The 61,235-nt window shown below is 41.3% G+C and overlaps 2 protein-coding genes and 1 pseudogene across 2 annotated transcripts; 2 read left to right on the plus strand and 1 right to left on the minus strand.

The window, feature by feature from the left end:
• Positions 1–15,676: 15,676 nt before the first annotated feature.
• LOC124461505 (putative aldehyde dehydrogenase family 7 member A1 homolog) lies at positions 15,677–30,168 on the minus strand. The gene is made up of 2 exons (XM_047013013.1): positions 29,709–30,168; positions 15,677–15,831 (listed from the first exon to the last, which is right to left on the minus strand). The coding sequence occupies exons 1-2, from the start codon at positions 30,166–30,168 to the stop codon at positions 15,677–15,679; spliced, it is 615 nt and encodes a 204-aa protein (XP_046868969.1).
• A 1,499-nt stretch (positions 30,169–31,667) lies between these two features.
• LOC124461503 lies at positions 31,668–34,068 on the plus strand (annotated as a pseudogene).
• A 424-nt stretch (positions 34,069–34,492) lies between these two features.
• On the plus strand, positions 34,493–43,574 carry LOC124461504. The gene is made up of 2 exons (XM_047013012.1): positions 34,493–34,590; positions 42,601–43,574. Exon 2 carries the CDS (start codon positions 42,635–42,637, stop codon positions 43,499–43,501), a length of 867 nt encoding a protein of 288 aa, XP_046868968.1. The 5' UTR covers positions 34,493–34,590; positions 42,601–42,634; the 3' UTR covers positions 43,502–43,574.
• Positions 43,575–61,235: the final 17,661 nt, after the last annotated feature.

Below are 61,235 nucleotides of genomic sequence, written 5' to 3' on the forward strand. Positions count from 1 at the left end.
AGCGAATTTTACTCACGCTTTTCTCTCCACGGCTCGATATCAAGTGACCGTTTTTGTACACTAGCCCTTCTAGTGTCTTCCAACACTGTGTCTTACAACACTAACAATCATATGTTCTTATAGCTAAATTATGTGTAGTCTAACACTATCAAGTTACATTTCAATTTGAATTTAAATTCTAACGCTATTGTCATTTCTTCACAACATCCCCGCCACCGTGAATCTAGCCCATCTTAGATTCACCAAAATCCAGTTTGGCTAACATGCATGCCGGTCGACGAAACTCTCCAGTGCTGGTCTTCACTTTCGCAGATCGTACTTGGCCATCTCGTCCGGTTGTCACCTCGATGATTCTGCCCTTCTGCCAGTTAACTCGATGCTGTGAGCTGTCGCAAATAAGGACGATATCTCCCAGAGCTAGCGGGTGTACCGAATGATACCACTTGGTGCGGTGACACAAATCAGGCAGGTATTCGTTTACCCACTTGCGCCAAAACGAATGAGTCATCTGCTGTTTAATCCACAAATCCTTCATGGTAGGGTGATAATCCTCTTCTTGCGGATGCGGAGTCTGAGTGGAGTTGGCTGTACCTAAAAGAAAGTGATTCGGAGTTATAGGATCCCCTGTCGGACTATCTATGGCAATGTGCGTCAAAGGCCGTGAATTAACAATATTTTCAGCTTCGCACATCAAGCTGTAGAGGGTATCCTCCTTTAAATTTCCTTGTAGTAGCACGTGTCCCATAGCTCGTTTTACACTTCGAACTAAACGTTCCCAACATCCGCCTGCATGTGGATTCAATGGGCAGTTAAAAAGCCACTCGATTTTTTCGATTGCGAGCCCAGCAGCTACTTTCTTATACAATTCTTGTCTTAATATTCGCTCGGCTCCCACTAGGTTTGTTCCGTTATCAGACCTGATTCTTATTGGGACTCCACGCCGCCTCATGAAGTTATGAATGACTTTAAGGCAAGTGTCGGCCGTCAAGTCCCTAGCCAATTCCAAATGTATGGCGCGTACAGTCAAACAAGTAAAAATGCATATCCATCGCTTCTCCGTTCCTCTTCCCCTAACCACTTCAAACGGCCCCATGTAGTCAATTCCAGTGTAAGAAAATGGACGAACAAAAGGAGTAACTCTATCCGAGGGCAGTTGTCCCATCAAGGGTGGTGCTGGGCGAGCTCTCTCCATACGGCATATGAAGCATGTTCGTGACGTCCGGCGTACCTCTTGGCCTAGGTGAGGAATCCAAAACTTCCGACGTATTTCAGCGATGATCGTATTTTCATTTTGATGCTTCCATTTATTGTGATAATGTGTGATTAGCAGTTTCGACACGTGGCTCCCTTGTGGCAGAATTATTGGGCGTCTAGTGTCCATATCAACGGCACAAGCTTTATCTATGCGTCCGCCTACACGTAACAAGCCATCATTATCTATCTCCGGTGTTAGTTTTAGAAGACTACTTCCCTTGTCAATAAGTTTACCCCTGGCGAGCTCACTGTACTTATCTGGATAAGAACTCTTTGTACACTTCTGAACAGAACTACATCAGCATAGTCTATCTCTGAGCATATCAGGTAATTTCACGAACTTCTTTTCTTCTAAATCGTAGCACCCAAGCCAGAATCCGTACGAGTCTCGTGTACGATGAGAATCTTCCAAAGAGATCATCCGTTTGCTTCGTGGTGACCATACAGAATTTTGGGCGCAGCTCCATGTCAGTACTAAAATTACCCTTGCTCTGCTGTGGTGATTCCTCAAGATCATCCAATAAAAAATCTGGCCCGGTTACCCATAGTGACTGTCTGCTGTCTCTTTTAATCTTCGTGCCAAAATCCGCTGCATTGTCCTTGCCGGCAACCCAATTCCATTCTTCGACGCGAGAGCTTTATAGAATTTCGTTCACTCGATGGGCGACGTATGGCTTGTACTTTCTCTGATCTGAACGGATCCATGCTAAAACAGTTGATGAGTCCGACCACATACAAACTCGTTTTGGTTGAATATCATGTCCCTCTAATATCGAGTTTCTGAGCCTAGTCGCCTTAACCGCAGCCTGCAACTCCAGTCTTGGCACAGTAGACAGTTTCATCGGTGCGCATTTTGTCTTTCCCATTATAAAAGACACTTTCCATCCTTCAGCATCTTCAACTCGCGAATAGCCCACTGCTGCATACGCCATCTCGCTCGCATCTGCAAATATGTGTAACTCTACACACTCATTACTAAAGGTTGTGCCATACCATCTTGGAACCCTTATTAAAGCTATTTCATTAACAAAACGAAGCCATCTTTTCCATTCGATGTACTCTTCTTGATTTGTGGATTGATCCCATTCTATCTTTTTCCTCCAAATAGACTGAAGGAGGAGTTTTGCCATCAACGAGTACTCGACTAATATTCCGAAGGGATCGAAGATTGACATAACGATCCGTAGTACTTCCCGCTTTGTTGGAATTCTTTCATCAGAGAACAGAGATTTATCGATTTTATTAAACGAAAGTATGAACCCAAATTTATCCTCTGCCGTATACCAATGCATACCAAGTACCTTCTGACTATACAATGCCCCATCTTTATCGAGGCTCAGAACATCATCCATGCTACCTTCACCAAACTTATCATTGCAGACTTTAGAGTTAGATACAAATTTCTTCAGCTCAAATCCCCCCTTTCGGTGTATCTGTATCACCTGTTCCGTAACTCTTATTGCTTCTGTTTCGTTGCCATATGAGTGGACGAAATCATCAACATAATGATTCCTCACAATAGCATCAGCCGCCTGTGGAAACAAGTCTTTGTATTCCGATGCATTCTTATTCTTAACAAACTGCGCTGATGCGGGTGAGCATTTCGCTCCAAACGTCATTACCATCATCTCATATGCCTTAAACTCATCAGTTTCATCCTTTCTCCATAGAATGCGTTGAGCCCATCGGTCATCTTTGCGTATCAAGACGCGATGAAACATTTCTTCTATGTCTGCGCAAATACCTACGGGCCTTTGTCTAAATTTCATAAGTACGTAACTTAATGGTTGGCATTGGTTGGGTGCCCTCTCATCAGCAGTGCATTCAGCGATACACCGTCGACTTCCGCTGCAGCATCGAATACGATTCTAATTTTCCCGGGTTTATGTGGATTGACGACTCCAAAGTGTGGCAGGTACCATGCCTTATCCAGGCTTTTGTTCTGTTCTGACTCCTGAATCAACCGAATATATCCCTTTTGCTCGTATTCCAACATCAGTTTGCAATACTGCTTCCGGTATTCAGGGTCCCTGTTAAACTTCTTTTCCAAAGATAATTGTCTTTTAATTACCATTTCTTTGCTATCGGGAATGTTGAAATCGTCCGTTTTCCATAACAATCCAGTCTCAAAACGATTGTCCATACGTCTTGTTGTCTTTTCCAGTAGCATATTTGATCTTTCAAGCTCTTGCCCTTGATGCTGATTCTTCACATCTCTTACATCCATTTCAGCATCAGCTATATAATTGCGAACGAGTTCCTCTATGTCAGAGCGATCGTTTATGACGTAAATTCCATTCGGACCAGCATTAGGATGGTTATCGATCTTACCATATACCACCCAACCTAGTTTGGTCTTTACCACAGCTGGTCCATTCCAGCCTGACGACTTCACCTTTCTGGGTATGCCTAGGTGCACATTGTCAAGACCAATCAACAACTCAGGTTCTACATTGCTATACGACTGCAATGGTATGTTCTCGATATATCGATTTTTAAAAACAAGTCCTTTCTATTTATTGTTTGTTTGGGCAACTTTAGGTTTTTGATTGTTCGAACGCCCTTTAGATCATAAATTGTGTAGCCATTTGTTCCCGATATGCCCACATCGAATCGGCTTGTGCTTTCGGTTACCTGCTTATTGCCAAACCATTGTAATGTCAGATCTTCCTTTGGGCCTTTTAAATGGAGCGCAGCAGCCAACCTTCATTCATCAGAGAAACAGCAGACCCTTCGTCAAGGAAAGCAAAACATTCCACTGTGTGACCCTTGGCATGTAGCCGTACCGGTAGTATCTTGAACAGAAGCGTTGAGCCTTTGCTCTCTGTTGCAGTGCCAGAAAACTCTTTGGAACTGCTGGGTTTTACTACGACAATCGGTTCTTTCTCCATATGCAGCAATGTATTGTGGCGTCTGTTGCAGTTTGGCACTTCGCATTTAACTTGAACTTTGCACTTGTCTCTGCGATGGCCTTCACTCAATCAATTAAAACACAAGCCCTTTTTCCGTACAAACTGCCATTTCTCATCGTGATTCAAGTTTGCGAACCCATTGCACTTCCTCAGCCAGTGACTTCCGTTACACATAATGCATCGTGCTTCCATATAATCCGATGTTTGATGTCTCTGATCTGCATGAAACATTCTTGTTCTTTCCTTCTTTATTTTGGACGTTGATTCCGAAGTACTAAGACAGGCCCCATATACAACTTTCGCCATTGTCTGTAACCATTCGCTCAAGTCCTTGATTGTCGCTTCGCGATTTAACGATATAACATAGTTTGACCAGCTGAGCCTTTGCTGCACCGGTAGCTTTGCAATAAGAATGTCCATTAGTGTTGGATTTGACATGTGATGACGTGCATTGGCCGCATCCAAAAAAGCTGACAGGTTCCTCACCTTCGTAGCAAACTCAACCAAGTTTTCTAGTTTATCTTCTGAAATGTTTGGAAATGATCTCACATTATTAATTTGACTCTTTACCAGTTGTTCAGGTCTTCCGAATCGGTCCTTTAAAGTTTCCATCACGTCAGGCACATTCTGACTGTGAATAAGTAGACATTCAACTACTTCCCTAGCCCGGCCTACAATCGCCTTTTGTAGGCGCAATAAATTCTGTCGGTTATTATAACCGTACTCCACTGTTGTCATATCAAATGCCTCCTTGAACATTGGCCATGATTCCGGTATACCATCGAAAGACGGAAGATCATACAACTTTCTAGGCGGTTCTGCTCGTGCCATCAACTCGCTGTCGTTGCTGGCCGCTGTACTTCCTGTCGGCATACAAAAGTTCGCCCGAACTTCCTCCGACTGTACCTCATCCCCACGGGATGTCGCTCTAGCCTGCTGATGTTCAAATGCCCTACCAACCAGTAAGCCCGTTCTCTCGATTCCAGCCTGAATTGTCTGCATTTGTAGTTCGTTCATCCTGACCATTTCCGCTTGAAATGCCTGCATTTGAACCACGTTTGTACGTGTCGCCTCTAACTGAAATTGTTGCATTTGTTTCATCATGTCTGCCATAGTGCTCAACATTAAAGTCATCTCGTTCGAGCTTTTCAGCGGCGCCTCATTGTCCCTATTACTGCTGCCCGCAGCGCTATCCGCCATAACAGCGCCATTTTGTTCATCAACCATCGGGTCGATTAAACCTGACGCCGTGTTTGCCGCCATTTTTCTAGTTACCACCATCCGACAGAAAATCCCTCCAAATCAACAATCTAATAGGCACTTACCTTGTGCTTCTCATAAACGTTCAATTCATCAATCCAAGCCTCTTTAGAAGCATCCTCGCCTTTGTCCAAAGGTGGATTGGTCCGCGAAACCAACTGAACACCGAAATAAAAATTGTTGACTCGACCCACGCGCCGTGGACCCCTTGGCTTATAATAACTCCTGACCCCCTCCAAACGCCCCTGGTTCCAACTTCATCCAAGTTGTTGAGGAGTTGATGAGTAGAGAGTGTGATAGAGAGTTTTATTTCCTAAGAAATATTACAAATTAAATCAACTTAAAAACTAATAGCGAATTTTACTCACGCTTTTCTCTCCACGGCTCGATATCAAGTGACCGTTTTTGTACACTAGCCCTTCTAGTGTCTTCCAACACTGTGTCTTACAACACTAACAATCATATGTTCTTATAGCTAAATTATGTGTAGTCTAACACTATCAAATTACATTTCAATTTGAATTTAAATTCTAACGCTATTGTCATTTCTTCACAACACCAATCCTTTGGATTTTCGTTCATCGTTCGTATATAGTTGAGAATTATTTGATTAGCGCGTTCCACTTGACCATTTGCACGGGGTGTTCGTACAGCATTCTTGACGTGTTGGATATGGTTTTGCTTATAGTAATCTTCAAATAATTTTGACGTAAACGCTGTTCCACGGTCTGTTATAATAAAATTTGGCAAGCCAAAGTAACTAAAAACTTCGTTTAGCGTTGATAGAACAGCTAATGGTTTTGTACTTTTAACTGCTTTTACGATTAGAAATTTACTGAATGAACCAGATATAGCCAGTATATGAGTGTTTCCTCGTTTGCTTCGAATAAAAGGACCCAAATGATCCGCGTGAAGTCGACGAAAAGGAACCGGTTCAACATCGTTGTAATGCATGCGACCTTCAGGCTTTCCTCCTTTTGACTTATAGTAGCAGCATTGGATGCATGTGGAAATATAGTCCTTCACGTATTTCCTCATCTTTGGAAACCAAAATCGTTTTTGAATCCTCTCAATGGTTTTATCAAGACCGAAGTGTCCGACATCATCATTGCAACTTTTAACAATACGCCATCTAACTGCCTTTGGCACAACAAACGCGATAGTGTTTTCCGTTTTCCGATAAAGGCGATGATTTTCGATGACATAATCAATACGTAGTTGCTTCATTTAATCACTGTGACGCTTTCCCTTCAGTACTGCGATTATTTCGGCAAGTATTTTGTCCTGTAGTTGCATTGTTAACAACCAGTCGTCGAATTCTGAAATTAATTCAGCCCGATAGCTCTTAAGACGGCTGAGTAAAACGCATACGCACAGACGGACGGACGGACAGACGGACAGACGGACATGGCTATATCGACTCAGCTTCTCATGCTAATCAAGAATATATATACTGTAACGTAGACGGCCTGGGTGGCAGCTCGGGTAGTAGGCAAACGCAAACTGTCCCCCTTAAGAAGCGGTCCCATTCTCTACGGCTGGGCACACTTATAACGGCGCCACCGGGAGGGATAGTTTTTTTGAGCTAGCGCGGCCAACTTAACGAAGAGAAGAAGATAGGGAGAAAGAGAAGAAGGGCTTGAAAGTTTTCGCTGCCGCCAAGACAAGGAAAATAAAGAGATTGAATAAACGAAAGAAACTATCTCTGTTTTCTTTGCGATTCTGCTGAGTTATCTTAGGCCTGACGATCGAACGCCCAACCGTAAACCAACCGCTCGGCCACGGGTGGCGTCATTTTGTTCCACAAAGGCAAAACACGTTACATTGATGTCAGGTGTGGGGTTATGTTCGGTTACTGCGAAGAACCTCACCACGTGTAATATGCCTAAGAAATCGACGCAGGCTCGGAACAGCAGAATAGAAGAGGACAGCGGCAGTTCTATTATTGCTATAGCACAATCAGTGGAGGCGGTGAATAAAAAGATCGACCGAACGTGCGAAGCCTTAGAACGGTCCTTTATAAGCGCGCAGCCCACAGCGGTGCCAGGGCCCGTTTCGCCGCCGGAACACACCACGTGGGGTGGGTTACCCCAACCAAGGCAGGACGCGCTGCCACGGGCCGCTTCCACCACCTACGGAGCGGCGTGGGCGCGATCACCCCCCGTACCGTAATTTAATCCTGGTTTGTTGCCGTTGTTTGATGAAACTGGATCTTGGGGCGAATTTGAGCGACTGGTAGACAAGGTGGCGAATTACTATCAGTGGGCAGAGGATGAGAAATGTTTGGCAGTGGTGTTGAATCTGCGCGGTCGCGCCTCAACATTTTATGGCACCTTGCCTACACAACCTACACTTACCTATTCAGCACTGTGTGCCGCCATGCGTCAACGATTCATGCTAGATTGCCGGTCGAGCTATCAACTGTTGCGTCATCGGATACAAGAACCCAGGGAATCATTGCACGATTTCGCATTGGAATTGGAACGCTTGGCCCAATGCGCTTTTAGTGGAAGCCCGGACATATGTATGACCAGATTCTGGTGCAACAATTTATTGACGGTATGCACGAAACTCCGCTACAGGGATTAGTAATTTCTAGTCGACCGATTCAGCTACAAGAGGCATTGGACGTAGCGATGCGAGTGCAAGCCCAGTTTGGACGCACACACGGTAAGCCGGTTCTGCACAGTCAGGTGGTCGAGAGTGGAGACATCCATACACCAAAACGTCGCCGACGAAGACGAGGTCGCAGCCAGCTCACGAAAGAGGCACCACTAACAACAAGTCACTCTTCGGAAAACAGCAGCATGCCAATGTCGCGGGGCGAACATTGGCAATAGTAGACAACGCCCCCACCCAACAATACAGCTATTCTATCTCCAACACCAGTAAATGTACCGGCGACCCTCAGGCCCAATTCAGTGAAGAACGCATCAGTTGCCCACTAACGCCGAGCCCCCAGGCATCACGAACGGAGAGGCTAGATGAGGGTGAAAGCGCGGAACCGGCAGTGGAAAATATTCTGGCCCCTATCGACCGTCCAGATACCCGAAATTCAGCCACCAGTACCAGGAACGTTCGCCATTCTAACGTTTCCACCGTTAATGGAGTTGAGCGGTCTGCCATATTTGAGCATTCCGTTCCTACCACATTAGAGCCATCCACGGACCAGAGCAGCAGGCATCCAACCACGCCGTTGCACGAGTCACTATAGACAGAGCCCGCGGTTGGAAGCGAGAACCCTGGCTTGAACGAAGAAACCGTAGTGGCGCGATTGTTTCGTGAACCCTTGGCCGCCGTCCCAACAAATATATGCGCTAAATGCCCCCCTGAAATAAACAGGAAAGATGCTGCTATCTTAAATGGCCGACGTGGGACGGGGAATCCTATCCAAGCTACGTATTCACCTGTACCAAATGCTAAGGACAGCTTACATTGTATTGTTTTCTTTCAGCAGAGGCCATTGCCAATAGTGGTGGATACCGGCGCGGCAGTCTCGGTGTTGAATTGGCGAGATGTGAAGCAGCCAATACGAACCTCACCATGCCAGGTAAACATGTATGGTATGGCGTCGTCAACGCTCACCTCCACTAAAGAAACGATGGTAGAGTTGCAAGTGCTGCGCAAGCCCCTGATTCATCGATTTGTCCTGGTGAAGGATTCTACGCCTACACTGCTGGGTACTGATTTTTGGCTAGAACACAAGGTCGTGATCGACTTCGATAAGATGCACCTAAGGTTCCACTGGGGTACCATGCCCTTGCTCCGCGCCTCCGAAGCGCCACGAAATCCGATATACTTGATGACTCCCGTCTGTTTGGCGCCACGCTCCGACACGCATGTCAGAGTGCAATGTGCGACGACTAAGCCGACGTTACCGAGCTTACTGAAGGAAGACTGTTACACAGAGCTGCCGGACGATATCGTCCTGAGCACCGGCGTCGTCCAACCAGTGGCCGGCCAATTTTCTGCCAGGATATCGAATCTAAGCGCACACGAGAGAACGCTGCCACCCACACTAGTTTTGGGCGACTTAGAAACCGTAGAAGTGGTATTACCAGACAGATGTGAAGATGCGAGCTCAGATTCTGTCGATTGGGACCGATTCGGTGAAGTGGACCGCCTACAAAACAACTAATGCTAAAGGAACTTTTGGATCGCTATCGGCTTATTTTTGCCCGAAACGATGACGAGACTGGTCAAACCAACTTAGCTTCTCAACACATCGATACCGGGCCGGCACGCCCTATTAAACAGATGGCCCGAAGAATACCTCTTGCGCGCAAAGCTGACAAGACGACATCCTATCCACGCTGTACGGCTCCCAGTGGTTTTCGACGATGGACTTACAAAGCGGATACTGGCAGGTGCGGATGGACGAACCCTCCCGACCAAAGACAGCTTTCACTTGCGATGCTGCACTTTTCGAGTTCAATGTGATGCCATTTGGGCTTTGCAACGCCCCCGCTACGTTTGAACGTTTGATGGACAATCTTCTGTCTGGGGTGATGTGGAAGTTCGCGATAGTCTATCTCGATGACGTGATTGTTTACTCTCGCACGACCGAGGAGCACCTCACACACCTGCAGGACGTGTTTAAACGACTGGCAGAGGCTGGCCTTAAACTTCGTCCGAAAAAGTGCAGCTTCTTTAAGAAACAAGTTAGTTACCTAGGCCATATCGTGAGTCGTGATGGATTGCAGGCTTGTCCCAGCAAGATTGATAAAGTGCTGAGCTGGCCTACACCTCGAAGTACTAAGGAAGTGCGATCGTTTTTGGGTCTTTGCTCATACTACCGCAAGTTTATCCCCAACTTCGCTACTATCGCTCGACCGCTCCACCAGCTGACTGAGAAACTTCGACGCTTTGAATGGGACACTCACTGCAGTCACTCCTTTGACACCTTGAAGCAGTGTCTAACGACAGCCCCCATCTTGGCGTTTCCTAATGACACCGGTCAATTTATTCTAGACACGGACGCCTCGAATTCTGGGGCGGGTGCGGTCCATCAACTACAAGATGGACAAGAACGAGTAATCGAATATTATAGTAAATGTTTCCAACCAGTAGAACGTAACTATTGTGTAACACGTCGAGAGCTCCTCGCCGTAGTCCGTGCCACTAAACACTTTCATCATTATTTGTATGGCCGTCCGTTTCTCGTACGGACTGACCATGCGTCTTTACAGTGGCTGTACAACTTCAAAGAACCAGAAGGGCAGATGGCACGTTGGATAGAACGTCTGCAACAGTACGACATGCAGATTCAGCATCGAAGTGGTACACAACATGGTAACGCTGACAGCCTCTCTCGCCGACCTTGTAGCGACTGTCCCACATGCGAAAGAGTCGAACGGAAAAATGGAGTGGTCGTGTTGTTTACCCAAGTCCTGTTACCCGACCTGCGCAAGGAGCAAGAGGCGGACCAGGCCCTCGGTAAGGTGCGCGATTGGATGAACAAGTCCGAACGACCGCCTAAAACAACATTGTGGGGCGAGAGCCCAGAAATAGAGCTTTTGGCATCTCTACGACCGATTAGCCTTTGATGAAATAGCAGTGATTACCATAAAAAACTCGGAGAATATACCGGTAGCCCTTATGCCCCGCTCACTGGTAGATGCTGCCATTCGAGGCGTGCACGACTCTCCATCCGGAGGTCACTTCAGTGCTAAGAAGACTTTAGCCAAAGCGAAGAAACGATTTTACTGGATCGACCAAAGTGCCGATATAACCCTCTGGTGCGCACGCTGCACCATCTGCAACGCACGCAAAGGACCACCTCAAAGAACCGTCGGTCGCCTGCAACCAAGCCTAATGGGAGCCCCGTTCGATCGTCTAGCGATTGACATTCTAGGCCCTCTACCCACTACGCCTCGTGGGAACCGTTACGTCGCTGTCGTTATGGATTATTTTACCAAGTGGCCGGAATGTGCGGCCATACCGGACCAGACAGCCGAAACCGTAGCTCGAGCGTTGGTACAAGAAGTCTTCTGTCGATTCCGCGTTCCATTCGTCTTACACTCTGATCAAGGACGCAACTTCGAAGCGGGCGTCTTCCAGGCCTGTATGCGGCTGATGACTGTTGAATAGACACGTACCACGCCGCTGCATCCACAATCAGACGGCATGGTGGAACGCTTCAATCGCACGTTGCTAGATTACTTGGCAAAGTTTGTATCTACTATCCAACATTATTGGGATGAGCTGCTGCCCATGGCGTTATTGGCCTACAGGTCAGCGGTTCATGAAAGCTCCGGTTATTCGCCCGCAAGGCTAACGTTTGGAAGAGAACTTAGGCTGCCCAACGATTTACTATTTGGAACACCAGCTCCTGTCCCAACGGAAGTCCCGGAATTCTTGGCGAAGCTGCAAAATCAACTGCGGGTGGTAAATGCGAACGCTCGCCGCCAACTGCTAACGGCTGACTATCAAAATCCGCTACGACCTACGATCGCACCCTCAGGAATTCTGCCCCGGCGACGAAGTATGGCTCTATTCACCTAGCCGAAGAGTAGGCCGTTGCCCAAAGCTACAATGCGATTGGATTGGGCCCGCTACAATAGTACGTCGGATTTCGGATCTTGTCTACGAAATTCGACCCCCTGGAAAAAGAGTTACCAGAACCGTGCATGTGAACCGTTTGGCTGTTTACCGTCCCGATCCACGCAACGACTTGGTACTCGGGCAGGAGCCTCGAGTCTAAGGGGGGTAATGTAACGTAGACGGCCTTGGTGGCAACTCGGGTAGTAGGCAAACGCAAACTGTCCCCCTTAAGAAGCGGTCCCATTCTCTACGGCTGGGCACACTAATAACGGCGCCACCGGGAGGGCTAGTTTTTTTGAGCTAGCGCGGCCAACTTAACGAAGAGAAGAAGATAGGGAGAAAGAGAAGAAGGGCTTGAAAGTTTTCGCTGCCGCCAAGACAAGGAAAATAAAGAGATTGAATAAACGAAAAGTTGAGTTATCTTAGGCCTGACGATCGAACGCCCAACCGTAAACCAACCGCTCGGCCACGGGTGGCGTCATTTTGTTCCACAAAGGCAAAACACGTTACAATACTTAATGGGGTCGGAAACGTCTCCTTCTGTGCGTTACAAACATCTCACATTACATTTTATAATACCCTCTGCAAGGGTATAAAAAATAAGTTTGATGATATATTTGATGAACCCAATATGGGACTAATAGATACGAAGGCAGTGGACTAATTTAAAACTAACAAATGTACTTTTATTAATAATTGTAATAATAATGAGCGCATATGTATTGTACAAAGCATATAAACTACACAATAAATGTGTAGTAAAAAGAGCCTTAAGCCATGCTAATGACCTTGATAAGGTCTAAACAACATATGCATCAATAATTGTAAAAGTGCATTTCAACGAAAGTTATCCAAGACACATAATAATAATTTCATTTCTACAAATAAAAATAAATTTTCAATTGAATTGATTAAATATATGTCAACTGATTAAAAAAGAAAACAAATGAGTACATTAGACAATTATTTTAAAAGATAGTAGATAGGAATCCGAGTATAGCATCCGATCTAATTGAGGTTTTTAGAAGAGATCACATAAACTCACCGGAAAGTTCAATAAATTTAGTAGAAATCAGATCAGTGCATCTTGATAGATAGAAGATTTCCCAGTTCGAGGAAGCACAATGGTACAGATGATATATATGCTGTTTTTCAAACTCAACAGGTACATTTCGCTTCTACCTGATGGATGAAGCCCGACAACAATAAGTTGTCTCCAAAATACTAAGTTTGAATATGTATTTAACAGTATGGAAGAAATAGAAACTTAACATCTCCAAAAATATATTCCTTTCCTTGATTTCCTGATACACTCAGGACCGGTAAATAACAAGTACAAGAAAATCAAATTTTGGATTTCTAAAAACTACAAATTTAAAAGAAATATTGTAGACCTTATGGAAAAGTCCATAAAATTAGCATATAGCAGATTATTAGTAAGAAGACCTAAGAATAAGGATGTGCCTGAATGGGTACATAATGTTTTTAAAGCATACATTGAAACTTTTAATGTAGAAGACTCGGATGGGGATATTCAAATAATTGTAAATTAAAAAAAAACACAAAAAAACCTCTAAGCATGGAATGGGATGAATTACATCTCCATATCCAAAACATAAAAGAAAATCACGTTGTAGTAGGCCCAGTGTCCAAAGCATAAGAAACAGTGGTATTGCAACCACTGTTTAAGCACCGTTATAACTATTGATATTGATTCCTCACTCTCTGATTTCATAAAGCGTCTCTCGCTCTGCCTTGCAACCGAAGATGCTCTCTTTATTTGTTGAATATCTAACTCTCTAACTACTCTATCGGCGAGCAGAGAGTCAGTTCGTAAGCATAATCCAAAGCGATCAGATCAAATAAATAAAGCAACGAACAATTAACAAGTATCAAATACATATTATTTATACTACCATAATATCAGAAGTGGTTCAAAAATCCATAAAATGTCGGAAGATTTAAACAAAATTTCTCCGGCAAGCCTAAAAAGTTGTCTGTTGGCTTTGGGAATGGACACCAAGGGTTCCAAGACGGAGGATGTACGTGGAGGTCTTCCATTAGCTCGAACACCAGATCCAGATGCCGTTCCAGGTACACGCGGAGTTGGTACAAAGTCACCACAAGAAGAACACCAAATGAGGCAATTGGAGTCTCAAATCCTACAGCAGCAACACGAAACAACCGAAAGTACAGTTATGTTGGAGGGACTACGCAACGAAATAAAAGAAGCCAAGAAACTTCTAGAAAGTTTGCATATCGCAGTCGCAAGCGGCGACGCCATGCAAGTGCGAGACAGCGATAGAAGCGGCGACGCCATGCAAGAGCGAGACAGCGATAGAGGCGTCGGCGCCATGCAAAAGCGAGACTGCAATAGACGTGACGAAAATGAGAGTGGCGACGAACATACTTCAAAAGCAGACGAAGAAAACGACTAAGAGAGTTCGGAGCGCGATCGTGTAACAGAGAAGGCAACAGCAATGGACCAGCAGAACAATGTGCCCAGAGTAGCTGAGCAGAAAATAAATAATTGGACTTATGCTGGCTACCAGATGGCTAAGGAAATGCTGCTGGAATATAATGGCGGACCAGACGTACAAAATTGGGTTGTACAATTAAATAATGTGTCTGCATTGTGTGAACTCAGCGAGAATCAACGTCATTTGCTTTGCGTTGGAAAACTTAAGACCAATGCACTACAATGGTACATGAAACCAAAACGTATATTGGAGTCAGTTGTTGACGAGTTGGTCATGGCGTTGGTCCAGGAAATCGAAAGCAGAGTGCGGCGTGCATTGTTGTTAAGAGCATTGTGGAGTCCGGCTGCCAAGTAATAAGTTCGTCGAGAGGCAAAACAGGGTACCCAAGGACTCGAGGTGTAATTCAAGAAATCATTGGGCGAAGGATGGCCTAAAACCTTTACGTGTTCGTGGATCTTGTTATGGGTGTGGTGCCAAGGAGCACCTCATAGCGCAGTGCACGCAAAGGAAGAAGCCAAAGGACGAAGTAAACAATTATGTAAGATATATAAATTATTTTTAAGAGACTATATTCATAAACCAAAATTCACAGAGTGCCTCATAGATTCTGGCAGTGCCATTTAATTTATAAAAACATCAAAAGTGCCTAAGGATGTGCAGCTAAATGATAATTTTGAAAACTTTTGCGGGCTAAATCAAAGTCCATTACAAATTTTGAAAATACAATGCTATGTTTTGAAAAATTCAATAAAAATTTATTTTGATGTAATGCTTGTGCCTGACGAATCTATGAGTAGCGACTTAGTATTGGGTACAAATTTTATGAAAAAATGTAATTTAGAAATCAATCCAGACGCGTTGAAAATGATTACGCTGGAAAAAAGCGAACGAAATTTGTTAGAAGATCAGGAAAATTATTTAGATAAAATGCTGAAAAGTGAAAACGGAATGGAAAGTCAAAATTTGTTAGAAAATCAGGAAAATTATTTAGATAAAATGCTGAAAAATGAAAACGGAATAGAAAGTCAAAATTTGTTAGAAAATCAAGAAAATTATTTAGGTGAAATGCTGGAAAATGAAAACGGAATAGAAAGTCAAGTTGTTAGAAAAGATGAGAGAAAAATTGTTAGTAATGTAGATAAAGGAGAAAAAATGAAAGATGTAGAAATTAATATTAGAAATGTGTTGGTAGAAAATTTTGAGAAAGAAATGTTAGAAATCAATTTATTAGACAATGCAAACGAAGAACTTGTATACAACATCGGTGAAAGTGTTGATTTTAGAACTCGATGTAAGTTTGTCAAACTGAAGACCAGAGAATCCAGATTTTAAATGTGAAATGAAGATAACTCTTGAAAATAAGAAACCCTTTAGTTGTTCACCTAGAAGGTTATCATATACGGAAAAAGAGAAATTACAGATATTAATAGATGATTATTTACAAGAAGGGATTATACAACCCAGTAATTCAGCATATGCATCGCCGATAGTTTTGGTCAAAAAGAAAACAGGAGATTTGCGTCTATGTATAGACTTTAGAAAATTGAACAAAAGTATGGCTAAAGATAACTATCCATTACCATTAATAGACGATCTCCTGGATCGCTTAGCACAAAAGAAGGTATTCACAAAATTGGATTTAAAAAATGGATATTTTCATGTGTTCATGGACAAGGAGTCGGTTAAATTTACATCGTTTGTAACACTATTAGGCCAGTATGAATTTCTTAGGATGCCAATGGGATTAAAAAATGCATTGATTCAACGGTTTATAAACAGCATTTTTGATGACATGATTAGGGAAAACAAAATTATTTTATATATGGATGATATAATGATTGCCAACAAAAATATTGAGGAACATTTAGAAACGTTAAAAGAAGTATTCAAGAGATTAGTGCGGAACAAATTAGAGCTTAGAATGGACAAATGCGAGTTTATGCAAGCTAGTGTAAAATATTTAGGATATTTAATCACAGAAGAGGGAATACAGGCGGACGAAAAGGGTTTAGAAGCAATAAAAAATTATCCAGTGCCAGACAAGACGCAAGCAGTTCACAGCTGTTTAGGCTTGTGTTCCTATTTTAGGACATTCATTAAAGATTTTTCAATAGAAGCCAAGCCGTTGTATGATTTATTAAAGAAGGATAAACAGTTTGAATTTGGGGAAAATGAGTTGAATTGTTTTTTAAATTTAAAAAAGAAATTGATGAAAGCACCTGTATTGGCTATCTATAATCCTAAAGATGAAACTGAATTACACTGTGATGCCAGTGCTTTAGGGTTTGGAGCAGTTCTGCTTCAAAGAAAAGAGGATAAGCGGCTACACCCAATTTCTTATTTTTCCAAACGCACTACACACACAGTTTTGAGCTAGAAACACTAGCAATAATATATGCGTTACGCAGGTTTAGAATTTATGTCCAAGGAAAACGTTTTAAAATACTAACGGATTATAATTCGTTGACTTTGACTTTAAATAAAGTAGAGCTTAATCCAAGAATTGCTATATGGGCGTTAGAATTACAGTTATTTGCCAATCAAAAGATAAAAAGATTCAGAGTATAAAAAATATTTAGAAGAAAGGGAACACAAACTGTTCGAAATGCGGAATGGTATATTATATAGGAAAACAAATGATAGAAGGGTTGTATTTTATGTACCGGAAGATATGGAAGAGCATGTATTATATAAATATCACGACGAATTAGGGCATATTGGCAGGGACAAAATGATAGAAGCAATAGGAAGAGGATACTGGTTTCCAAATATAAAGGAGAAGACAATAAAACATATAAGAAATTGTTTGAAATGTATAGCGTATTCACCGAAAACAGGAAAGGGAGATGGTCTTTTGCATAGTATCCCGAAAGGAAATAAGCCCTTTGATACAGTTCACATTGATCATTATGGACCGGTAGATTCAGGAAGATCAAAGAAGCATATTTTAGTTGTTGTAGATGCGTTTACGAAATTTGTTAGATTATACACAACGAAAACTACAAACACTAAAGAGGTCATTAAAGCATTAGGAGATTATTTTCGATCATATAGTAGACCGAAATGTATAATATCGGATCGAGGCAGTTGTTTTACATCTGGAGAATTTGAAAATTTCATGAAAGACGAATAGGACGTTACATAACAAAGTTCGTCAGAATAATAAAGTAAAGCAGAGATTGAGGACAATCTTAAATTGAATATCTAACTCTCTAACTACTCTGTCTGCGAGCAGAGAGTCAGTTCGTAAGCATAATCCAAAGCGATCAGATCAAATAAATAATGCATGTTAATAGAGAGAATATAGGTAAACGAACTGGTCAAAGATTTCCAACCTATTGATCAAGTTACGTGCAATCCTAATTTCTATAAAGAAAAAATATCTCGATTTGTACCGACCGTACTTAATTCACCTTTGAGCATAGACACTTGTAAAAAGAAATAGAACTAGAAGGTGAAGAATCCGAAACAAGCAAGGAAGAAATAGAAGAAAAAGATCTAAACGATCTACCAATTCCTGCGCTATTGTGTGTGCGTGCCGTTGGACGGAAATCAATCCTTGCTTCTGCAAGGTGACCTCCTCAAATATGAGAATGTTAAGTGGCGCCTGAGTAGGGACCGTCTTCCGTCGGGTCTTTCGTTAATACAAAAATATTTTTATACCCTTGCAGAGGGTATTATTAAATTGGTCAGATGTTTGTAACGCATAGAAGGAGAGGACCCCATAGAGTATATATATTCTTGATCAGCATGTCCGTCCGTATGTTCGTATGCGTTTTACTCAGCCAATTTAAAAGTTATCGCGAAGATAACGCGAAGATTTTTTGGGGCTTTTTTAAAGTCTAAAAATCTTATGGATCGGACTACTATATCAAATAGCTCCAGAAGAAACATTTTTGCAAAAATTGGAGTATCTCCATGAAATTTACCAATGTGATAGATATAAAATCTTAGATCCCAAAATTTGAATCTGATCGGATAAATAGAACACAAGTTACAGTCAATATAAATCGGGTCAACCGCTGCCTATAGCGCTGCTTGCTGCCTACTACGTCGTCATCAAATCAACAGATCACACGCATATACACACATACGCAATGCTACATGAACTGTATGTGTATGCGTGCCGTGCTTTGCTTTGGGAATGATGGAAGAAGAAGAAAAATTTTTAGTAAAAACTGAAATAATATTTTGTTTGTGTATTGATGAATTGAGTTGCAGGGAAACAAATTTCAAAAAGGAAAACTATTATTGCCAAGGACTGCAAGGGTATATAAACTTCGGCATAGCCAAAGTTAGCTTCTTTAATATTTTTTCTCTTTCTCGCTCATAAGTGTTCCCAAAACAAAGTGAATAAAAAAAGTAAATGCAATTACAAGTAAATAAATAAAAATCTAAAAGTCTTCAATCTTGTAAATGCTTACCGAAAAATTAAAGTGGATGGTTACGAAACAAAAGTACTGGAATCGTTTCCAAGAATTTGTGTATTGGATGATGAAATATTTCCCGTAATCTCAGCCAATAGAATTATTTCAGTTGCTCTGCATGTGCCGCACAATTCAATAATTCTAGTTGATCTGAGACCTCTTAAAATTTGTATGAAAAAAAGCAGCTAAAATTCCTTTGAAATAAAGAAACGCAGATCACGCCTTGGTTTAATATACAATTGTCACTTCAAGATCATTCTCTCTAAATCTGTCAAAGAGACGAGTCGTGGTTTATTTTTAATATCACCTTGCCAAGGTGATAAATAAATAAATTCTCTGACAAATACATAAGTTAATTTTTGTTTTGTGCAACCGGGGTGTAGCATGTTTTGGAATAACATATTAACAACAATACAAACATATTGTAGCAATTAGTTACAATATTTATGTGCGCAACATTCAAGTGCATTTGCCTCTTAAGTAACATGACCACCCATGAGAGCATGGTGCTGGACATTGGCCCGGCCGCGTTGGCCCAATATGCAATATGATACATCCTCACTCTACCGCTGCGACGGTATATAAACATACATACTTTTATGTAAACACTTATACATTTATACATAAGTATGTTTATACATAAGCATACCGCTCCTCTGCCTGCATGACTAGCAGCGCAGCTACGCGGTCTTAGCTATAGTCGACAATTGTTATAGAATTAAGAATTATTCAATAAACTGAGCTCAAACCATAAAGAACTATTTGTGTCTCTTAATATATATCTTCGAACCTACTACATGGCGACCGTGACAGTGGTCACCAAACAATAGGCGTGACCAAAAGGAGTGAGCAGACCAAATTACAAAAGGAAAATTCAGCTACAATGGAGGAATAAAGGAAGGAAAATAACATACTACAATCACAGTAAGTAGAGTGATGGGGAAAAAATCTGGTGTGGTCAAAAAGTTAAAAGCCAGAAAGGCGCAGATATTGAGGCTACTAAATAGCCCACAGACTAATTGGAATACCTCGGTGGAATTACAAGCCGAGGTAGAGTTTATAAAAACCCAATTAGAAGAAAGAGAAAATAAAACCACAACAACCAGAATCCCATACTCTACGATTCAAAACGTGGCAAAACCAAAAGTAAAGATAAGTCCACAAACTGTGAAGGAACTACCGAAATTAAAGAAGGTCTGCCCAAACGACTGCAAGGGCCCATTATACTCAGCATACTGCGAGTATACATGCAGACATTTCTACGGGACTCCAAAGGAAAAGCCAGTCCCCAAGCGAAGGAAGTGAAAAGAAAAATAAAACAAAGAATCAACAAATCTGGTGCGATGACCGGCACCGGAACCGCCTGAGCTCAGAGGCCCCAGACATCAGCAGCTGAGACTACAAGCGTGAAAAGCAGGCTGCTTTTTACGCCATCGATGGAGCATCAGCGTGCCAAACGGCAACGACTGATGCTAGAGGCTAGCCGAAAACAACAAAAATATAAATGAACAAATTATGCGCTGCGTCGCACTTTTTTTTTGAGTGTACTGCGATGCACATTTTTTTTAATAGAATTAAAATAATCAATGTATAATTATGCGGCATTAAAAGCTGTCCAATTAGAGTGTGGCCTGAAAACCATACGAAAAAATAGGCAGGGATATATGTAAAAAAAAAGAAGAGCTTAAAAAAAAATTTTATTAAATTACTACTCTACTAAACTACATCCAAAAAAAATTAAAAACAAATGAAATAAATATTTATTCCAAACCTTTTCTTTAAATAAAATGTTTTATAACAAAATAAGCAAGTTTGATGATACATTTGATACACCCAATATGGGGTTAATAGATACTAAAACAGTGGACTCTACTGCAAATGTAATTAACAAAATAGAGTCATCAAATGTAGATTTGAAACAAAAAAAAAAATCACTTTCCAAATTTACTAAATAAATAAAAAAAAAAAAATTAAAAACAAATATATATATCAATTGAATAAAATGAGTACATTAGAAGATTATTTTAGGAAGATAGTAGATAGGAATTCTAGCATTGGAGCAGATTTACTTGAGGTTTTTAGAATAGATAATGTCAATTCGGTACAGAATTCAATAAATTTAGTACAGATCAGATCAGCATACCTTGATTTGACTGGAGAAGAATTCCCAGTTCAAGGAAGTGCAATGGTACAGATGTGTTTTCTTGTTACAGTGCCAAATATATATTGTTTCTCAAATGCAACAGGTACATTTCGCTTCTACCTGATGGATGAAGCCGAACAACAATATGTTGTCATAAAAATACCGACTTTAATTAGTTACTACAAATTGAATACAATGCAAATACAAATTAAATAAGTAGGGGAGAGGGCCCAGTTGTGACTCAGGCCCAGTTGTGACATTCTCAAATATTTTTGAAATGCGGTATTCAATGACAGTTTGAGCCCTGTAAATCATGTTTGTTAGACGTTCTGCAGTTTTTGGACAGACCCCAACGTTAATAAACGTATTGTATATACGCGTACCAAACATCGTGTTGAAAATCGTGCGAAAAAGTTTTTTTCCATTTTTTTCAAAGTACCAAAATTTTGTGAAATCAACAGTGAAAAGGTGAGTGCAATGCATCAAAGTATTGTATTTGCCGTATATTTTGTGATTCTATAAAAATTTATGTGATTATGTAGTGTATATAAAAAATATAGATATAAACTTTAAACTATAAAAAGGCCCGGTTATGACTCAGCTGGGGTGCCCAGTTATGTCCCATTTTTTTTTGCACTCGGATTATGTAAAATTATCAAATTCCAACATTTTGTTGTTGTTTAACAACAAGGAAAGGAAATTTACATATTGAGACCAGTTTGTCCAAGAATATTCTGGAAGATCTCGATCGGGAATGTTCATTCGAAGTGCGCTAATATGCAAGCAAGTTATTTCGCTTGCAAAAACTGCGAAAGTGACATGGACGACGAGGGCTTAAAATCGTTCTCATTTATGGCCATTTTCTTTTGGGTTTTTCATTGTTTTTGGCTTTGAAGCCCTTCAAAATAAGTAAACCATTAAATCACAACAATTCGTGTGAGATTCCTTTCATATTTTCTTATTTTCAGTGAATTTCTTAAGTTGAGTCATAACTGGGCCACTTTTTTTTAAAGTTAAAAAAATTTATCCAAATTAAATCTGTTCCAAAATTTTTTGAGTAACTCAAATAAACATACATTCTTTGGAAAAAAGTTGCGTTTGGTTAATATTTAAATGTTAAACTTTTTAATTTTTCATTTTCCCGAACTGAAGAAAAAATTTCGAGGTTTTTCAAAACCCGGGTCATAACTGGGCCCTCTCCCCTATGAATAAAGTTGATACTAAACATCTGCAAAAATATATTCCTTTCTTGATTTCCTGATACATTCAGGACCAGTAAATAAAAAGTACAAGGAAATAAAATTTTGGATACAAAAAAACTACAAATTTAAAAGAAATATTGTAGAACTTATGGAAAAATCCATAAAAATAGCATATAACAGACTATTACTTGAAAGACCTAAGAATAAGGATGTGCCTGCATGGGTACATAATATTTTTAAAGCAGACATAGAAACTATTAATGTAGGAGAATCAGATGAGGAGGTCCAAGTGTCTGAACAAGACAACGAATCAGATTTAGACATCAATACAAGTGTAATAAACACAACTGACAGGATGGCAGAATTAAATGCCCGAAGGGCATATATGAAAGATATAAACATAGCCATACCTGAATTTAACGGCACGAAAATGCAACTCAAAAGATTCGTAACAGCTCTGAAGTTGGTAGATATGATGAAAGGCGACTACGAAAATATAGCAGTTGAGGTAATAAAATCAAAAATTATTGGCCCAACACTATATGAAGTCGAAGAAGAAACTTCAATAGAAGCAATAATACAAAAATTGGAAGGCTTTGTAATTGGTGAAACATCCAAAGTTATTAAAGCCAGGTTGAAGAATACAACTCAGAAAGGTAAAACCGCTGACGAATTTACTTCGGAGATAGATAACTTACGCAAAACACTTCAATCTGCATATATCGAAGAAGGTATGCCTGCAGCACTTGCTCTTAAGAATAGCACAGACGATGCTATAGAAGCAATGATTGGAAATTGCGAACACAACAGAATTAAAAATATACTTGACTCTGGTAACTTCAAAACCATGGACGAAGCTATAGCAAAGTACTTACAAAAAAGTACTGAGATATCAGGAAATCCAAATACGGTTCTATTTGCTCAAAGAAACCGTAGTAATTACAATAACAAATATAATTATCGTGGTAGAGGCAATGGTCGTGGTTATTACAACAACTATAACAAAAACAATAACGGCCAAAATTTCCAACAAAACAGAAACAATAGTTACAGAGGAAACAACAGAGGTTACGGCAGAAATAATAACAGAGGGAACAGAGGAAATAACCAACAAAACAGAGGTTATAGCTCTAATAATAGCAATGTTAGGGTAGTCCAGAATAATTCGGGAAACTCCCAACAACCTTTAGATACTCAACAATAAAAAATTACAAGGTTTACACCATCAGTCTCAGTCAAAGCACATTTGCAAGTTTCACTAACGTAGCAACAGGAAAAGAGTTAGTATTTTTAAAAGACACAGGTGCTGACATATCCATATTAAAAGAAAATTCCGACAACTTCCAATATATTCAAACCAATCAAATAATAAATATACAGGGAATAAGTCAAGAAATAACAAAATCAAAAGGACTTACTTCCATAGAAATACAAACCTCTAAATACATAATTCCACACGATTTTCATATCGTAAATTTACAATTCGCTATTCCTTGTGATGGAATACTAGGTATCGATTTCATAAGAAAATATAACTGTCAATTAGATTTCAAACCGACTGAGGATTGGCTTATAATTAGACCAAATAATTTACAATATCCCATATATGTACCAATAGCATACAGTTCTGGCAACAACTCCATAGTTCTGCCAGCAAGATCACAAGTTGTCCGAAAAATTGAAATAACCTCAGCGGAAGACAGTATATTAATTCCGAACCAAAAAATTCAGCAGGGTATTTACATAGCAAATACCATAGCATCTTCTCAAAACGCATTCATAAAATTGCTAAATACAACAAACACAAATCAAATAGTCAATATAAATAACTTGCAGTACGAATCACTTTCGAACTACGAAGTAGTTAAAACAAGTTCAGAAACAAACAAAAAACAAGTTCAATAGCCAACTAACCAAATTATGCACATAGTATAGTGATGTGTTCGGTTTGGAAACTGAATCTATAACTACCAATAATTTTTATAAACAAAAACTGAGATTGAAAGATGATGAACCAATATATATAAAGAACTACAGAAATCCTCACAGTCAAAAAGACGAGATACAAAAACAAGTCCAAAAGTTAATAGATGACAAAATAGTTGAACCATCGGTATCAGCTTATAACAGCCCACTGTTACTTGTACCAAAGAAATCACTGCCTAATTCCGAAAAGAAAAAATGGCGATTAGTAATTGACTATCGTCAGATTAATAAAAAATTATTGTCCGATAAATTCCCACTCCCAAGGATTGATGATATTCTAGATCAACTGGGAAGGGCGAAGTACTTTTCGTGCCTGGATTTAATGTCAGGTTTTCATCAGATAGAACTCGAAAAAGAGTCACAAAATGTTACATCCTTTTCAACAAGCAATCGTTCATATCGCTTCACGCGATTACCATTTGGTCAAAAGATAGCGCCAAATTCATTCCAGAGAATGATGACTATAGCATTCACTGGACTTGAACCTTCTCAAGCATTCCTTTATATGGACGATTTAATAGTCATTGGTTGTTCTGAAAACCATATGCTCAATAACTTAACAGATGTGTTTGAGAAATGTAGGCAACACAACCTAAAATTACATCCCGAAAAATGTTCATTTTTTTTTTGTGCATAAATGCACAGACAAAGGAATCTTGCCTGATGACACAAAATACGACGTCATCCAAAATGATCCAGTCCCCCACGATGCGCACAGCGCTAGAAGATTCATTGCATTTTGCAATTATTACAGAAGATTCATAAAGAATTTTGACAACTATTCTCGTCACATAACAAGATTATGTAAAAAAGATGTAAAATTTGAATGGACAGATGACTGTCAAAATGCTTTTGAACATCTAAAATCGGCATTAATGAACCCAACTCTATTGCAATACCCAGATTTCAGCATAGAATTTTGCATAATCAGTGATGCGAGTAAGCACGCATGTGGAGCAGCCCTAACACAGAACAAAGAAGGACTCCAGCTACCAGTTGCATACGCATCAAGAGCCTTTACAAAAGGTGAGAGCAACAAGAGTACAACAGAACAAGAATTAGCAGCTATTCATTGGGCAATAACACATTTCAGACCATACATTTATGGTAGACATTTCACCGTCAAAACTGATCACAGAGCACTTACTTATCTATTTTCAATGATAAATCCAAGTTCGAGACTAACGCGAATGAGACTTGAATTAGAGGAATATGACTTCACAGTAGAGTATCTAAAGGGTAAAGATAATTATGTAGCAGATGCCCTATCAAGAATAACAATCACAGACTTACAAAACATACAAACTAGAAACAAAATTCTGAGAGTCACTACCAGAAATCAAAGTAAACAGTCAAATTCCTGCGCAGGAAAAGAAAAAGAAAATAATATAAAAGAGTTGCAAAAACAATCTCTTAATGCTTCTAAGCCCAACGTATATGACGTCATTGTAAATGACGAAGTACGAAAAGTAGTGACCTTGCGAATAACTGATTCTTTAACCACATTCAAACATGGCAAGAAAGTTATAGCAAGAATTGACATTTGCGATATGTATACCAATGGAATTCTTGACTTAGGTCAATTTTTCCAAAGGCTCGAAAAAGAAGCCGGTATACTCAACATAAGTAAAGTCTAAGTGGCACCGAGCGAAAAGATCTTTGAGACTATTTCAATAGAATCTTTCAAAATATGGGCAACAAAATATTGAAACTTTTAAGAGTAGCGCTACTCAAGCCGGTGACCCTATTATCAAATAATGATATAGAAAAAGAAGCAATACTGTTTACGTTCCACGATGACCCAATACAAGGAAGTCATACTGGAATATTGAGAACTATGGCCAAAATAAAAAGGCATTATTATTGGAAAAATATGACACGAGATATATCTCAATATATAAAAAAATGTAATAAGTGTCAAAAAGCAAAGATAACAAAGCATACAAAAACCCCGTTAATCATAACTGAAACGCCACAACAGGCTTTCGATAGGGTTATTGTGGATACGATCGGTCCACTCCCAACATCAGAACACGGAAATGAATACGCAGTAACTTTAATCTGCGACCTAACAAAATACCTTGTAATAATACCAATTAAAGACAAAAGTGCAAAAACAGTAGCGAAAACTATATTTGAAGATTTCATTCTGCGGTACGGTCCTATGAAGGCGTTCTATACGGACATGGGAACAGAATATAGAAACTCAATAATTGAAGATTTATGCACATCATCACCAGACTGTAGGCACTGTGGAGCGAAGCCACCGAACACTTAATGAATTTTTACGATCATACATTTCAGTTGACAAAACTAACTGGGATGTATGGATAAGATACTTCGAATATTGTTTTAATACAGCACCCTCTATGGCACATGAATATTGTCCATATGAGTTGGTATTCGGTAAAACTTCAAATTTACCACAACAATTTAATAGTGTTGATAAAATAAATCCACTATATAACATAGAAGATTATGCTAAGGAATCAAAATTTAGATTAGAACAGGCTTATAAAAGAGCAAGAATTATGTTAGAACAGCACAAAGCGAAGAATAAGGAAATATATGATAGAAAGGTAAAAAATATTGAATTAGAAATAGGACATAAGGTTTTATTACGTAATGATACGGGTCATAAGCTAGAATCTAAGTATTTAGGCCCATACATCATAGAAGAAATAAAAGATAGGGATAACATTTTAGTTAAAGATACAAAGAATAAGAAATAATTAGTGCATAAAGATAGGTTAAAAATCTTAACCAATTAATATACATAAAAAAAAAAATAGTAATAACAATAAAACAAAAGAAATAAATTTAAACAAATAAATTACCAACATTTAATGACACTATACATATACAAATATAATTTTACCACATGTATCATTAAACAAACACTCAAACATTCAAAAGAAAAAAAAAATTAAAAAAAAAAAAGAAACAATAATAAGTAAATAAATTTCTATATAAAAAAAAAAAAAAAAAAAATTTTAGAAAATAACTCCATATAATTACGTTATTTTTCTAAAGAGGGGGGATGTAGCATGTTTTGGAATAACATATTAACAACAATACAAACATATTGTAGCAATTAGTTACAATATTTATGTGCGCAACATTCAAGTGCATTTGCCTCTTAAGTAACATGACCACCCATGAGTGCATGGTGCTGGACAATTGCTGTGTCGACAGATATAACACGCGCGGCCGCGTTGGCCCAATATGCAATATGATACATCCTCACTCTACCGCTGCGACGGTATATAAACATACATACTTTTATGTAAACACTTATACATTTATACATAAGTATGTTATACATAAGCATACCGCTCCTCTGCCTGCATGACTAGCAGCGCAGCTACGCGGTCTTAGCTATAGTCGACAATTGTTATAGAATTAAGAATTATCCAATAAACTGAGCTCAAACCATAAAGAACTATTTGTGTCTCTTAATATATATCTTCGAACCTACTACAGGGGTTCAAAACCCTGTCGATTGGTAATAAATTAATTGGTAATAAATTAATAAATAAAATAATCAAAAACATTTTGTATGTGTTGTCAAGTGAATGTAAAGTGTTGGTTTCAAAAAAATAAAATAAAATTATAAAAAAAGAAAAAGGGAATAACATTCGTTCAAAATGAACGGGGCGTTCAGTCGTGAACGGTGCGGTTAGAGGTCACCTAAAAAGAAATAGTTTAATGAGTGTCAAATCAACCGCGAGTGGATCCCCATCAGTAAGGATGTGGACTCACCTCCACCTAAGTAGGTCCGTGTTAGGACTAATAGGGATAATGGAGATCTCCCTCAACCGACGTAGGGGGCATCACGATAGACAGATTTGCGACAATTAAAAACGAAAATATTCAAAAATTAAAAACAAAAAGCAAATAAAATTGTGAATATACAAAAAAAAAAAAAAAAAAAAAAAAACGCAACATAAAAAAGAAAAGAACAAATATATAAGGAATTAAATACATTAACGACAAAAATTTGTATATACACTTATTCCACTTTCATCTTTTCACATAGCACCATCGTTCATTAAAGAATTTGGAAACTTTGACAAAGGAAGAACTACAAACTACACTATTATACTTGGAAAAAGAAGAAATACTTACAACATTAACATACGATAATTAAATAACAGTTAAGTGAAGAAGTTGCCTTTTAGAAATTATAATTCGAATTTTTTTGAAGAATAAATTTAATAATAAAAACTAAAAATCATACCCAATTTTATTCTAAGGAAAAGGAAATTATATTTTGAAATTAACTAAAAATATGGTATTGTTTTTAAATTTTTAAAATCAAAAAACAAGTTGGAGAGCAAAAATAAGCATAATTTAAACAATGGAAGAAATGAAACAGACAATTACATGTTTGGTAATGTGGTCTAAGCCTCCCATTATGAGTACAAAAGAGACCTAGGAACTTTGGAATGCCAAATGAGTGTGATAGTCCGAAATAACTCGACCCTAAAAGTGTTTTACTCCCAGATCAACAAGCATCTTTTCCTTATTATAGAGAAGCTTAAGAACGAGAATCACACTAGAGCGCAGAGATGTCCTACAATTGCAAACGGAAGGTATTGGTAGATGGGGCAAAGTATTCGATACAATCGTAAAGAATCCGCCATTTGGAACCAAGCACAATGCCGGCATCGATATGCAAATTCTTGCGGTGGGCTTGGCTCTTTTTTTTTTTAACAATTTAAATTTTTTTGGTGATAATTTTATTAGATCTATGCAAGAAAAAACAATTTAGAAAATGCACTTGTTATTGCATTTTAGCGTTTTGATCTTATTTTGTAAATTTTTATACCCTTGCAAAATGGGTATATTAATTTTGGTCAGAAGTGTGCAACGCATAGAAGGAAGCATTTCCGACCATATAAAGTATATATATTCTGGATCAGCACGACGAGACGAGTTCAAATAGCCATGTCCGTCCGTCCGTCTGTCCGTCCGTCTGGATCAACGCAAACTCCTCCTAGACCGTTGAAGCTACAGAGCTGAAATTGCATGTAGGCTTGTATATACTGCAGGCGTTGTATATCTCGGATTCAGCCGGATCGGATCACTATATCATATAGCTCCCATACAAATGGCAATGTCACGAACAGTGACTTTTCTTTTCGTCATTTTCTGAGCTATTGTCATGAAATTTAATATTGGTGAGTTAATTACACATATAAACGACTATGCCAAATTTGATCAAGATCGGATGACTATATCATATAGCTCCCATAGAAACGATCTTTCGAAAACAGTGACTTTTCTCAATAACTTCGTTACTTTTAACGCGATTGCTTTCAAATTAAACATTTGTTAGTTTAATATATCACTTAATGACTATGCCGAGTTTGATGAATATCGGGTTACTATATCATATAGCTCCCATAGAAACGATCGGTGGAAAATAGTGACTTTCAATATCTTACAATTAGTTTTTTCTATGCTAAGATTGTTGGCCGTTCTTTCGCAAACATTACCCTTGCCACCGAAGGCCAGAGAGCCGCCCTCTTTGATGGCATCCTGGATGGCGGTCTTAAAGTTTTCCACATTTTGCTGGGCGTGCACGGGACCCACTAGGGTATTCAATTCCAATTCGTGTCCAATTCTTGATACCAGTTGCTGATATTTCACAACCAGCGCATCCACAAACTGATCGTATAGCTTCTCATGGACAATAATTCTACGCATAGTGGTGCATCGTTGTCCACTAGTGCCAATGCAGCCAAAGAGTGCCGCATCTAGGGCCATTTTCAGATTTGCCGATTCATCGATCAAGAGGGCATTGTTGCCGCCCAGTTCTAGGATGGATTTGCTAAAACGCTCCTGCACAGCGACACCCACTTGGCGAACAGTGTTACAACTGCCAGCAAAGGAGACAAGATTAACTCGCTTATCGGCCACCAAATATTGACCAACATCTGTGCCACCCTGGCACATCGTTATCACAGGAGGCTAATTATTCCGCCTCAAGACTTCCGATACAATTTTCGTGGTGGCCACCGAAACTAGGGGAGTGCTAGGCGCTCCTTTCCACAGGACAGTATTACCGGTGGTAGAGGCACAATAGCCGCTTTCCAACCGAATACAGGATTGGGGGAAATTATAGACGGAGATCACGCCAACCAAGCCAAGGGGACGCCAAGCCTCCAAAATGGTATGATCGGTGTAGGAACGTTTCTCAAATGTCTTAGCATGATTCTGCTGGTTGCTGGTAAAAATATAAAACAGAGAGTTAAATTTATAACTTGCTGATGAAAAAATCCGATATGAAGCTTATCGAGTGATAAGAGCCACATAGACGACCATGCCTTGTTTTCAAGATGGAAACTTTTTCGGGGTCCCCAGCAAAGCTGATTATACAGTATACCCCAATCAAAATAAATTATATATACTTACTGATTCTGGGTGTGTGTTTGCCGTCTGTGCACGTCTCCGGTCAATTATCAACTAAAACCAAGTGATTGGACTACAGTGCAAGCAGGCTAAGCCACGACGACCTTATCTCCTCCCAGCGAGCACAAATCTCTCTAGCCACCCTCGACCATGTTTTCTTTTTTTGGGTTCTCCTGCCTTAGCAACGTTTAAAGGCCAGACTGTTTGTTCAATAAACTTGTTATACCCTTGCAAAAAGGGTATATTCATTTTGGTCAGAAGTGTGCAACGCATAGAAGGAAGCATTTCCGACCATATAAAGTATATATATTCTTGATCAGCACGACGAGACGAGTTCAAATAGCCATGTCCGTCCGTCCGTCCGTCCGTCCGTCCGTCTGTCCGTCTGTCCGTCTGTCCGTCCGTCTGGATCAACGCAAACTCCTCCTAGACCGTAAGAGCTACAGAGCTGAAATTTTGCATGTAGGCTTGTATATACTGCAGGCGTTGTATATCTCGGATTCAGCCGGATCGGATCACTATATCATATAGCTCCCATACAAATGGCAAAGTCACGAACAGTGACTTTTCTCTGAGCTATTGTCATGAAATTTAATATTGGTGAGTTAATTATACATATAAACGACTGTGCCAAATTTGATCAAGATCGGGTGACTATATCATATAGCTCCCATAGGAACGATCTTTCGAAAACAGTGACTTTTGTCAATAACTTCGTTACTTTTGGCGCGATTGCTTTCAAATTAAACATTTGTTAGTTTAATATATCTGTTAATGACTGTGCCGAATTTAATAAAGATCGGGTTACTATATCATATAGCTCCCATAGGAACGATCGGTGGAAAACAGTGACTTTGATCAATATCTTAGTTTTTTCCTATGCTAAGATTGTTTTCGCAAACATTAGCCTTTTTAGCTTGAATGTTTTTCCACTTTGATGGCTAAAAGTTGCAAGGGTATACAAACTTTGACGCGGTCGAAGTTAGCCCCGGCCCTTTGGTTTTTGGTCTAGTTTAGGTCTCATCTAAGGATAAAAAACCAAAATGGAGGTGCTCAAAGAGGGAAATTTATTGGATCGTGTACCGATATTGCTACAGCGAGATTTAGAATTTTATCAGGTGATGCCCAGGTGATTAAGGCCACTCCAGTTTACATAGTAATCCTTGTTTTTCTCCCCCTATTAGACCCATCAGCGAGTGCTCCAAGAGCCCATATGCAGTGGAGTTGTGGGTGGAAAATTAGATTTTCCCAGATATGCCTCATTTGCAGCTGTGAAATTAATAAGATGGTTAGTGTCCTCATAGACGAGGAAAAAGTTAAGCCAATAAATGAAATTTCCTCTTTTTAAAGGTGGGAGGATAAATACTTTGCCTCTTATCGTAAGTCATCTGGTTTGCTGCACACTGAAAAGGAACTTGATGAAGGCGATTTTGTATGATTTAATATAGTTTTTTTTTACCCAATTAAACTACTATTTATTTCCAATTTCTTCTTGTAGAGCAACGTTACGGTAAAGACATCAGATCCTGATAAGTTTGTGCAATTGTTTACCAAATCGGCTGATTTAGTTCTCGAGCTTATACATCGGCTATCGCAGGAATCTTTGGATCATGCCGATCTATTCGTTCTGACGGCCACTATTGGAGCTACCTCGGTGGTCAAGAATTCATTGGGTGTCTATATGCGATGAGAACGGTGGTGCCTTGAAATTGAGTTTTAAGCAATATTTCCAAATGTCCGAGGCCTTGGCCGAACGTTTGCTTGATTTGCATTGTCGTCTGTTGCTTTTGTATATCATTCATTCAATATGCTCCTATGCATAGCAGAACTCTTGCCCCACATTTGTGAGAGTGGCGAGGCCTATGTGGGACTACAATTGAATCAGCATAGTGTTATCCTAAGGGACATTCATGACAAATGTCGTGATCTCTTCTATTAAAATTAGGTATCCCCTATTTTCCATTGCCTAAACATGCCTATTGACATTTAATTCGTTTAGTTTTTTCGCAAGGGTCTGGATAACATGGAAATGTTTAGCCCTCGACATGGTTTGCCCAGTGCCTGGGTTATATTTGCATTGCCGGGTTATTTTCCCAAAGAGCAGTCCTGTCAGTGGCTCACGGAATTCGCTGTTCTGGATTTGCGTGTATTATTGGCTGATTGGTCATATTTGTTAAACATTCTACAAATGCGGGATGCCTATTTGACGGGCATCATAATGAGACATCTGATCCAGCTTTTACCCTCGTCGGAGAACTTTAAGAATGTGGCCAAACATTCATTCATCAATGCCGTGGAAGGAGCCCCCCTGAAATGTGAAGCGTTCCTGTGTCGTGTCGAATGTTTCAATGTCACCGAGTCCATAGTGGGTGACATAGTTGACTATAGATCTATCTTCTCTTTGTAGAGAGTGAATATTTTAATGCGATTCTCTCTTAGATCCTGTGGGACAGTCCATTTACCAGATAGTCCTCTGTCTCATTTATTTGATTGTGTCTGGAGCCCTGGCTGGAGGCAATCATGCATTTCGTATATCCCATATATCAATGCGGTGGAGAATGGTGCCAGCATGTATCAGGCCATGTCCTTGGCCTTGACTTGCGTCTCGGAAATATGGGATTGCCTGCCCGAGAGTTTGTACAAGGTGACATCGTTGTTGCAGGACATCATTCCGGTGTCGACACGCCCACTGGGTGATTCGGTGCTCTTTCAAGTTGTCTTTGCTGCCCTCTATACGGAGTTATTAAAGACGGCCGAAAAGCCCGGAGATACAGCCGAAAAGGCATCGCATTGCTATGCCATATCCGAGGCCATTTGCTCCATTGATGAGGATGACAAGCATACGGATCAGATTGATCTGTTTCTTAAGCAGGCCAAGGAGAGCATTCATTTGGATACAGATCGTGGTAATTGTCGTGGTGGTGGCGCCGGTGGCGAAGGAGCCAGTGCCGTCGATTCGGATCGTTTATCCCACAGTTCACCCACAGTCCACATGCCATGGAATTGGATGTGGGCGTGGCAGACTATATATCCAAAGTCCTAGTCAGTGATATTATGCCCACAAATATAGGTAAACAAGTCCTTAAAGTGGTATACAATTTTTTGAAATTCAACAAGGATTGGCTATTGGAGAAATTGGGCATTGCCGATGAGCCCAGCCCCTTTCTGGGGGTACAGGGGCAGAAGATCAATGAGGCTAAAACTTCTGTATTGAAATCAATGTTCTTCATAGGCAACAATACACCATTCGATCAATTACTTACGGGTTCATTGAAAATCGATTACATCAGTTGGCTGCCTCTGTCTCTTAATCCAGAGAGAGCCTGGTTGCATTTAACAAGACGCTGCGATTTCCAAGAAGATGCCAAATTGGCTCTACCCGAATTGGCCATGGTGGCCGGCATCAATAAGATAATGAAACGTCGCAAAGAGTTTGGCAAGTGACATTAATTTAAAATCAATTTCAACTTGAATAAAATATAAGACTCCAAAAAAAAACAAAAAAACAAACTAAACCATTTTAATATGTTATAGGTAAAGAAGATCGCTTAGTTGGCTTCTATTTTCTAAATATTGTTGAAATGTCATTGTTTATGCCCAACCGGGCAACACAAGGGTTAAAGGAGGCGGAAGCTTTCACCTCGCGCCGCTCTCCCGATGGTGCCCATCGCTCTCCCCACGAAAGAACTCCCCACACTCCGCTCCAAGCGGGGCTTGGTGCCCTGCTCTTAAGCTAAGCTAGAGTTAGTTGAAGTTTATACCTGAATACATCAAGTGAAGTGAAAATACTCTCTGCGTGTCAAAGAATTTACTGGGAGGAAAAAGGGAAAAGGAAAAGTTCACCTAGCTGCCATCAACCAGAAGGAAGTTCGACCCCCCTACATAAACATTTGGTCCTTCGAGCCGGATACTAAGATCCTCTCGAACCACTAGCATCGGTGGAATTTCATCCATATTTCAAGCTAAGTAATTTTTTTGCAAATTATAGGTATATGAGTACATGTACATGCCTCCAGCATCCGTACCCATACTCACATACATATAATTGTTGCCATTGATTCTCCCAATCCAAGTAAAAATTACTTTCGCGCAAATTTTTCCTCCTCAAAGGAGAGAAAATTTTGGTCCCCAAATTTTCATACATATATATGTGTCCAGTACATAAGGCGCCATATTGGTTCGCCCACTTCAAGTTTTTTTTCTCGCACTTTGGCATATATAGGCCAAGTATATAAGGCGCCATATTTTATTTGCCTATTTCCAATATATATTTTTTCGCAATTTCAAAAAAATATTAACACATATGTATGTATGCAGTGAATCAAACCTACGGAAAAAGTGATCTCCTACATATAAAATATATATATATGCAAGCAGAGTGTGTGAATGTGACAAAAATTACAAACATATCCAGTGCTACATTAAATCCAAAAATAAAGGTTTTGTGCAAATACAGTCCACTCCTGGGAAAAGTGTGCGCGCAGTGAAAGGTGGTTCCAACGAAGAGAAGAAAATTTTCAATACGAATAATAAAGATTTAAAAAAAAAAAAAAAAAACGAAAGTGAACCACCCTCTCACATATAAAAGCCACACTTAGACATTTCTGGTGACCAGACACCCTATAAAGTTGGGGGCATATCGGTTAGACACAGCAAAAGAAATCATATTAAAAAAAAAAAAAAAAAAAAAAACCATTAATTTATATAAAGAAATCCGATCCATTCACACCTCTGCATATCGCCATTCCATATTTTCATATTTAAAAAAAAAAAAAGAAATTTTTAAATACATATATATATACTCCAACATTTTACATATCCATACACATACATATATATACATATTTTTCCATACATAAAATTTTACATATATATATTCATATCCATATACATATACATATTTTTTTTTCCATACATAAAATTTTACATATTGATTCTCATATACATATCCATACATACATATATTCCACAAAATTTCTAATTTTTTCGCACACAAATATATTTTTCCATCAACGCGAACAAATCCCGCTATCCCTTGCAGCCTATATACATACATACATACGTGCATACATAAGTACCGCTTAACTGCAGTATACCAGCACAGCTGCAAGCTCATGTGCCAAAGACCGGCACAAAGCAAACGACCAAAAGTAGCTGTGCTGTATACCCTAGGTTGGCAGGCACTTTGTGGGGTATATATGTTGAAGGGTCACGTTGAGGAAAAAATCGAATAATATTTAATTGGTAAAATTTGTGTTCCGCGTTTTTGTTTATTCTATTCCCACGCGTTCCAAGTCGTATCTTTGGAGTTAGATTCCAATTCCAAAGTGTTTCCACGCGTTCCAAGTCGCATTTTTTGGAGTTATATTTCAATTCCAAAGTGTTTCCACGCGTTCCAAGTCGCATTTTTGGAGTTATATTTCAATTCCAAAATATTCCCACGTGTTCCAAGTCGTATTTTTGGAGTTGTATTTCAATTCCAAAGTATTCCCACGTGTTCCAAGTCGTATTTTTGGAGTTATATTTCAAGTCCAAAATATTCCCACGTGTTCCAAGTCGTATTTTTGGAGTTATATTTCAATTCCAAAGTATTCCCACGTGTTCCAAGTCGTATTTTTGGAGTTATATTTCAAGTCCAAAATATTCCCACGTGTTCCAAGTCGTATTTTTGGAGTTATATTTCAAGTCCAAAATATTCCCACGTGTTCCAAGTCGTATTTTTGGAGTTATATTTCAATTCCAAAGTATTCCCACGTGTTCCAAGTCGTATTTTTGGAGTTATATTTCAAGTCCAAAATATTCCCACGTGTTCCAAGTCGTATTTTTGGAGTTATATTTCAAGTCCAAAATATTCCCACGTGTTCCAAGTCGTATTTTGGAGTTATATTTCAATTCCAAAGTATTCCCACGTGTTCCAAGTCGTATCTTTGGAGTTAGATTCCAATTCCAAAGTGTTTCCAAGCGTTTCAAGTCGTATCTTGGGTTCTATTGCAATTCCAAAGTATTCCCACACGTTCCAAGTCGTATCTTTGGAGTTAGATTCCAATTACAAAGTGTTTCCAAGCGTTTCAAGTCTTATCTTTGGTTCTATTTCAATTCCAAGTTTTTCCACCCGCTCCAAGTCGCATCTTTGTAGTTATATTTGAATTCCAAGGTGTTCCAAGCCGTTCCTAGGGTTTTTTGGCAGTGTTCCAAGTCATTCCAAACGTACCAGCTCGTTTTCTGGTTTTTCAATCTATTTCAAGGCGTTTCAAAGCCGTTCTTCAAGTGGTTTGGTAGTGTTCCAGTTTTTCCCAAACGTTCCAGTTCGTCTTTTTGGCTAATTTTCAAGCCGTGCCAAGCCAACTCACCACTTTATAACCGCCACTCTCTGGGGTTATGAGCACGAGCCCGTCAAAAGACGAGAAAGCAGCTGAGAACACTGCAGCCCCGAGCAAATCCTCAATTGCTGCTCCAGGTCAGCGCCAGAGGAGTACCAGCCCTACTACTCCTCCTTCCCGAGCATTTCAGACCCTCTCTAGTCCACTAACTCTCAAGTCCGCACCATCGAGCACGACCTTTCAGCAAGCCACGTCAGAGCCACGACGAGCAAGCCAAAAAGAGGTCAAATCATTGGTACCACTTCCACAGATTTTGGTAACCGCCCCAAGAGTCACTCGGTCCGAGACCAAAAGGTTTTTAGCTGCTTCCACCATGGCTTTGAAGAAGTTTGTTTCCATTTGCGATAAACTAAGTCAGTTTGAAGTCGACACCCACGTCACGTCACTGTCCGAGGTCAGCGTATTTACGCTCCAAGTCCGTCGTGATCGAGTTCAAGCGTTGTGGGAGAAGGTCGAGCAGGAATATGAGAAATGCGAGGCACTCACAGATGGTAAAGACGATAACTCTGAAGATTATCCATTAGCTCCATCCAAGCTAAATATGACAAATGCTATCAAGTTTACGAGCGATGCACGGCTCGATTAAACGAGCTTATCCATGAAGGGTCTGCTCCGACTCCTCCGAACCGTCATGCGCCTACCTCTGCACTAGCAGAACGAGGCTGTCGATTGCCACCCATTGACACAGAAGTCTTTACGGGAGATTATTTAAAATGGCCCACGTTCCGTGACTTGTTTACAGCCATCTACATAAGCGATTCGCGAATTTCCCCTGTTGAAAAGCTGTACCATCTCCTAGCGAAAACGAGGGGTGAAGCCAACCTCATTGTAGCAAAATTCCCGCTTACAAATGATGGTTTTGAAACGGCATGGAATGCACTTAAACAGCGTTTCGAAAATAAGCGACTTATCGTGAACAGCCAATTCCGAGCACTTCTTGACCTGCCTCAAATTTCCCATGAGTCCGGAAAAGCATTACAGGATCATCAGAATGCTCTGCAGGCATCCATTCGCGCTTTTGAGCACTGTGGCCTGCCAGTAACCACTTGGGGAGGCATGTTCGTATTTTTCTGTTCCATCAAATTGCCAAAGAATACCCTTTCATTATGGGAGCAATCTCTGGGAGACAAGACTGCCATTCCAGAGTGGCAAATGATGGACGATTTCCTCACTGAGCGGTTCCGTACGCTCGAAGCGGTGGAAAATACAACTGCAATGGCTATTCCGGTTCCCACATCGAAACCTCCACGAAATCCGATTCCAGCCACCCGAAAGGCTAATACATTTGAAGCCAAGGTGACCACCAAACCAAAATCCTGTGATCTCTGTATGAAGGAGAATCACCCGGTGCGTCGATGTCCCCGCTTCCTTCAGATGACGGTGCCAGAGAGGGTGGCATACATAAAGAAAAAGTCCCTTTGTCTGAACTGTTTCGCAAGAGGACATCAAGTAAAAGATTGTCCGAGTCAGCACAATTGCTTCACGTGCAAGGGGCGTCACAATACGCTCTTGCACAAGGACGCCCGACCGGAGAATAATCCAACGTCGGTCCCAGCTCAGCCCAGTTCGCACAATATTGTCCGGACTTACTTTACCTCTGAGGCAAGGTCCTCACGAGATAAGTTGCTAGGTACAGCGATCGTGGACTTTTGGCACAAGGGCACTACTTATGCTTCACGGGCGCTATTAGACCCGGCTTCTGAAGCCACTTTCATATCCGAAAGAATGTTCCGACTCATGAAGTTACCATTCCAAACTGTCAGGGCCGAAGTGACAGGCATTAACGGAAAGGTCAATAGAACCTTGAAGGTCTGTCACATAAGCATTCGGTCATCGCATGGACCTCCAGTCCAGATCGAGATAGAAGCGTTTGTCTTGTCCCAAGTTGCTGATGATTTGCCGTCATGTACGATAGTCCAAGCCACACTGGAAGGAATGCCCAATATTCCTCTAGCCGACCCCTCCTTCAGATTAAAGGCAAAGATCGATCTACTCCTTGGCATTGATGTAATACCAGCGGTGACTCTTTCCGGCATCCAGACCGAAGTGTGCGGATCTTTAATGGCTCAAGAGACGAGATTCGGTTGGGTCATTTCAGGCCCGTTGCAAGGGGTCCCCGTCAGTTCATGTGCCGCGTTCACCACGAGGGTCGCAGTTAGCAGAGAGGAGGGACTTGAAACTCTTCTCACAAGGTTTTGGGAGGTGGAGGATCTACCGGGCAAACCGGTAGAAGATTCTGACTCTGTTTGCGAGGTCAATTTCCAGAAGACCACAAGAAGAGATGTTTCGGGGAGATATACGGTCTCACTTCCGTTTCGAGATCCAACCAACATCAACCTTGGTCATTCCAGACCAGGGGCATTGGCTCAGTTCCTAAAAAACGAAAGCCGACTCCTTAAAAATATTCCGGCAAAAACTGAGTATGACGCCGTCATCCAAGAATATTTGGACTTGGGCCACATGCGTCAGGTTCCATTTGACGGCACTAATAACAATTTTTATTTGCCACACCATGCGGTTTTCAAGCCCGACAGCACCACAACAAAGGTACGGGTAGTTTTTAACGCCTCTAGCAAGTCCACCAACGGAGTAAGTCTCAACGACATACTTTACCCTGGTCCGGTACTTCAGTCCGATCTCACTACTCAGATTCTCAAGTGGCGTTTTTTCCGAGTAGTTTTCAATGCCGACATCACAAAAATGTACCGCCAAATTATGGTCGATCCAATCCATACGCCATTTCAGAGGATCCTGTTCCGAAATAAAGAGGGGCAACTTGGTGATTACGAGCTGAATACCGTCACGTTTGGCATTAACTGTGCTCCGTTCTTAGCCATCCGAGTACTTCAGCAACTCGCAAGTGATGTACAATCCAAATTTCCTTTGGCTAGCGATATTATCAAGTCCTATATGTATGTCGATGATGTCCTGGCAGGGGCTCATAATGAAACAACGGCAATCGCAATGGTCAATAAACTTCAAGACGCTCTTGGTCAGCTGGCTTTCCCTTGCGCAAGTGGACATCGAATGTGAAGAGCGTGCTCAGTTGTATTCCAAAGAGTCATTTACTGAATGCTGATTTCCTCGACATCGAAGAGGCCAGCACAGCGAAAACACTGGGAATCCGATGGAAAGCGACTACGGATGAGTTTTATTTTGTCATCTCACCCCAAGATGTCAAGTCAGCTTATACTAAGCGAGAAGTCCTCGGGCAGATCGCCAAGTTATTCGATCCCGCTGGCTGGCTGGCTCCCTTTGTGATTCAAGCCAAGGTGTTTATGCAAGAGCTCTGGTTACAAGAGCTAGGGTGGGATGATCAATTGCCCAGTGAACTCCATCACAGGTGGCAGGATTTTGCAAAGAGCTACTCCTTCCTTGACCAGATCCGAATTCCACGATGGGTTCTTCATGACCCAAATTCCGACATCCAATTCCATTGTTTTTGCGATGCGTCACAGCGGGCTTATGGTGCCGCAATTTACGTGCGCGTTAGCAATGACCAAGGCATATCATGCTGCCTTCTTGCAGCGAAATCTAGAGTCGCCCCGGTTAAAACGGTTTCATTGCCCCGCCTTGAATTATGCGGAGCTACACTTTTAGCGGAACTGGCAGCTGCAGTTCTTCCGCAACTTCCAGTTGATAATGCGAAGGCTTTTTATTGGTCAGATTCCACCGTCGTACTGTCGTGGTTAAATAAGCCACCCTGCACATGGACAACGTTTGTCGCAAATCGGGTAGCAAAGATTGTGACGGCAACAAATGACGCCCCATGGAATCACGTTCGTTCAGAGGACAACCCAGCAGATCTCCCTAGCCGCGGCCTGAGTGCGCAGGAATTGGTACACAAGGATTTGTGGTGGCACGGCCCACCATGGCTACGGGAACCACAAGAGTCCTGGCAGCGAGCGACACCACTCCCACTAGACACTGCCTTGGAGAAGCGGGTAGTGAAGGTCCACGTCGCGATCGCTAAGCCAGCCAACGAGATATTATCTCGTTTTTCCAATCTGGCACGTGCCTTACGAGTGATAGCATATGTGATCCGTTTCGGCAGAAGGTGTCGTAAACTGCCAAACGATTACTCCGGGGAGGTGACCTCTAGCGAGATCAATCAAGTACTCCAGGCGTTGATCCGAGTCACTCAGCGTGATTACTTTCCGACGGAACGTCGGTGTCTACAGCAGAAGAAATCTCTGCCCACGTCTAGCACCATTCTCAATTTGAATCCTTTCATTGACGTATCAGGTGTGATCCGAGCATGTGGGCGCGTGCAACAAGCAGCGGCCCTTAGTTACGATGAGCGTAACCCCATTCTGTTGCCAGTAGTAAGTCCGTTGTCCCGGCTGTTGGTGCTTTTCACGCATCAGATCTCTCTCCATGGGGGCAGCCAACTGGTAGTCCGTCTCATCCGACAGAGATACTGGATTCCAAGACTGCGGAATCTAGTAAAATCGGTGGTCAATTCATGCAAAGTCTGTGTGATTTATAAAAGAAGGCTGCAATCACAGCTAATGGGCACCCTTCCGGCCCAGCGAACTACTTTCGCACGACCTTTCACGACCACCGGGATAGATTTGCAGGTCCTTTCGACATCAAGAGTTTCAACGGCCGCGCTTGCCGCATATCAAAGGGATATGTGTGTGTCTTTGTTTGCTTTTCCACCAAAGCCATTCACCTTGAGGCAACTTCGGATTTGAGTACCGAAGCATTTCTGGCAGCATTCGCTCGCTTTGTATCGAGGCGAGGGTGTCCCCAGCAAGTGCAGTCCGACAACGGAAAAAACTTCGTAGGTGCATCCAGAGTGCTTGAAAAAGATTTCCTAATTCTACCCAGCAGAAAATATTATCCCACTACAGCCATCAGAATCTGTCCTGGCATTTCATCCCTCCCGGGGCACCACACATGGGAGGGTTGTGGGAGGCTGGAGTTAAGAGTTTTAAAACTCTGTTCTACAAGGCCACTTCCAACCAAAGGTATACTTTTGAAGAGTTCTCTACGCTGCTGGCTAAGGTAGAGGCGTGTTTGAACTCGCGGCCGATTTCTCCTATGTCTGAAGACCCCACCGACTCTTTAGCTTTGACCCCAGGCCATTTCCTAGTTGGCGGTCCATTGCTATCCGTGACGGAACCTGAAATCAAGGATCAGGTACCGTCTATCATTAACCGGTGGCAGCGTCTGAAGGCCGTGAGTCAGCATTTCTGCACCCGATGGAAAGACGAGTATCTGAAGGAGCTACATAAGCGCAATAAGTGGCGATTCCCTTCTAAAAATCTTGAAGTGGGCGATCTGGTGGTACTCAAAGACGACAATCTTCCATTTAATGAATGGCGTCTCGGGCGAATCCACCAGACACACCCTGGCAGCGACGGCAATGTCCGCGTCGTCGAACTGCTTACCGCTCGCGGTATTGTGAAGCGTCCCGTCGCAAAGTTGATCTTTCTTCCTCCAGAAGAAAGAATTCAAACCCATTACGTAAAACTACAGTAGCGTCCAGCACTTGGTCCTTCCTCCCAAGTAAGAAGGGCCGAGCTGCCAGTAGTAATATGTGTTTTATCGTCCTACATTAATCCGCTTTCTTCATTATTTGTCCCGGCAGCTTCCTGATATTCGTCAACCTAGATCCCGTTTCCATGGCTCCGAGACCGCGTTCAGTACAGGCATCGAAAGAGGAGCGCAGATGTTCGCGAGGAACTGAGTCCTTCCGTTGCCGAGTCTGTCGCGGAATCCATCCTCTGAAGCGATGCCGTCGCTTCCTGCGGCTGAACGTGGAGAAGAGGATGAGGGCAGTGCTGGCGAATAAGTACTGCGCCAATTGCCTGGCCCACCAACATTCCGGAGGAAGCTGCTTAAGCGGTGATAAGTGCCGAATCTGTGAGGAGGATCACCACACGCTGCTTCACTTCCATGAACAGCCACGTCGACGCACTCCAAGCTCCGTCGTACGCCGAGTCACCCCCGAGTCCTCCAGACGAAGGGTCGCGCCAACGCCAGCCTCCGATCCGAAACTGACCTTGACCACACTGCTGCAGCACCGCAATCCGCATCTGATGCCCACGGCGATGGTGCGCATTGAGACGGAGGGAAAAACCTTCGACGTGAAGGCCCTGGTGGACCCTTGTTCTGCGGTATCGTCGATGGCGACGTCATTGGCCACGGCCTTCAAGTTGACAGCCGTCAATATAGGGGCAGAGAAAGCGGTGGCAGCAGTGATCCGGTCCCCAATCAGTGAAGGATGGCGATTGGAGGCGATCCTGAAGGTGGTCGATGGCTTGTGCTGCCGCACTCCAAGCGCTCCGGTGGACCCACAGATCGCCAAAAAGTTTGAGGGCGTCGTCCTGGCGGATGAGACGTTCTACCGACCGTCGTCAGTGTCTCTGGTCCTGGGCGCGGATGTGATCACGGAGGTCATGCTAGAAGGGAGTCTACCTGGGGTTGGCGGGCGGCCGATTGCGATGCGCACAGTTTTTGGCTGGACCCTGTCCGGAGCGTGCCATTAAACTGCCTGGGTCTTGCACTCCTGCAAGGGGGGGAGCATGTTTATGCCCAACCGGGCAACACAAGGGTTAAAGGAGGCGGAAGCTTTCACCTCGCGCCGCTCTCCCGATGGTGCCCATCGCTCTCCCCACGAAAGAACTCCCCACACTTCGCTCCAAGCGGGGCTTGGTGCCCTGCTCTTAATTAAGCTAGTTTTAGTGTCAAACTTACAAGTGAATAAAAAAGAACATTGAAGTGAGATTGCTGCAGTGCCCAATTTCTTGAAGGAAGACATTTTAAGGAAAAAATTCATTTAGCTGCCTACTTAGGAAATTCAACCCCCCTACGAATACAGACCCAAAACTTTCATTTAATGTTTATATTTCTTCAATTGTCAATAGAGCATGCAGCCTTCTTGGCTTCATTAAGCGTTGGGCCAAAGAATTTGATGATCCCTATGTAACAAAGGTTTTATACACTTCGTTAGTTCGCCCTACTCGCGAATATTGCTCGCCAGTGTGGAATCCGCAATATGATGATCACCAGCGTAGTATTGAATCGGTACAGAAGCAATTCCTTAAGTTTGCGTTACGCGGTCTTAATTGGGACCCGAGTCTTCGCCTACCTTCTTGTTCTAGCAGACTTCTTCTTATTAATCTTCCTTCACTTTACAACCGTAGCTTGTCATCTATGACGTCTTCCTTCGTTCCCGGTCCTGATAATATACCTAGTTGCATCCTTAAAATGTGTTCGATTTCCCTAACTAAGCCTTTATCTTGGTTATTTTTTTTATCGAGTGAGACTTAAAGGCTAGCAAATCGGATGTTTCTAACTACCGTGGCATTGCCAAACTTTCGGCAATCCCTAAGCTGTATAAGAAAATTAATACGTCTTCCCTTCAACATAATAATGTGGCGATGCCCATCAGAATATCAAGTCACGCCCCCCAGAGTGACCGTAGCCGCCGAGGATCAAAAAACCCTCCTCCTCCACACTCTTCACTGCTCTTCGCCGCTCTCTGCTGTTCACCCGGTGGCGTGAACATACCGCCCCCTTGCAACATGTTGCAATTGTCACCCTGGACATATGTAGGATGGGGGACGGCAGCGTCCTGGAGCGCCTAGATCTCACAGGAGCCGGAGACGACCCATCCGAACACTGTGCTCTGGGCTGCGGGAGTACCGCTATGACCGGGCACACAGCCTGGTTGGATAACCTCAGGATAGAGGTCTGTCCCGAGCACCACGGACACCAACGCCGGCCGATAGAAATTGGGGTCGGCCAGGATCAGGTTGGCGAATTTCTCACGGACCGGCACCGGCACTTCCCGAATGGGAGTGCGGATGAGCAGGTCCTCTTCGACTACGATGACCGGCAAACGAAAGATTGATGCGGCTTTCAGTCGCACACACATCGAGGACCCGGGACTCGAAGGATTTCGAGCCGTTCCCCAACCAGAGGATTGCTGTTGGCAAGACAGTCGTCGTCCTGGTTGGAGAAGGGAGGACAGGGAAATCTCGGGTGCGCCTTCTGGAGGGGACGGGGTTGTGGCGGTGGTGCATCTCGTCCGGGGGAGGGTGACTGGCTGTGACGCCGGGCTAGGGAGCGTCGTCTCAGCGGCTGGTCGGCCATATGGAGCAGGTTGTGGTGACTTTGCCCTCATCGTCGGCAACCATGGCGACTCCGGCACGCGTCGGATGAGTGCTCGTGTGCCAAGCAATTGAGGCAGTACTTATTTATAAGCACCGCCCGGAACCGCTTTTCCCTCGGAGGAATTGGGAGGCAATATGTGTTTTTAGGCTCAGGACTCCTGTTGTCTTGCAATGAGCATCGCTGCGGGTCTTCGGATAGACCCACGCGCTGTTGTGACATCAGCCACTCGAGCGAGACCGTCAGCCCCGGGCAGAGTGTGCTCAATTCGCCCTAAGCGCCACTCGTTGGAGGGGAGATTACCTTCGGACACGATCACGAGGTCGCCGGTCTGGAGACTGCGAGCCGGTGATTTCCACTTATTCCGTTTGTGGAGCTCCTTGAGGTATTCACTTTTCCAGCGGTGACTTAACAGTAGACGACAACTGGTAAAATAGGGTCTCAAAACTTTTGACCCCTGCCACAGTCCTCCCATATGGGGGCGCTCGGCGGAATGAACTGCCTGGATAAAATACGCTGGGGAAATGCCTTCATTGTATCAAGCTTGGTGGCGTCTTTTTCGAGCGCCATTGTGGCCCCTACGAAGGTTTTGCCATTGCCATCGAAGTAAATGCGCTGTGGGCATTGTCTCCGTGCGACAAACCGAGAGAAGGCTGCGAGAAATCATTCAGTGGTGAGGTCGGAGGTAGACTCGAGATGGATCGCCTTCGTGCTGAAACACACAAAGACGCAGACATAACCCATAAGGGCCTGGAGTACGTGATGCGCTCTCGAGGGAGATCACCCATCATTTGAGTCTGTAGTCGTCGACGATGAACGATGCAGACTTTACACCCCTTGGTGTGGGACTTCACCAGATTCTTGATCCGTGGAATCCAGGCTTTTGTTCGCAGATACCGCACCATCAGTTGATTGCCGACATGCAACGTGCTGCGGTGGGCGAATTCGACGAGCAGGCGCGTGAAATGGGTATTGTAGGGGAGAAGAATAGGGTGCCATTCATCATACCGAAGGGATTCAGCGGCCCGGAGTCGTCCGCAGGAGCGGAGTATCCCATGTTGGTCGAGAAATGGGTTCAAATTGAGTAGCGTGCTGGATGACGGAAGGGTCGCCCTTCACCAAGGGCCCGTATCTCCGCTGGGTGTCTGGAAGTTCTTTGTTGAGAGTTGGCCAGTACTCGGTATCCCGCAGGAGCCAGTCCGGCCCATGCCACCAGAGGCTACTTGCCGACAGCTCGGCCGCGGAGACTCCACGGCTTGCCAGATCAGCGGAACGCACCTGTGACCAGCTTTGGCCACTGGTGCTTTTGGAGATGCTGGATACTCGATTGATCACGAAGGTGGACTAACTACACGGGGGTTTATTAAGCCAAGCCAACATGGTGGAGTCGGTCCAAAACTGGGAGGTTGCAGGTGTGATTGGGAGTTCAGGAACGATTGACGCCTAGAAATCGGATAGCAAAACCGCTCCGCACAACACCAGCCGAGGCAGCGAGACTATTTTGACCGGAGCTACACGGGTCTTAGCCGTTAATAAATGGACGCTTACTTGATCGCGATACCGAACCCGCACATATAGGGCTGCTTCGTACGTTTTCTGTTACGCGTCACAGAAGCCATGAAGCTCCCACGAGAGCGTATCGCAGGTGTTTAGCCAACGGGGGATGCGGAGTTGACTAAGGCCTGGGTAATCATGCAGGAATTCGTGCCATTGCTGCAGCAGGAGAGACGGCAGAACGTCATCCCAGCCCAGTTCGGTTGACCAGAGTTGCTGCATGAATATCTTCGCTCGAATAACAAATGGTGATAGCCAGCCAGCGGGGTCAAAGAGTTTAGCGATATGGACAAAACCTGCCTCTTGGAGATCGACTCCTTCAATGGTGGTCCGCTACAATACAGTGGGCATATGCTCATTTGACATACAACATACTACACATCCCCTTTTTAAAAAAATAACGTAATATATTGGAGTTATTTAATATAAAAATTATTATTATTATTATTTTATATATTTTATATATTATGTTGTGTAAGGAAAAAGAAATTATTATTTATTCTTATTTTTTTTCAATTTTGAAAGATATCTATATATATATTTAACAAATTGTTGATTTTTTGCGACCTTTTATTGTTAAATGTATGTTTTGCCGGCTCGAGGTCAAATTTTCTTTTGTGAATAAAACAAAATAATAATATTTTGTGTTGTTCTTTTCCGATATATTTCGACCACTCATCGGTGGTCGTCTTCAGGGCAACTATAAAAACATTTAATTGTGATTAACTTTAACATAACATAATATAACAACAAGAAACACCTACTTATTTTTACACGTCCGCACACTGTGACGTGGAGCTACACACTGACTTGTCCCTAATAAATGCCTGTATAAATGCGCGCAGTTGTCTGTATCTACCTTATAATTAAGTCTTATATTTGTCGGTGTATTTATTATGTGCAGCATCTCCAAAGTATAACGTTTGTTGTAATGTTGTTCTTGGTCTATTATGTTTACTTCGTCAAAATTGGGGAATGTCCACTGGCAGCACAGTGGGCCATAAGTGCTGTTTTTTGTATATTGGAGTGTTGCCGAAGTTTATAGTCAGATCTATGTTGTGATAGTCTAGTTTTTAGCCTCGATTTGGTTGTCCCTATATACATTTTATCACAGCTTTCTTCGTTTGTCCCGTTGCACGGTATTTTATATACTACGTTACTCTTGTCCATTGTATCAATCTTGCTTTTTGTCCTGTTGAAAATACTCCGTAGCGTGTTGTTGGGTTTATGTGCTATCTGTATTTGTTCTTTGTCATAGCAATCCGAGTTTGCCAATCTTTCCGACAGTTGTGGAACATATGTGACAGACATAAAGCGTTTTGTCGAAACCTCTTTATTGGTTTTCTTATTGTTGGATTTTAGTAAAGTCCTTATGGTGTAGTTTGGAAAGTCATTAGCCTTTAAAATTCGTCGTATTTCTTTCTTCGTTTCTTCGTGAAAAATTGGGTCCGATATGTTGAGCATCCGTTGTATACAACCTCTTGCTGTATTCATTATCATCGACTTCGGATGTTTGGAGTTGAAGTTGATGATTCGTCCTGATGATGTTGGCTTTTTGTACCATTTTAATTTTAGCTCGTTTCCTCGTCTGTGTATTGATGCGTCTAGATATGTCAATTTGTTGTCATTTTCTAACTCTATTGTAAACTTTATGTTTCTGTCAAATGAATTTAGGTTGTCAAGTGTGTTTTGGATCTCGTCTTCTTTAATTATGGCAAAAAGGTCATCTACATATTTCGTCATAACTCTAGGTGGTCGTTGTAGTGTTCTCATCATTTTGTCCAAGAGTTCTTCCATAATTATATCGGCTATTATTGGTGATGCTGGTGAGCCCATAGGCATTCCTTTTAGTTGTGTGTATATCTTGTCCTTGTATTTAAAATATCTGTTCTCTTGTATACAAAAACGTACTATTTCCATGAATGTTGATTTTGGAATGTTAGTGTGCGCTTTTATTTTTATCCACTTTTCCCTAATATTGTCAAGTGCCAATTCTATCGGAATACTTGGAAAAAGGGAGACTACGTCAAATGATATCAATCGTTCATCATTGCAAATATATGTGTCATTGATCCTTGTCTTAAATTCTGAGGCGTTCTTTACGTTGTATGTTGAGTCTGCTGTTATATTTTTTAATATGTTGACTATGTATTTACATAGTCCGTATGATGGAGAACCAATTGATGAGCAGATTGGTCTCAATGGCGTACCTTCTTTATGAATTTTAGGTAATCCATATATTCTTGGTGGAATTGATGTGTTTGTTATAAGCTTATTTCGTTCGGTCCGTGAAATAAGTTCTTGTTTGTATAATTTTTCCACCAATTCGTTGTTTCTGGTCTGTAGTCTTGTGGTCGGGTCCTTCCTTAAAGTTCTATATGTATTTAAATCGTTAAGTATATTATCCATTTTATTGTCATACTCAGTCTTATCCATTGCAACTGTCTTATTCCCTTTATCAGAAGTTAAAATTAATATGTCGTCATTCTGTCTAAGAAATTTCCTTGTTTGCTCCACTGTGTCAAGTATTGCACGATCAGCTGCGTCTTCTTTGTTAGATGTTTTGTGGTCTTTTATTAATAAAGAGAATTTTGTGCGTGCTTCCTCTTGTTTCTCTTTGTCTTTTAGAGTCTGTACTAGCTCCTCTCCGTCTGCTATATATTTAAAGAGAGGGAATTTTCTCTTCTCCACTGGGATTGCGAACTTAGGGCCTTTCGCCAGTAACGCTTTTACGTCGGTCGGAAATTCTATATTCGTCTTATTTACAAACCAATCGTCTGTGTTGTTGTTGTTCTTGTTCAAGAGAACGCTGTTCCGTTGTTTTCGTAGTCTCTCATATTTAGATTCGTGATGTCTCTTCAAAGTTGTTGATAATTTTTCGGCTATCGTGCTCTCACTCTTCATGAATGTTTTAAAATCATTTCCGTCCAGCTGTTCTTGTAACTTTTTTGTTGCTTTTTCCTTCTCTTTGTTTTGTCTGGCTAGTATGTTATGTTTATGTTTTATTAATAAGCTTAATATCTTCGTGTTAAAATTATGAGTATGTCTTTCTAATATTTTGTTAATGTCCGAATATGTGTCAGTATCTTTTGTGAAAATCCTATCGTATTTTGAGTTATTGCTAATAAATTTTGGGACTAATTTTGATTTCCTACATTTTAAGAGAAATTTTATGCTAGACTTAAGTTTTACTGATTTTTTTGTTGTTGATTGGTACTTGTTAATCTCCGTCTTATATTTGTTATAGTTGGACTTAATTTCTGCATAAGCCATGGTGTTGGAATATGCTTTCGGCGTGCCTTCCGTTCAAGTTAATTGTTGATTTTTTGCGACCTTTTATTGTTAAATGTATGTTTTGCCGGCTCGAGGTCAAATTTTCTTTTGTGAATAAAACAAAATAATAATATTTTGTGTTGTTCTTTTCCGATATATTTCGACCACTCATCGGTGGTCGTCTTCAGGGCAACTATAAAAACATTTAATTGTGATTAACTTTAACATAACATAATATAACAACAAGAAACACCTACTTATTTTTACACGTCCGCACACTGTGACGTGGAGCTACACACTGACTTGTCCCTAATAAATGCCTGTAGATAAGGTAGATACAGACAACTGCGCGCATTTATACAGGCATTTATTAGGGACAAGTCAGTGTGTAGCTCCACGTCACAGTGTGCGGACGTGTAAAAATAAGTAGGTGTTTCTTGTTGTTATATTATGTTATGTTAAAGTTAATCACAATTAAATGTTTTTATAGTTGCCCTGAAGACGACCACCGATGAGTGGTCGAAATATATCGGAAAAGAACAACACAAAATATTATTATTTTGTTTTATTCACAAAAGAAATTTGACCTCGAGCCGGCAAAACATACATTTAACAATAAAAGGTCGCAAAAAATCAACAATTAACTTGAACGGAAGGCACGCCGAAAGCATATTCCAACACCATGGCTTATGCAGAAATTAAGTCCAACTATAACAAATATAAGACGGAGATTAACAAGTACCAATCAACAACAAAAAAATCAGTAAAACTTAAGTCTAGCATAAAATTTCTCTTAAAATGTAGGAAATCAAAATTAGTCCCAAAATTTATTAGCAATAACTCAAAATACGATAGGATTTCACAAAAGATACTGACACATATTCGGACATTAACAAAATATTAGAAAGACATACTCATAATTTTAACACGAAGATATTAAGCTTATTAATAAAACATAAACATAACATACTAGCCAGACAAAACAAAGAGAAGGAAAAAGCAACAAAAAAGTTACAAGAACAGCTGGACGGAAATGATTTTAAACATTCATGAAGAGTGAGAGCACGATAGCCGAAAAATTATCAACAACTTTGAAGAGACATCACGAATCTAAATATGAGAGACTACGAAAACAACGGAACAGCGTTCTCTTGAACAAGAACAACAACAACACAGACGATTGGTTTGTAAATAAGACGAATATAGAATTTCCGACCGACGTAAAAGCGTTACTGGCGAAAGGCCCTAAGTTCGCAATCCCAGTGGAGAAGAGAAAATTCCCTCTCTTTAAATATATAGCAGACGGAGAGGAGCTAGTACAGACTCTAAAAGACAAGAGAAACAAGAGGAAGCACGCACAAAATTCTCTTTATTAATAAAAGACCACAAAACATCTAACAAAGAAGACGCAGCTGATCGTGCAATACTTGACACAGTGGAGCAAACAAGGAAATTTCTTAGACAGAATGACGACATATTAATTTAACTTCTGATAAAGGGAATAAGACAGTTGCAATGGATAAGACTGAGTATGACAATAAAATGGATAATATACTTAACGATTTAAATACATATAGAACTTTAAGGAAGGACCCGACCACAAGACTACAGACCAGAAACAACGAATTGGTGGAAAATTATACAAACAAGAACTTATTTCACGGACCGAACGAAATAAGCTTATAACAAACACATCAATTCCACCAAGAATATATGGATTACCTAAAATTCATAAAGAAGGTACGCCATTGAGACCAATCTGCTCATCAATTGGTTCTCCATCATACGGACTATGTAAATACATAGTCAACATATTAAAAATATAACAGCAGACTCAACATACAACGTAAAGAACGCCTCAGAATTTAAGACAAGGATCAATGACACATATATTTGCGATGATGAACGATTGATATCATTTGACGTAGTCTCCCTTTTTCCAAGTATTCCGATAGAATTGGCACTTGACAATATTAGGGAAAAGTGGATAAAAATAAAAGCGCACACTAACATTCCAAAATCAACATTCATGGAAATAGTACGTTTTTGTATACAAGAGAACAGATATTTTAAATACAAGGACAAGATATACACACAACTAAAAGGAATGCCTATGGGCTCACCAGCATCACCAATAATAGCCGATATAATTATGGAAGAACTCTTGGACAAAATGATGAGAACACTACAACGACCACCTAGAGTTATGACGAAATATGTAGATGACCTTTTTGCCATAATTAAAGAAGACGAGATCCAAAACACACTTGACAACCTAAATTCATTTGACAGAAACATAAAGTTAAGAAAATGACAACAAATTGACATATCTAGACGCATCAATACACAGACGAGGAAACGAGCTAAAATTAAAATGGTACAAAAAGCCAACATCATCAGGACGAATCATCAACTTCAACTCCAAACATCCGAAGTCGATGATAATGAATACAGCAAGAGGTTGTATACAACGGATGCTCAACATATCGGACCCAATTTTTCACGAAGAAACGAAGAAAGAAATACGACGAATTTTAAAGGCTAATGACTTTCCAAACTACACCATAAGGACTTTACTAAAATCCAACAATAAGAAAACCAATAAAGAGGTTTCGACAAAACGCTTTATGTCTGTCACATATGTTCCACAACTGTCGGAAAGATGGCAAACTCGGATTGCTATGACAAAGAACAAATACAGATAGCACATAAACCCAACAACACGCTACGGAGTATTTTCAACAGGACAAAAGCAAGATTGATACAATGGACAAGAGTAACGTAGTATATAAAATACCGTGCAACGGGACAAACGAAGAAAGCTGTGATAAAATGTATATAGGGACAACCAAATCGAGGCTAAAAACTAGACTATCACAACATAGATCTGACTATAAACTTCGGCAACACTCCAATATACAAAAAACAGCACTTATGGCCCACTGTGCTGCCAGTGGACATTCCCCAAATTTTGACGAAGTAAACATAATAGACCAAGAACAACATTACAACAAACGTTATACTTTGGAGATGCTGCACATAATAAATACACCGACAAATATAAGACTTAATTATAAGGTAGATACAGACAACTGCGCGCATTTATACAGGCATTATTAGGGACAAGTCAGTGTGTAGCTCCACGTCACAGTGTGCGGACGTGTAAAAATAAGTAGGTGTTTCTTGTTGTTATATTATGTTATGTTAAAGTTAATCACAATTAAATGTTTTTATAGTTGCCCTGAAGACGACCACCGATGAGTGGTCGAAATATATCGGAAAAGAACAACACAAAATATTATTATTTTGTTTTATCACAAAAGAAAATTTGACCTCGAGCCGGCAAAACATACATTTATATTTAACAAAACAAATATATGTTTTTTTTTTTTTAATTTTGAAAGGTATATATATATAATCTTTATAAATTTTTTTTTTTTTTTTTTTTTTATTTTTTTGTTTTGTTATATATATATTTTTTTGTGTTTTATTTGTTAATCCTTTTTAGTCTATCCTTATGAACTTTTTGTTCCCTATTTTTCCTATTCTTTATAACTACATTATTATTTTTCTCTATACTAATGACCTCAAACGGTCCTATATAAGAAGATTCTAGTTTATGACCTGTTTCATTCTTTAGATAAACTTGGTCTCCTATTTCTATTTTAAAATCTAATACTTTCTCATAATTTATTATTTTTGCTTAATTTTATTTTTTTCTAAAAGAAGCAAGACGTGCGTCGTCTTCAGTATGAACGCCGGCAAGGACATCATCAAAATACATGTAGTTCCGAAGGATTTCGCTCGACTGAGGGTACATCGATTGCACATCTTGTGCCAATTGTAATAGGATCGTCGAGAATGGCTCGTAGTTAACCCCAAACGTGACAGTTTGTAGCTCATAATCCTGAATACTGCCGCAACGATCTCGGTAGAGGATCCGCTGAAAAGGGGTATGCCTGGGGTCGACTCGGATTTGTCGATACATCTGCATTATGTCGGCGTTGAAATCGAACTGAAAGAACCGTCATTTCAGTACCTGTAGCGTAAGATCGGCCTGAAAAGTAGGCCCGGTGTGCAAGACATCGTTAAGGCTGACGCCTCATGTGGAGGGCCTCGACGCATTAAATACCACGCGTACGTTGGTGGTGGTGCTGTCGGGCTTAAACACGGCGTGATGGGGGAGATAGAAGTTTTTCCCATCCTGAAGCGGCGTCACCCGAATCATATGGCTTAATTCCCCGTACACTTGAATTATGGCATGGTACTGCGTTTTTAGGATGGGATCCTTGAGAAGGCGTGCTTCATTCCGCAGGAATTGAGCCAGCACAATCGGTCTTGAATGACCCAAGTCGACGCTATTCGAACTTTTGAACGGTAGGGACACAACATATCGGCCGTCCTTCCCTCTTCGGGTGCTCTCCTGGAAATTCCGCCAGCAGAATACGTCATCCTCCTTTCCGGCTTTGCGGGAAGGTCTTCCACCTCCCAAAACTTGGTGAGGAGTACCTCAAGTTTTGCTTCTGGACTAACTCGCGTCTGTGCAGCGAACACTAATCGAGACACCGGAACCCATCCAAAGATGGTTTCTAGCCCGACGAACTCACCAATACACTTTTTGATCCGCTCTCCGAGGATGTGGAAAAACAGGTCTAAACCGATAATCATATCAATATGCGCGGGCTTGTTGTAGTCAGCCAGGGGGCGATCGAGGCACTGCGTCGGAACCGTGTTAAGGAATGGAGCCGTTCCCCTGACAATTTGGATACGACCAGGGCGGAGACCTCAATCTTGTTCAGTCTGTCACACGGAGAAGATAGCATCAGCAGACACACCTTGTCGGCGCAGCCTCCATCACTCTGGCCCATGCCAGTAACCGCGGCGTCGACTGGGTAAAAGGAGGACTGGACCATGTTGAAGACACGCTCGGAGAGAAAAGTTAAATCGGCCTTTAGAGTCGATCAACGCACGAATATGGTGCTCCACACCGCGATGGTGTGTACAGGTTACAAGAAGAGGACCAACAAACCCACAGGGCCTCTGAGACACGAAGAGGACTATTGTCTGCGCTTGTGCCAGCGGCCACACCGTATAAAACCTGGCAGCAGGTATAAATGCAAAAAACACATGGGAAAATAGTTGGAAAAACGTTGACTACTCCAGGTGGCAGCCACAGTTGTGGAAATCCACCCATGGTACAAGCCATGGCAGGGGCAAAGCCCCGCAGAAACAGCAGTATCACCAGGACCAGTAGTAGCTGAACCAACACACGCAACGAACATCGCTGGAGGGAAATGGCACAAGGTGAAAAGCAAGCGCATTAAAAAGAAGAGGCCAGACGTCATCATTTTGAAGTGTAAAGACCCAGCCAATTACGCGATGGTACTGAAGTCAGTCCACACAGACGCCGGAATCCAGCAGTTCCAAGGAGAATGTATGTGCGGTTCGACGCACAGCAGCCGGGGAACTACTCTACAGTTGACCAAGCCAGCGGACGAAGCAACTCTCAAACTGCAGCAGGCAGTGAAACACAGTAACACATTCTGGAATGGATGGAGGCAAACTCACTATCCATAGCCGCACACAAAACCGAGGCCGTGCTCATAAGCAGCAGGAAAAAAGTGGAAACAGCCAGGATCGAAGTCGCCGGATGCTCTATAACATCAAAGCCTGCCATTAAATACCTTGGAGTCATGATGGACCATAGGCTAATATTCAAAGCCCACCTGCAGTATACCGGAAGAGCTAAGCCTAGGCATTGGGAGGCCATTTACAGTCAACGACTTTGTGGATATCCTACTTAGCTCGCAAAACAATTGGCTAGCTGTTAGCCACATGGCAGCAGTCATCATGCAATCCTTGCGTCGCACTGAACTTCAGCGTAACTAAAACTTCAGTTCTAGGTAAACTCTAGACGAGGCATACGTGCCATCTCCCCTCGTGAAGTAGTACTTCAGCGTTGGTTCCGCGAGAGGGATACGGAGCATAGGGTAGGTTTTAGTGCGGTGCGGTGACCACTAACCAAGGTCGACACCAAGTCCCACACTTCAATGCTTTCCACCCTATTATAAAAAAAAAAAAACACCGCGATGGTGCATGACAATCGCAGTGCCTAAGAGCCCTTTGCCTAGGGTAGATGCAAAATAACTTTGAGTATTTGTGAGCTGGCCGCTAATGACGGACGCTCTGTGGCGCTGAATGGTGGGACTTGCCGCAGCGGACGGCGAGGACACTGACACATCACTAGGATGCAACAAATTATGATGACGTTCCTTGCATGTATGACGAATTTGCGCACTGGAGCAGCGCTTCATTTGATGACCGCGAGCAAAACAGTTCAAACAGAGCCCTGCTGTCTAATGTTTCCAAACGCCTCTGAACAGGCATATCAAGGAAACTCATCGGTGATTCTCCGATGGCAAAGCTTGCAAGACGCAGGTTTGAACTGAGCTTTCGCGGGAAATGCTTGGACCTTCATCGTCGCAGAAGATTTGCGGGGGCCAATGAGGATGGCTTGGACACTTGGGGCCGACTTATGTTCTTCGGTGACATCCAGGACACGATACCGATCTGTGAGAAATTGGTTCAAATCGCACCAAGTGGAGACGACAGTCCCGAACGCTCAAGAGCGGTTAGACACCCTTGAAAAGCAGTCTGCAGCTCTCGCAAGGATTTGCCCGACTCTTGTGCCACCGCGGGAATCCGAAGGAGTTGTCTGGCTTGAGTCATGACAAGCAGACGGCAATTTTCGTACCGTGCGGTGAGGTTCTCCCACGCGGCCTGGAAACCCTCATTCGTCAGGGGGACTTAGCCACGATGGTTCTCGCTTCCCTCGCGTCTAGGCGTTCACGTGATAGAGCTTCTCCACTTGTGACAAATACGGATTGGCGATATAAATGGCAGCGAACAAATCACGGAAGGTGGGCCATGCCGAGGCTGTCGCCATCAAACGTTTCCACCTCACACTCACTATGGCTCAGAGACCGCGACGGAGCGGTTGGCTGACGCATAAGACTCGCCATCTGTGCCGAGAGCTGTTCGATGCGTTCTCCGAACAACGTCCTGCATCGCACATACGCCGCGTAAGCGGATTCGTGCTTCGCCTTGATGTGGATTATGTTTGCTAGGCTTTCCTCGTTTGTTTGGACCGTCAAGGCCTTGTGACAACGGGAGTATTCCATCTCGACAGCTGACCAAAGGGATTTGAGCTGCTCTAAGTGCATTTTAATGGAAAATAAGGGCACTTCAGAAGTTAGGGCTTCACTCTTACGAGCTTCAAACAGAACAGAACGAAATCGGAGAGGGACATTCTGGATTGTTCTCTACGCTGTTGTGATACGGATCGGGTGACGGGAACGTCAGAACAATGCGTCACAATAACGTGAGGGATCTAAGTCTGGATTGAAAGCTTGGAACGACCTTTGTGTTCACTCGAGTCTTTAACCGAGAATCTGCGACCCTTAGGTAGGCTGGACGAGGACGGACGGTACTTTGGGTGATTCGCTGAGGCTGTGAACAGACGGGGACTTGCGCGGAATGTCCGTACGCTTCGAGGTCACCGAAGTCTTCGGAGGCCGAACCTTCTCCGGAGTTACATAAGGAGACGAGACTGCGTCGCAGTCTTGGAAGGCTCCGTGGACATACTCAGGACATACTCAGTTTGCGCGCTCTTTGGTTTTGGAAAAAGAACAAAAAAAAAAGAAAAGACTGTACGACGCAAAAATTTTCTCACCGCAGGATTGCGGGAGAATTATCTCGCACGTGGCTCGGGAAAGGAGACCTTTTAGTGAAGGTATATGAGGAACAATATACGAACACACGAATGCGGATCGAAAATTACACGTAGACAAAGCGGATTGATTACAGAACAAACTTAGATGGATTTGTAAGTATCGATGGGAGTACGTATAAAACAAAACACAGATAAAATATATAAATAAAGATATATAGGGCAAAGAAAATAAATTTTATGTGAATCTGGATGGAATGGATATATTATATACATATGAGCACAATAAAGGCTAGAAAAAATTATATATCTCAACACCAATGGACATACACGAGATTATTGTGTGCGTAGAAAGGAGAAGGACAATCTAATTGCAACATCTAGAGTTAAAATAGTTTTCAAAGGATCTCAAATACCAACAGAAATAACTTTTCTATACTCAAAAGTTCCAGTAAGTCCTTTTGTACCTTTTAGTCAATGCTAAGATGCTTCAGATTTAATCACTTTGCGCAGCACTGCAAACAGTTAGACCAAAAGTGCAGCAAATGCTCCCTGTCACATGATAAAAAGAAACCTGCACACAAACTATTTGTATCAATTGCGAAGAAAATCACCCAGCTACCTCAATCGACTGCCCCGCTCGCAAGAGAGCCTTTGCATACAGAAATGTATGACAATAAAGAAATCTATCCAGAAATGAGGTAAAATTAGATATTCAGCTCTTTTCCAAAGACAAAATACGATAGACACTAATGATACAACACAATTTCCCATTCCAACATGGCAAAAGACATCTACAACCCCAACTCTGCAGAACAACACAAAATTATCAACAAAAGAACTACACGCTCACATCCCATATAATAAAACATTAAAAAACATGCAAACAGACGAAATGAAGAGAGAAACTCTTCTGAACAATGAGTACCTGGAAAGCTACTCTAAATGAACACAAATTACTTTAAATGAGAAATACGTTAACACACATGCAAACAACACATTTAAACCAACACCCCCACCCATTACATCCCAATCTAATCAGCTTACTGACACCCCTCTGCTCTTGAAATGGCAGAAGAAGGCTTATCACAGCTGCTATAGACATATCCTCATTTATAACTAATCCAAACATTCAACTAAATTCAATCCACTATAAATTTTTAGAGACATTAAGAGATAGAATCGCACAAACTAATACAAAAATAGATATTATAAAAATAAACCAACTTAATTAAATTCAAATCTTAATCCTTACTTAGTACTTACACTCAACATCTTATTATAATAACATATGAAGATTCTACAGTACAATATACAGAGCCTAACGCATAACAATAATAAACATCTACTAGAAATATTTTAATAAACAACGACATTGATATAGCAATTATATCTGAAATCTGGTCACAAATAATGCTAATGTAGTTTAGCGAATTAAACTTATTTGCAACCCCAAGCAGATGGATATGCGGAGTAGCATATACCTAAAAAATATTATAAAATTCACACAATTAAATTGTATTAGTGAAGTAGAAGTGATTTCAGTGTCCACTATGAACCTGAACATAACATAATTTATTAGCGTCTATGCAGCGCAAAGTTAAGTGATGATCTTTTTGAGAAAGGATGCAAAGAAATTCTAATGAGTGCAAACCAGACTAATGGTTTAACAATCATAGAAGGAGATCTTAACGCCAAATCACAAATATGGGGAAACACGATTCAAAACAACAGAAGAAACATCTAGAACAATTAGTAATAAACAACAACTTTTATTGTCTTAACAATGGCAGCCCCACATATTCACACAACACATCGTACTTTTCTACCTTAGACATCACATTAATTAACAACTACAACCTCAACCCAAAGTGGACAGTGACAAACGCAAAAATATCAAACAGCAACCATTTACCAATTATACTAGAACTAGACGAAACATACGAAGTACAGAATCAAAAAGGACAAATCACAAGAAAATACTTCAAGACTTCTCAAAAATTCACATTTCTTCACTGGACAACCTGACATCAACTTCACAAAATAAAACTAGACAGAATACAATTTCAATAGACCCAAAAAATAGATACATACCAAAAAAATATTGGGATGAACATTGTGACAGACTTTTTAGACTTAGAAACGCGTGCAGACAGAAATATTATAAAACAAAACTTCACACGGACGCTTTAATTTATTTAAAAAGCAATAGAACATTGAACAACTACTTACATAAAGTTAGAAAAAACAATATAGACAAGCTAATGGACGAAATTTCAAAAACTAATTCAGCAAAAAAATGTGGCGAAAAATTACAGCCCTTAAACAATATAAAAAACTTAAACCGACAAAAAACGAAAAAACTGATGAGGATCATGAAAAATTTCTTAAACAAATGGCGACGGTACCTGACACTTCAGACTGCATTAGAATGAAACCACCTAACACCTGGCTACTACCCGCTAGCAACTCAAACTTTACTGACAACGATTTACTTGACTTTTTAAATTCCCGCAACCCGGACTCAGCAAAAGGTCCAGACAATATCTCATATAGAATGCTTCTAGCCTTACCACCCCTCAGAAATTCAAATTTTGGTATCCCTGCTAAATGAGACTCTAGACAACGGTGACATACCAGCTAGTTGGAGAAAAATAAAAGTAGTACCTGTCCCTAAAAAGAATCTAGACTCAGCTATAATAACAAACAATAGACCTATTTGCCTACTAAGCGTAGTTTTCAAATGCTTAGAAGGTTTGGTAAAAACAAGGATGGAAAACCATATAAACAACACAATATATTGCCCCCGAGATCTTACGGCTTCCGTAAACACCACTCCACATCGAACTGCATCAATGACGTTTTAAACAATATAGCAAATCTGAAAGCTAGGAGCATGCACGTTTGTGCATCTGTATTAGATCTAAGCAAAGCCTTCGACTCTGTTAATATTCCCATTCTAGGCAACAAGCTAATAGATTTAGGTTTCGATCACAGACACATACAATTCATTTACAACTACCTTAAAGAAAGAGTTTTGACTATGGGAAGAACAGAAATAAAAAATAAGAAAAGGAGTAAGTCAGGGTAGCTGCCGTAGTCCAATACTTTTCAATTTATACACAGCTGAGCTGCACAAGATAAGCAACCAATATTTCAATATGCTGATGACTTTTTCCTGGTATGTTACCATAAAAACTTTTCAGACGCTAAAAACATATTAGAAAGACAAGTTACAGAATTTAGTAAAATGTGTAATAAATCAACCTGTCATTCAACCCGAACAAATCTGCTGCTTTACATTTTAATTTAAGACGTAAACCCCCACAAATAATATGCAATAACGTAGCTATAAGGGACGTAGATAAAATTAACTACTTAGGAAGACTGATTAGCACCAATAATTCCATGACCCAACACATAAAGGAAACAATTGCTAAGTCAAACAAAACAAATATGTTTCTTCATATGATTAATGGCTGTCGTTTTGGCACCCATCCAAAAATGCAATTCTTTTCTATAAGGCCTTTACAAGGAACAGGTATGAATAT

The sequence above is a fragment of the Drosophila willistoni genome, unplaced genomic scaffold, assembly GCF_018902025.1.
Source record: "Drosophila willistoni isolate 14030-0811.24 unplaced genomic scaffold, UCI_dwil_1.1 Seg509, whole genome shotgun sequence".
Classification (NCBI taxonomy): Eukaryota; Metazoa; Arthropoda; class Insecta; order Diptera; family Drosophilidae; genus Drosophila; species Drosophila willistoni.

What these genes read in the sequence shown, in the direction of transcription:
- LOC124461504 (XM_047013012.1), top strand. Translation starts at nt 42,635, where the DNA reads ATGGCTCCGAGACCGCGTTCAGTACAGGCATCGAAAGAGGAGCGCAGA.
- LOC124461505 (XM_047013013.1), bottom strand. Translation starts at nt 30,168, where the DNA reads ATGTGCCAGGGTGGCACAGATGTTGGTCAATATTTGGTGGCCGATAAG. An exon ending in TCTGGCCTTCGGTGGCAAGG is followed by an intron (nt 15,832 to 29,708) that starts GTAATGTTTGCG and finishes ATAACCTTCTAG; the next exon opens with GTGAACAACTAAAGGGTTTC.